At 40.0% G+C, this 71131-nt stretch overlaps 1 protein-coding gene and 1 long non-coding RNA gene across 2 annotated transcripts in view; one reads left to right on the top strand and one right to left on the bottom strand.

The window, feature by feature from the left end:
- The first annotated feature begins 10671 nt into the window (after positions 1-10671).
- LOC118228161 lies at positions 10672-14613 on the top strand. Its single transcript, XM_035419498.1, has 7 exons — positions 10672-10854; positions 11073-11327; positions 11723-11909; positions 12121-12363; positions 12464-12635; positions 14133-14281; positions 14444-14613. Exons 1-7 carry the CDS (start codon positions 10672-10674, stop codon positions 14611-14613), a joined length of 1359 nt encoding a protein of 452 aa, XP_035275389.1.
- Positions 14614-65091: 50478 nt separating this feature from the next.
- Positions 65092-71131, bottom strand: part of LOC118227249 — an 11381-nt gene continuing 5341 nt past the window's right edge. The window contains exons 2-3 of the long non-coding RNA XR_004765219.1: positions 65270-65376; positions 65092-65152 (exon numbers count right to left, since the gene is read on the bottom strand). This is a non-coding gene — a long non-coding RNA (uncharacterized LOC118227249). The remainder of the gene's footprint in view (positions 65153-65269; positions 65377-71131) is intronic.

Genomic DNA, 71131 nt, shown 5'->3' with positions numbered 1-71131 from the left:
GAGAAGTTATTGCTTGTAATTCCATTTCTTTAGTTGGCGATTCTAACATTCCCAAATCCGTGCAAAAATACCAACGCCAACGACTGTTTAAAGTTCATTTGAATTCAAGTTACGCCGCCTGTCTGACAAGTAATAGGCTATCCCACATGGAATCACACATTGGTAAGAACGGCACTGTCATGGTATTTAATTGCTTCTTTAGGTCGCCAAAGGAGTTTCTCTGGGCAAAACCGAGCAGTAATACAAATAAAACATCTGATGATCAACTTCAGGGGTCAGTGGCGAAGTATGCAGTCGTCTAAATGTAAGGCATGATGAACGGTCAATAAACAGAATGGGTGTGGTTTAACTTTAAATTATTTAAACCCGTTATCAGAAACAGCGTCTTAAAACACTGAATGCAATACACACGTTTTTTCCTTTGTTAACTTTTGCTTTTGTTCATTTTTCAGTATAAATTAAAAACTTAAGCCAATTTTACAGTCCTTTATACATTAAAATCATTGTGACTAATAACTAAATAGCTTGCTAACCTCAAATTAAAAAAAAAGATATATATATATATATATATATATATATAATTGTAATTGAGGTAGCAAACCAGTTAGCTAACATTACCTTCACGTGAAAAGCACAGTGAACTGAAATAAACAGGGCAACTTATCATCCTTTGAAAAACAATAAATTAGTAAATCAAATACATAACACATGTAAGCAAATTTTAATTTGAGATTTTGATACATCAGTCACAGGCATGAGTAGATTACCAATTGCATCAGAAAAGGGCAAATGGGAAAGGGCCAGGCATTTGTACATGGAGCATATTTTTATGAAACAGTAGCTAAGGGCAAAATTCCCCAATATAAATTCTCAACCACCACAATCCAGCTTCATGTTCAGTCTGAGAATGGTCTCCAGTATGGATACTCAAATCTGGACCTTGATCCAAAGTCTGTTTTTATCAATATGTTACTGCCATGAAAAAGTATTTCCTGATTTCTTCTAATATTGCATTTTTGTTACACTGAATGGTTTCAGATCATTAGACAAAATTAATTATTAGACAAAGGGAAACTGAGTAAACACAAAATGCATTTTTAAAAATTATTACTTTATTTATTTATTTAATCCGAATTTATCAAAATACCCATATCACCGATGTGAAAAAGTAATTGCCCCCGTAGTACTGTAACTCTGAACCAAATGAACCAAATTTAATTAATAATGAGATTCAGCTTATTGAACACAGCCAGGCTTGATTGCAGTCAGCTCTGTTGAATCTAAACCTCACTCATATTGAGAACTGCAGGCCTTTCTAGCCTCAGCTACGCAAGGTCAGTTTTCATGACATGCAAAAATGGGATTCGTGGGAGAGTAGCAAGGCAGAACCACTGCTAACCAAGGAAAACCTCAATGCTTGTCTAAGCAAAAAAAACAAAAAGCACCTGGATGAACCCAAAGCCTTTTGGGATAATGTTCGATTGACAGATGAGTCAAAAATGCAACTTTTTGGATGACATGGGTCCCATTATGTCTGGTCTAAAGCAAATACAGCATTTCACAGTAAGTACATCATACCAACAGTCAAACGTGGTGGTGGTATTATGATGGTGTGGGGATGCTTTGCTGTCTTGAGACTCTGGACAACTTGCCATTATTGAAGGAACCGTGAATTCTGCTCTGTACCAGGAAATTTTTAAGGAGAATGTCCTGTCATCAGTCCATGAGCAGAAGCTGAAGCGCAGTTGGGTTATGCAGCAAGACAATGATCCCGAACACAAAAGCAAGTGGCCTAGTCAAAGTCTTGACTTGAACCCAATAGAGCCATTGTGGCAGGACTTGAAACAAGCAGTTCATGCTTGAAAACCTACCAGTTTGTAAGTTCTGCAAAGATGAGTAGGTAAAAATTTCTCCACAGTGACGTGAAACACTGATATGAAATTAAAGGAAGCGTTTGGTTGCAGTTATTGCTGCTAAAGGTTTAAGGGGGCAATTACTTATTCACATGGGTGATATGGGGGTTTGATAACTTCTCATTAAATTAAATTAAATACTAATTTTAAAACTGTGTTTTGTATTTACTCAGTTTCCCTTTGTCTAATATTTCATTTTGTCAAAAGATCTGAAACCATTCAGTGACAAATATGCAATAATAGAGGAAATCAGGAAGAATACTTTTTCACTGTACTGTAAGACATTCCACTTTGTCTGTTTTCAATAATATTTATAGTTTATCAATGGAATGTGTCATGCATGGGGTGTGAATGGTGAGTGAATGGTGTGCGTGCCCTGTGATAGATTGGTGGCCTGTCCAGGGTGTATTCCTGTTTCTCGTACAATGCATGCTGGCTGGAATAGGCTCCAGCACCCCCGCAACCCTGCCCAGGATAAGCAGGCATAGATAATGGATGGGTGGATTTTGAGGTGGTTAATGTTTTCTGGCACGTGTAAAGTTTTCCTCTGTCATAGTTTGAGTATAAAATAAGTGGTAAAAATGACCAGTCCAGGTAAATTAAAGCCTTCTGGACATTAAAAATATTTATACATAGACATTTAGATATGCAGACATTTAGGTATCTGTTTATCTTAATAGTGGCTCATACAAATATACATTTGCGATATGCATTTGACTTATTTTGTCTCAAAAGCACACACTTGTCAATGTTATTACCCCAAGTTACACTCCAGCTGGCTGATAGGCTCATTGGGCATGAAGCAATGACTTAAATTGGATGAAAACCACACCAAGAAGCTAACTGCAGGAGAAGTTTTATGCAGCTAATGCACAAACACTTATGAAACATTCAGTTTTAAGTCAACCGCTGTCCACTTCCATGCCATGAAGTATCACCGCAAATGAAAGGACATAGTATTAATAAGTTGGTGTTTAGCTATCATACCCCATAGTCTCCCTCTGTAGGTCCCAATGATTAGCCAATGGGCACAGCTGAGTGGGGCCAACGCTGTCCATGGTCCTGCCGCTCTCCAAGGCAAGCAAACATTTAGGAGCATTACAATATGCAGGAGTAGGGATGGCTGCTACTGAATCGCCCTTCCTGTTGCCCTCCAAAAGTATGGGAATGGTAGAGTGGAATTTGTTATTTTTGCTATATACCTAAGGCATTTGAGATCAAATATGACTATGAGACATAAATACAGACAATCAGCATTTATTTCATGGTATATGCATATAGCCTATGTTTTACCATTTTACATACTGTAGCAAACTACCCCACTAACAGTGAATTCATCTTTAGTGTAGTCGTCTCTCCGCCTAGAGACCCAAGTTTGAGCCTCGCCAGATAACTGCCGTTTCAATACCAACTCCAGAAGAGAGTTTGTTTTCTGAGGATGACACCAATTCTGAATGAGACCAGTTCTGACTCAACTTTGTCAGATGCCAATACGGTTCCCCGGTGTCCTGGCCAAATCCCAGATCTGGCTCTCGCAAGAACTTGCCACTAAAAATCATCCCCAGACTTAATTGGCTAAAAAAATGTTCTCTCCCTCTCCACCTTCGCTAATGTGTGGTGAGCGTTCTGGCGCAAATTGGCTGCCGTGCATCACCCAGGTGGGTGCTACACATTGGTGGTGGGTGAGGTGAGTTCCCCTTCACTGTAAAGAACTTTGAGCATATGGAAAAGTGCTATATAAATGTAATTCATAATAATAATAATAATAATAATAATAAACGCATGTATAACAGTAAATTAATACATGTTTATTGAATATTCCTTGTTCTGGCATTATCAATGATTCTCCTGGCATTTCTTCATTTTCTGATTTCTGTTAACTATCCCAGATATCAAGCAGCAACCACATTACAGTAAGGAGCGGACCTTCCCTTTCTCACCTAAAAGGTTTGGTGCAAATGAAGAGGAAACCGTTTGAATGATGGAGTAGAATTAAAATAATGCATAAGTTCAACATAATATTCTAAAAATTCCATATACATATACATACATATCATGGACATTAGCACCACTTTCAATGAAAGAATCCAGAATCCACACTTGTGTTTTCATAACACTGCACTGCAATAATAGGGGGAAATACAGACATTAATGACAGCTGGGCTCCCACTTCTGGAAATAAATAGCAAAATTTGTTCTGATATTATTGACATGCTAATCTACATTAATAAATTCATGATTATTAAAATGGAGAGCAAGTTTGTTATTAGAATGTGTGCTCTCTCTCACGCACGCACACACACACACAAACCATAAAATGTTACCGCCATTTAATATTCACATGTATTTAGCCGGAATCTCAACTATTTGTCTTAGCTTAAAAATAGTCTTTAACAACAAATTGGTTCATAGTAGCTTAATTCTACGTCACTTAATACAGTGAAAGAACTTTCCCATTTTAGTTGTTCTATTCAGAAAATTTGGGACTGTTATTAAAACAAAAGACAATTTCACTAACATATATTTCGAACATAGAATAGGCTATATCATTCTATCATTAAATAATTTGTATAGATTTGCCACCCTTATTAGTGAAATGTGAAGTCTGATATGTCAGTGGGCTTACCATGTACAGTACTTCATGTACTACACATCAATCAAAACCATTCTTTAATGCCAAGTACACTTGTAACAATTCAAGAACACTCAGTATCAGGCTGCCAATGATTCAGTCCAATCCAATTTTATTTGTAAAACGCATTTTACAGACGCTGTCACAAAGATGCTTTACGGAAATAAGAAAAATCAGGAGGGGCAAGGTGATGCATCTAGACCTCAAAGCTGCATAATGATAATGGCTAGGGCTTGCAACAAGAGATCACTAGAACCAGGGGTGGGGCAAGGGGCAGATGCCCCAGGTAGGAGAACACAACTGTAAAAGTGCTAGGAACTTATATGAAACAATAATGATGCAAAGCATCAGCAGAGGTCTGATTGTAATATGGAGAAGCCCCAAGGTACAATACTACGGCAGCATATCTAAAAGATTTGTAGACAGGGGATGTACACAAACCATAAGAGTCATCCTGGATGGACAACACTCCATGGCAGAGAACAGAAAATACAGTGACAGAAGCCGCGTTTCCACCAAAATTACCCGGAACTTTCAGTCCCAGGAACTACTTTACCAGGAACTAAAAGGTTCCTTCAGCCAATGGTTGTCTGCGTTTCCACCGGGGTCTAAAGTACCGCGAAGATTAGGCAAATTAGCCCACTGACATTGTCGTCGGTCCATCTGTCATATGATTTCTTCTGTAACCCCATACTACCACCGAAGTAGCCTACATTATTTTCTAATAACCGGGACAGCCCGGAGGGGTTTATTCCACTTATATACAACGGGTTACCAACAATGACTATATATGGTTACTTTTGTATTTATTGATTTTCATATATCCTCTCAAACACATTCATTAACAGCAGAAAACATGCACACGTTGTAAACAATTTGCTGTTTTATTACTTTCTCGTCGTCAATTCCATATAGGCTAATCGCAAAATGACAAGAATAGAACGAAAACTCGGACTTGCGTGAAAATGTAAATTAGTAGTGGTACAGCCACCGTTTGCTTTCCTTCGAAGTTACTGCCAGCCGAGCAGCGAAGTGTGCCCTCCAGATGCGAACCATGCACCATAAATGAGTCCATAGTCTTCCTGGTCTTTTCGTGGAATTGAAAAATGGCAGTAAAATTGAGTAAAATTACGGCAGTCTGAATAAGCTAAAGGGAAGATTACTAGAATTAACCTGTTATTTTACCCGGATAAAAAGTGCGGAAGGTGATTTCCAGTTTGCTTGTACTGTATCACCAATGTTAATTATGCAGAACTACCGCATACCTCACATAACTGTATCAAACGTTTTGAGTCAATTACAACGGGCTAACAAAGAAAATCCGGAAGAAAATATTCAGCAACCGAATTAATCCGTTTGAATGTTTTGGTAGCCTACGTAATATGCTGTCCCAGCACGAATGCTTAGCATTTTATAAAACGAATACTAAAGCAAGAAAAGAACAGAAGAGCACACGTTATAATTCCAAGACGTTGACAGGCTACAACCAAAAGTAGGCTACTGCGCCGCATAACATACAAGTTTGATTTGAAGTTATTATGAAAATAAATTGGTTTGCCGCTGCATATTTTCAAACATGGCGGGTAATGGCGGAAAATAAATACAACACAAATGCTACGAGTACTCGACCAATCAGAAATGTTCAGCGCTGCAAGCTCCACCCAAAAGGTTCCTGTACTTTCGGAAAGTACTACCCCCCGAGCAGGAACGTTTTGGGGGGTAAAACAAAGCCCCCAGAACTAAATTTAGACCCTAGTTCCTGCGGTGGAAACGCACTGAGTTCCTCAAAAGGTTCCTAGTTCCGGGGTATAGTTCCTGCGGTGGAAACGCGGCTAGAGTGAGTAGAGACTCATGTAGAACCTCATATTGCTTTTACTACCTGGAAAAATAGTGCAGCTAAAGGTCTTGAGGGTATGGTTCTAAGAAAAACTGCTACAAAGTAGTGTAACATAATTGAGTAACAGTTTATTTTCAGGACAAAAGGTCCAATAGAAACATGAAAAAATAGAATTGTAACAGAAGGTTTTGAGGATAGAGGTCCAATAGAAACAGCAACAGAATATGAAGCATACGGTTCAGAGGACAAGGTTCCAATAGAAACATCCATCCATTATCTATACCCGCTGATCCTGAGCAGGGTCGCGGGGGGTGCTGGAGCCTATCCCAGCGAGCATTGGGCGAGAGGCAGGAATGCACCCTGGACAGGCCGCCAATCTATCGTAGGGCACACACACCATTCACTCACACACTCACACCTATGGGCAATTTGGAGTCTCCAATCGGCCTACCTGCATGTCTTTGGACTATGGGAGAAAACCGGAGTACCCAGAGGAAACCCACACAGACACAGAAATGCCCCAAGCCGAGATCCAAACCCACGACCTTGCTGTGAGACGACAGTACTACCTACTGCACCACCGTGCCGCCCAAATAGAAACAGCTGTAAGAAATATTAAAGTGCACACAGGACAGAATCCTGAAAATATCTAGGGGCGACATAGCTCAGGAGGTAAGACCGATTGTCTGGCAATCGGAGGGTTGCCGGTTCAAACTCCGTCCTGGGCGTGTCGAAATGTCCTTGAGCAAGACACCTAACCCCTAATTGCTCTGGCGAATGAGAGGCATCAATTGTAAAGCGCTTTGGATAAAAGCGCTATATAAATGCAGTCCATTTACCATCTAAAGGAGGCACAGGAAAATACCTTGCATCGGTGCTAAATTGAAAAGTAATTTGTAATCAAAGTACTAGGATTTTACAATGGTGGCAGGAGGAGTAGGAATGACCCCAATATACCTGCCTTTAGAAATTGATCAGGGAAGCCGAGAGTTCTTAAAGGAGTAACATGGCGGTTTTCACTTTCTCGGTTTTATGTGCTATTTGCACAAGAAGCATTGAAGAAACATGATGAGTAAAGTATTAAATATGTCCGTTCTTTATTTTTGGAGAAATATGCGTTTTAAATTTATCGTCCTCACAGTGCCTTTTAAGGACTATTAGACAATCTCTGGTTGGTCATATTCATTTATAGCTAGCTAGCTAACGTTAGCTAGCTATGTAGTTTTCTTTTATAATGTAATGTAATCGATAACGTTAGCTAGCTAGTTTGCTTTCATAAGGACGTTATAGTTGTGATTTAATCTTAACTTGGCTGGCTAGCTAGCAAAAATTATTATTGGATACAAGTCAACGTCCTTAGCTGTGGATACTTTATATATAATATATATTATATACTTATACTTATATATATTATATAAGTTAGCTAGCTTGTGAAAATTCAGTGTCCCAAGATAAGCGCGTATCATGGAGGTAGCTATGGTAACGGGGCACGGTGTGTCAATCATAGCTAACTGACAGTTCTCATTAGCACGCCCAGACAGTTCGGGTGAACTTTTATAGTGGGGAATTTATGCTTAGAAAATACGTTTTAAAATACATTTAAATGACTGAATAATAAAAGAATTATGCACATTTGTTTTGTTGTTGCCTAAAGACAACTGGAAAGTGTCACATTCAACCACCATGTTACTCCTTTAAAGGAGTACCATGGTGATTTTCACACTTTCTCGGTTTTATGTGCTATTTGCACAAGAGGCATTGAAGAAACACAATGAGCAAAGTATTAAATATGTCCGTTCTGTATTTTTGGAGAAATATGCGTTTTAAATTCATCGTCCTATTTTCAGCCGGTTGAGAAAGTTCTCATTTTTCTACGTCACGAATACAGTAACCACGCCCATTTCCACGCCCCGTAAAGAAATCTGACAGGACACACCGCCCTGCTGTTTTTGCGCCATTCCATCCATCTAGCACGGTAAGCAACCCCACTACTTTCTAATCTTGAGCATGATTGATTACTGTCTCACCAATGATAACGTATAACAACCCATTTACATTATAATTGCAATATATAGTTACATACGTTTTCTAAGTATACTTGTAGTTGTCATACATATTGGAAGGTTTTTATCATGATCTCCATGCCTTATAAGTTAGCTAACCTTAGCTAGTAAGCAAACTAACTTACTGTCATAGTTGACGTTATCGGATTTATTGTTCGTTTATCAAACGCTAGCTATCTAGATAAACTAACGACACGGCTAAAATTACCGACGATTTTTAAAAAGCTGGCTGTTTGGATAACGTTAGCTAACTGTCTTTATCCACATTATATACCTAGCTAGCTAACGCAGCTAGCTAGATATATAATGTAGTTAGGTTAGCTAGCTAGCTCTCAATAGCTCGCTTTATTTTTAACAACTCGATTTATTTTTAGTTTATATAGCACTAACATTAACTAGTTAGCTAGCTAAAATGACCAATAATTAAAAAAAGCTAACACTAGCTGTTTGGATAATTAACTTAATCCAGCAAGCTAGACTAGCTTGACAGAAGTCAGTGTCCTGTCCTCCCGCATTTTCTTTCCCGCTCAAAACCCATTTTACCTGTGCGGTAAAATGTTAATGACAACGTTAGCTAGGTTAGTACTAGATAGATAAAGTTACCGGTAATGTTGTGTCATTTATGTGTTAGAGTGGTGTATTTTCTAGATTGATGAAAAAAGAGCTATGCTTTTACTAATATATTTATATCTTCTTTTTTGCAGGTCAATACATATTTCCAATACTCATACTTAGCTGTCACACTCTTTATCAATCCGTCCATCACTCATTCATTCATTCATTCACTCACTCACTCACTCACTCACTCACTCACTCACTCACACAAAACCCAAAGGCACTTTATAGAGCCCAACACAAAGGCACTTTTAAGAGCCATTCTCTCTGCGTCTTTGTCTTTCACTCTACCTTAGTCTCTCTCCATCGCTGTCTCTCTCTATTCCTCACTCTCTCCCTTAGTCTCTTTCTCTTTCTGTCTCCCTCTCATTATGAGCAAAGCTTATGTCACCTGTGCAGTGGCTGGCTGCACTGCAGCTAATGTGTCCCTGCACACACTTCCACGGGACACAGCTTTGCGCCAGGAGTGGGTCAACTTTATTTTTGCTAATGAAGTACCAGAGAATGTCAACCAACACCTGCGTCTCTGCACTGCCCATTTCTCACCCGACTGCATCAAGAATCAAGCCATGTACAACGCTGGGTTTGCTTCAAAGTTGCTTCTGACACCAGGAGCTGTTCCTGCCTTGTTGAACCCAGCTTCAGATGTTCAACAGGTAAGCTGATAACGTTACAAATACTGTTGAGGAGGCAAGGCCTCCAGGTAATGAAGGTTCAGTAATAAGTGTGTTCACAAGTGTTCTTTGGATGGATGAAGCTAGCTAGTTAATCCATTATTACGTGTAATAACCTTAGCTTTTTGTTCGGTTTCCCAGAAGCTGCCCACACTCACTCGCGAGGTGGGTTGCCAGACTGATCCCCCGAAAAGGAGAACTGTTTCCACACAGCTTGGAACTCACACTCTGCTGCACAACTGTGTCAAAAGTCAAGGTGTGTGATTAGCACTTTGTAAGCTAGATTTTTAGGACTGAATGTACTGTATGTTTTTAAAAACAAAATTTGAAGGTGATTTTCTGTTTTTGGAATAGACACAAGACAACTACATTTGGCTAGTTGTCTTTTTAAATGTACTTGTATGTCTACGTACTAAATAAACTGTTTGATTTACAGCTACACAGGTCAGTGTTGCCACTGCAAGCATTGGTGTTGGGAGCAATGCGATTTCTCCCCTGGTCCTACCCATCCTGACCTCAACACCAGAAAAGCATGGCACAGCAGACTCTCCTCCCTCCAAACGGCCCCGTGTATATTTGTGATGACTCCATCGAAGTCCCAGAAGATGACGACTCTACCTACAATCCTGGAGACTCTGTCGTGACCGAGTCCACAATTCTATCGTGAGTATTTTAAAAAAATGCAAGATAGGGCTACTTGACATTGGGTGGTGACATATTTGCACTTAGGCTTAGTTCAGAGAAAATAATAAAGCTTTTTTTTTTATTTTTTTTATAATCATTTTACCTGACTGGAGAGGATGGTATTTTCATTTCTTTCAGTCATTTTGTGTGTTGTTTCCACAGTCAATCCCCAGCATCAATTCATGAGACACCCAAATATATAGTCTTCGAGGACTGTCTCATGACGTTATTTGAGACATGCCCGACATGCCGCATGAGGTGCCAGGTCCAGAAGATTGTGCGGGGGACCTTCTTGTCTGTTGACCAGAGTTGCCTACACTGCCTCTACAACAGAAAGTGGATGAGCCAGCCGCTTCTTGGAAGCACACCTGCTGGCAATCTGCAGCTGTCTGCAGCCATCCTCTTCTCAGGATCATCATTCATTCAAACAAATAAGGTAATCTAATAACCCACAGAGTATGTTTAGTATCAAAAGTGCAACCGCAAATGTAATTTTATCCTTGTTTGGTGACAGAACGGTATCAACTCCGGGACACATTGATTAAAAAAAAAACGAACTTATTTCTAAGTTTTCTTTTGTGATATCTTAGAATATATGTTCAATTTAATCGCATATCTGATACCCTGCGTTCACCCATAATTTCTATATACTAGGTACTGAACACAATGCGAGTGAAGACGATCAGCAGTGCCACCTTCCATGTCCATGCCCGCTCATACCTGCAGCCAACCATTTTCTACAAATGGAAGACAGACCAGGAGGAGCTGCTGCAGTCACTGAGGCAGAAGGAGACGGTTTCTTTTGCTGGGGACATGAGGGCAGACTCTCCTGGGCATTCAGCCAAGTATGGATGCTACTCCATGATGGAGCTGGACAGCAATGTCATTGTAGACATTCAGATGGTCCAGGTATGTCTGAATAAAATCAGAGGGGGACAATGGACAATGGACAAACAATTGTTTGTTTTTAGTCACATGCAATATCTCAGACACCACTGGTCTGATTTTGACAAAACTTTGGTTTATGCTCCAACTTGGCACGGAGATCTGTCATTTAAAATATTACACAATGGTAATCATATTAATAAATAACATATTCCTAGACTTGAATTGGTGAAATCGTGTAAGTGTGACATTAGATCAAAAAATCTCAGCTGTATCATGGCTGCTGTAAACAAGTAAAACATTAAGTCTTTACAACACCTGATAAGGTTTGTCCTAAGGTTATAGGACTAATGTTCTAGCAGCATCGTGGGGGACATCTTGTTTACATTTATTTTGTCTAATTGTTTCTTCCTCAATAGAGCAACGAGGTGGGCGGCAGTGGCAGGATGGAGAAGGAGGGTCTGAAAAGGAGCCTGCAGTTCCTTGAGGAGTCAGGTCTGACTGTGGGATGCCTTGTCACGGACAGACACCCTCAAATCCAGAAATACATCAGACAAGAGAAGCCTGCAGTGATTCACTACTATGACGTTTGGCATGTGGCAAAAAGTATGACCAATTATCTCTTTAAAAAATATATATATTTTCTTTGAGTATCCCACTTGTAATTACAGCTTGGTCAAGCTTTTGCATTCTATTTCCAAGTCAGAAATGTAGATGTTTCCAGTTTACCACCCTAATGTAGCATTAAACCTAATGTATGCCATGCAGATGTCATAATGTACCCTATGATTTGCTATTTTTATGTTCATATTAACAGGTGTGTCACGAAAGTTGGAGGTAATTGCCAAAAAGTGTAAAAAGGTGAAGAAGTGGCAACGCAGTATAACAAACCACATGTACTGGTCCGCAACAACAGCTGCATCTGGAAAGGAAACCGTGGCCAAGTGGAGTTCCCTCATAAACCACATGCACAACATCCACACCCACGAAGATCCCTTGTTCCCGAAGTGTGTTCACCCTGATCTTTCAGAAACACATGGAAACAAGTGGTTCCAGCCTGGTAAGTACTGCACTTGCATGAATTGTACATTGTAATAGGGATATGTGACTCATAGGCATATTATACTGTAAGGATCTTACATTTTCCAATTCTATTTAAGGTAATGCAACTGTCTACAAAGTAGAAAAGGCCCTGTTGAACAAGAGGATCCTGAAAGATGTGGAGAAACTAAGTCCACAGCACCAGACGTCAGCACTGGAGGCGTTCCATTCTGTAATTCTGAGGTTCGCACCAAAGAATGTGCATTTCCCTTTTGTTGGGATGCTGTGCAGGTATGTTAAAGTGCCAGGAAAGTTAATTTTGTGATTGCCTTATAACAAAATTTTTTTTAAAAAGCATGTAATTTGTGATGAGCTGCAACCAGCTACAGGTTTTGCGTAGAGGTTGCATGTGTGAGTTAGGATGTCAAAGTCCACTTCCCTCGAGTCAGTTAAGACCCCAGCAACTTGAGTTGAAAATATTTATTTACATATCTCCATAAGAGGTCAGGTCTAGAGGGGGTGAAGTTCTGGTTCAGTCGTCTAAGGGGGGTCTGAAGCCAGTGTAGTGATCCTCTTCGTCTGGATACTCGCGGTGGATTCGCAGGACCACGCACGACGGTATCACTACTCTGATTCTCCTGCCCAAGTAGCCCCAGCACCAGCTGACAAACTGCCTATACGCTAGGTAGCAAGCACGCCTGTAATAAAAATACCTAATTAAGTGTAGGCGATATGCGATTTCAGTGTATCTCAAAACTGCATTTTAGATGTAGAAGAGATTATTGTTTTCCATTTACATTTTTTTAATGTTTTAAGGTTTAGATACAGGTAGAATAGATTTTTTAGAACTTTTGTAAACACTCAAATATTTAATAGCATCTTTTGAAACAATCAACATGGCTTAGCCCTTTAGTTTGGAAAATACTCACGCTGCTCTCTGCCTAACATCTAGGGGCCCATGTTCTGCCCTAAACACATTCAGGGCATTCTGAAGGGAATAGGGGTTGAGGCAGACCGGTTCCAGGCCAGGATGCAATGTCATGCATCCTGGGTCCTGCGGTTGCTCTCCACACCTGGTCATTACCTATTGAAACAGTTTTACATTGAGGACCATGTACCAGTACAGCAGACATGCACTTATTGTAAGGAAGAAGGGGGCATATGCCACGCTTTGCGGTGGCCTTGTTAATATGAATAATACACACCGGTGTAAGTTCTCTGCAGCAGATGTTTTCTGCCTCAGAGGGCATGGTTTGGCACTCTCCACATGAGCACCTGTTTTTATATAAATATAGCTATGTGAATTTAAAATGATCCCATGTAAAGGAATGACAGCAACTCACATCATGTTTAACTCACCATTCCGTGAATACTTGGTTCGACCGCCTATTTTCTGTGGGTGGTGGCAGTGTGACTTCATCTTCAAAATCTGAGTCTGTTGGCTCATATTGGTATGGTTGTACCAGCCCTACATCTCCTGCTTGCGCCATAACTTCACAGAGCTATAGGAGAGAGTGGGGAACAAGCTAACACATTTACTTTTTTCCCCGCACTCCCCTACACACTCCCCTGTCGCTAGAATCTGAAACACATTAACGGATATCAAGAAATCTAACTAGGTAGTAGGGTATTTTGTAATAGCCATTTATTTATTTATTTTTGTGGACGTTTAGGATGATGCTGAACTGATATATTCATTTTTATTTTTGAACACAACTTAACAGAGGTTTAAGAAAGGTTTTTCTTATTATTATTTTGCGATCTTATTATATGTCATAATGGTTTCAGGCATTACTTGGCCGGGATGCATTTCAATGAGAACGCCGACCGGAGCCAGGCAATAAGCTCCACAGGACAACTGGCCTACATGATAAAGTACCCAAAGTCAAAGAAGGGACAATACTCCATTCAAGCCCTCAAGACCAAGCCAACATACAGTGAGTAATAAATTCTCATTCATTTATTGAACTGTATGTATTGTCTACATTAAACTTAACTTGTAGAACGAACATACACACATCACACTCTGAACATGTCTGAAGCAATAGTTAAACCAACAAAAATTTTTGTTTTTCCTTTCATGTCATTGTGCCTTTCAGACTATCGGGACGCACTGATGACACTGCTATTCCTTGAGGTATTCCAAAATCCTGGGCTGCACACAGCCAAGATGAGCCAGATGCCAGTTCCAGAGAACCTGAATGCATTGTATGAAAGACCAGTAAAGGCTGATGCTATAGCTACCTATGTGTCACGATTCAGTCAGTGAGGTCCACTGTAACGTTGTCTGCCAGTGCTGAGCCCACTGTGCAGTACAGCCTCAATGTGACACAGCTACAGTTGTCTGCCAGTGCTGAGCCCACTGTGCAGTACAGCCTCAATGTTACACAGCTACAGTTGTCTGCCAGTGCTGGGCCCACTGTGCAGTACAGCCTCAATGTGACACAGCTAAAGTTGTCTGCCAGTGCTGGGCCCACTGTGCAGTACAGCCTCAATGTGACACAGCTAAAGTTGTCTGCCAGTGCTGAGCCCACTGTGCAGTACAGCCTCAATGTGACACAGCTACAGTTGTCTGCCAGTGCTGAGCCCACTGTGCAGTACAGCCTCAATGTGACACAGCTAGTTGTCTGCCAGTGCTGAGCCCACTGTGCAGTACAATCTCAATGTGACACAGCTACAGTTGTCTGCCAGTGCTGAGCCCACTGTGTAGTACAGCCTCAATGTGACACAGCTACAGTTGTCTGCCAGTGCTGAGCCCACTGTGCAGTACAATCTCAATGTGACACAGCTACAGTTGTCTGCCAGTGCTGAGCCCACTGTGTAGTACAGCCTCAATGTAGTACTTGGTAGGATTCTTGCTTGCTGAACAAGCTTACTCTACAGGGTTGGAGTCCTGATCGATGTGGTCACTTCTGGCACTACGATCCTTACTTCACTCTAGTGTTTCTTTTGCGCCTCTACATCATGAAACCTATGCACTTGTTGTACGTCGCTCTGGATAAGAGCGTCTGCTAAATGCCTATAATGTAATGTAATGTAATGTAATGTGACACAGCTACAGTTGTCTGCCAGTGCTGAGCCCACTGTGCAGTACATTTACCTATGCTCTCTATACCCACTTGACTGTAGCACTCTGTATATAATGTCTAAGATTGTTGACTAGACTTGATATTATCTTGGTTGCACCTACTTGGAAGTCGCTTAAAAGCGTTAGCTAAATGACTGAAATGTAAATGTCCATTTAAGGTCTATTCTCTTTCTACTGTGCTTTGACTTGACATGTAATGTGAATTAAATTTGAACCTCGTTATTACACATAGAATGTTATTTATTAAAGTTATCAAACAAACCAGAGTGTATTGTAACATTTTTTGGGGGGTTTTCCAACACCAAATAATGCAAAATATTCAGACATGGGAAAGTGGTTTAATTAATTTGCTATGATGTAATAAAAATATTTAAATCGATTACTGAAGTGGTATTCAGCTGCAGTCCTAGAATACCCCCTCATAGAATGTTTTTGTTCCAATCCAGAACTAACACTTGATTCAATGACTACACCATTCAGCTATCTTGATTAGTTGAAGCAGGTCACTTATCTCCATGTCTGTTACCTTCCAGGTTCTACTCTATATAATGTTACATTCAATCTAATTAACTTTTAAAATCAACCAGCAATTTATAGCTACCTCCGAGCTGATGTTCATTTATCCAGTGGGAGCATATTTGGTCCCTATATTGCGGAGTTTGGTTGAATTTGCATGAATTATTGCAATAACAAGATCGCGATTTCCTGAAGGGACTACATATTGGAGCATATACAGTGTCATTCAAAGTAAGTACCCGATTGCCTACTAAAAACAACGCTAATCTAATGATGTTTACTGTCGATTTACACGTTGAAGACACTTATGAAAACAATGGCGTGTTCGCAAATTTGAGGTGAGTTTTTATGTCAGTCAGATTGCTGTGATAGCTAATTCCAAATCGTTTGGGGACCCATGGATAACTCAAGACCCATAGTTTGCGCTGCTGGCTTACAGGCAAGACAATGCAAATATTTGACTAACGTTAGGTTCACTTAAATTAGAGTGCCTTTAGATTATTTCTGGTTATATTCATTTAGCTAGCTAGCTAACGTTAGCTAGATAGGAGGTTTGCTTTCATAAGGCAATGTTATCGATAACGTTAGCTTGCTAGTTTGCTTTTATGAGGACGTTATAGTTGCGCTTTTATCTTAACTTGGCTAGCTAGATAGCAAAAATTATAATTGGATATAAGTCTACATCCTTACCTCAGCTATCTATCGATACTTGATATACTACTAAGCTAGCTAGCTTGTGAAAATTCAGTCTCCCAAAGAGCGCGTATCATGGGGGTAGCTATGGTAACGGGGTACGGTCTGTCAATCATAGCTAACTGACAGTTCTCATTACCACGCCCAGATGGTTCGGGTGAATTTTTATAGTGGGAAATTTAGGCTTAGAAAAATACGTTTTAAAGTACATTGAAATGACTGAAGAATAAAAAAATTATGCACATTTGTTTTGTTGTTGCCTAAAGACAACTGGGAAGTGTCACGTTCAACCACCATGGTACTCCTTTAAACAATAATCCTCCTTATGACTATATTTTACTAGATTTGTGTAGTGAAAACCAAACAGCAGGGAGAGCCATTTTGATAGTAATCAAGGGACCAGCAGGACCAATATGGCAACAGCTATTTAAATTCACACTGTACAGGTTGCACAAGCAGTTGTGAGGTGGTTTAAGGAAGGGTGCTCTTTATCAGACCTCCAAAAGAAAACAGACTGTTTACTGAGGATCCAGACCAGTGCATCTACACGCTTAACCCAGTAAACCTATGCCTGGTGGAACTGTGTTTACCGTCATCATCAATCTGCTTGTCTTCACCATCACACTCGCCAGTGCTGCTACATGCAAACAAATGCTTTCAAAAACAAATTCTTTCAAAGATAGACAGGCAAAATCACCCCTCTGCCCAGTCAAAATCTCTGCAATAAATTTCCATTCTCTTCTTGTTAAAATCTTTTGTTAATTTATGTGGATTGGCTGCTTGAAACTGAACTTTCTCTGGAATAAATGTGCACTCACAATGTATGTGATATTAATGTAAGAGTAACTAACTAGACAATTCCTGCAGAAATTGTGAAGTGTGGTTGCGCCAATGCAAAGTCGACTCTGTGCTGAACAGAGCTTTATACATTACGTAAATATTATTCTTACATAACTATTCAGCATTACTTTACTGTCCCGCAAAATCGGCATGCTGTCCTGCATTTGGATCATATGGATTTGGTCACCCTAATCACTGATAGCCATGATTAAATAATAAAACTAAAACTAGAAGGGAAAAAACCTGAAAGTGTTCATCTGATTATTATGTGGATGCCAGGCTTCAGGTCTCTCTCTCTCTATTTATTCACTTGGTATTCCACGAGAGATGGTTGACTAACAAAAACCTACGATACAAATCTTGATATATTCATCTATTTTGCTCATATTCTGTATTGTCCTTTGGCAGAAGGTTTGCTAAGACTTTCATTTTCATACATACATTTAATCTTGTCGAGGTAAGACAGAGAAAAGATGGTAACGTTAGTTGGCCGACTCCCGGTGCTGCGTTAGCTAACGCTAGCTAGGTACATTAGCCCTACCTATTAGCTAGCTAGGCTAGCTAACGTTCTGGCTATGGCTAATGGCGAACAAGCGGACTGAACAACTAATTTATTCATAGTGATTAGAGATTTTTGGTTGGACCAAAATATAAATTGTACACATTTGCCAGATTTCATTCTGGTAATCGGTTAGAAGTGGACATAGCGATTTAGCTACAAACTGTAACGTTAGAACATATTTATTTGATTTAGCTCATTCTTTGTTACCAGTGTACTGCTGGAGTTTTTTCTTTGCAGACTGGGTGATATAGAAGATCTCCCGGTGTATTGACCACCCACATTCCACAATTGTCCAGTCTCATCACAACAGGTTTGTCATTTGTGTAACGATTAGTTTCATTTAATTGAGGGAAAATATCAAGTATATATAGATAGATCAGAAGGGGACTTAGGTTGTGATTGTGATTAGAGGACAATAGTTGTTGCAGAGTACTGCTCCTGTATTTTTTTTTTCTAGAGTCGGCTGGTCATTCAGTACCATTGGAGAAGGACTACAGTTGGTGTAGAAAGTGTGTTCCAGTTCTGTCCTCCACAGTTCGGTAGAGGTGTTGTTACAGGTATGTAATTAGTATTATACAGAAGTCAGCATTTGAGCTGTTTCAACTGGGAAAATTATTATCTATATAATTAAAAGATTCACTATATTAGATTCGCTGAATTATGTTAAAGGTGAATGTCACCCATTTTAAGAATTCACGTTCTTACTGTGCCCCAGGACAGTTCAGTCAGTAGCCTATGTGAACACGCACCGCTCTCTCCTAAAGCTAGAAATTGCAGAGAGAACCCTCTAATCGGTGATGCCATTGAGATGTAAAATCTGGCGCTGCTCCATAGACAATGAATGGGGCTCTGATTTTATGAAGCTATAAAATGTTTTTGAGCTCTTGCACCCAAATGAAGATTTAATTCTGGTTCAGACCTTCTAGCAATGCTAGAATATAAATGTCATTTGGGTGTTAGAGCCCACACAAACATTTTATGGTCTCACAAAGTCAGAGCCTCATTCATTGTCTATGGAGCAGCCCCAGATTTTACATCTCAGTTGTCTCAAATGTCACCAGCATTGGCTTTATTTTGTCACCGAAGTGTCTGACAACATTTAAAACATAGTCTAATGTTAATTTGCTCTTAAAACAATATTAAACTTATCCAAAAGTGTTAATTGGTTTTTCCTGCTGTGTTCATCAGGTCTGTACTCTGCTCATTACTAGATACAGTATTTAAAGGCAAATAAGATGATTATTTAACTTCCTGGTTAGTGTTAATATTTAAAAACTTGTCTGATCTGTCCATTATTTATCATATCATTTAGTGATAACATCCTACCACGCCGGGGGAAGAGATCTTAGGCTGCAAAGCAACGCTGGACTAACTTTGATCTTTCAGACCCTCGGTTTCAGAGTCCAGAACCACACAGTAGCATTCATGTCATGGAGGTATGTGACAGGGAATGTAAACAGGAGGTGTGTAGTCCACCTGTGGTGTCATCCCCACGCACAGCTCAGTATCATGCACAGCCTGAAGTTCAAGAGGTCAGCAGCAGTGTGCAGGTCATAGACCTTTCTGAAAATGATACTGTACAAGAAGCATGTGCCTCACCACCCTCTGTGATATCTGTGCAGACGTCCCACAGTCAGGATTATAGTGACTATGAGTCAAGGAATCGTCAGTGTACATGCATGGCTCTGACATTTCTAGCACACCAGGATGAGGGTCATGACTTGAAGTAGGCAGATCTTGACAAGATACTGGACAAGGGAGACAGTCTGTATAAGAAAACTATAAAACTAAGAAGTGAAGAGGTTCCGCGACTACTATGGACTGAATTTATGTAGCGCTTTTATCCAAAGCGCTTTACAATTAATGCCTCTCATTCACCCATTCACACACACACATCAACGGTGAAAGGCTGCCATGCAAGGTACCAATCAGCTCATTGGGAGCAATTAGGGGTTAGGTGTCTTGCTCAAAGACAGTTCGACACGGGGCGGGGGATCGTACCGGCAACCTTCCGACTGCCAGACAACCGCTCTTACCTCCCGAGCTATGTTGCCTCATCATACTTGACCTTGGAGGAAACACCACTCACTGTCGCAACTGAGAACCATGAGTACAGGGTGCAAATATATCCAGTGGAAATGGGATTCATTACAGACAAGGGAGATCCTGGCACACAGGATTGGTTTCAAAATCTTCACACAAGACTTCAGTGTCTGTCTGCAGGTGTTACACATGCACTGCTTACAGTATCACCATATACCATTGCCGTGTTCAGAGACCAGTCTGGGAGATATGGACTGTTTGACTCTCATAACAGAAATGCTGATGGGCTACCTGTGCCTGGGGGAAAAGCTGTAATGATGACCTTCACAAATTTGGATCTTATTGAAAAGATTGACCAGTTGAATTCCTTGCTACATTGTGGTTCTATTGACAGAAAACCGTTTGACTTCATGCCGGTGACATTTTTGCACATGCAAAGGCTCTGTCACACCGTTTGCCTTCCCTACAAGTGCAGTCTGACAACTTGCATGACAAAAGGCCTGTGGGGGTGAAGGTGACACCAACTGCCAAACATTAAACAAACACTGGACTCCCAATCAGCCAAAATTCTCTGCAGTCAGTCAATGCACTGTCCACATGTGATGTCAAAGGCTACACAGGTTACAACATCTAAAAAACTCAGTAAACGGCTACAAAAAAACAAATGAAGAGACAAAGAAAAGACACACAGCTGTGTGTAAAGATATCTGCCACTCATAAAAAATGAACATCTGAGAGAGAGAGAGATACAGAAGATACGTAGATTTCAGGGTGAAGAAGGAATCCATAACAAGGAGATACAAAACGGATCCACATTTCAGGATGAAGCAGAAGGAATCCATAACGAGGAGATACAAAACAGATCCACATGTCAGGATGAAGCATAAGGAATCCATAACGAGGAAATACAAAACAGATCCACATTTCAGGATGAAGCCTAAGGAATCCATAACGAGGAGACACAAAACAGATCCACATTTCAGGATGAAGCATAAGCTGCGCTGTTCATTGAAAATAAGAATAAAATACAAAGAGGTGAATAAAATCATGCTTCAGAAGCACATTGATGAAAAAAATAGGCTACTCCAGAGAGCTATAGTCACTTTCCAGGAACACATTAAAGGTGGGCCAACTTTTGTATGCACAATGTGCCATTGCAACCCTTGCCATCAATCTAATTACAAGAAGAATCCATGTGAGACTGCAGCCTGTTTGACAGGGAAATATGTTCATGTGTGTGACCGTCAATCTGGAGGCCCTGACCAATGTACTGTGCCTGATGAAAGGAGTGGATTTGTTACACCTGTGATTCCCATTTAAAGGCAGGAAACAGATCATGCATAGCTGTGGCAAACAACTTGGAGCTGGCACCTATTCCCCAGAGCTCTGCGATTTGAATGTGATGGAAAGACGACTCTTAGCCAAAATACTGCCATTTGCCAAGATTGTCACACTTCCTAAAGGTCGACAGACAGCTGTACATAGTGTTGTCGTGTGTGCCATCTGCGGTGGAAACCACGGTAAAAACCTTACCCAGACTGCCCAACTCATCCCATTTGTGACAGGTGCTGGTGTTTTGGTCCTCATGTAGAGCAAGGTCATTTTTTACAGATTATAAGCTTTCAAATGATGTGTCATACATTGAAATCTGAAAATAGTTGAAGATATGCTTATTTGAACGTTGGCACTCCTAAAATCAAGTAGCAGAGAAAATCCCCTTGAAAGATCTTGAACTTTTCACACTTCTCACAGAGAGATAATGGGTGGGAACAATAGCTAGTTAACTCCACCCCAACCACTCCTCCACTAGAGTACCTGTCAATCCTTGCCCATTTAGGGGGTACACTATTTAAAGCTTTATAACTCCAGATGTGAACACCACAGAGACTAGAAAAATGGCTTAAATGAAGCAATACATTTGTAGCATTTACAATACTAGCTTAGATTACTTCATTTCTTACAAAATTATGAATATAAAGTGCCACAAATGCAATGGTCTAGGCAAAAAATCTAAAATGATTTTGCTCTTTTTTAGTTCGCAATGAAATACTGGGAGATCGCTGGTTAAAGTATACATGTCCTGGATCAAGAACTTCTTGACCACAAATTCATAAAATCTAAGGGTGTATATGTAAAATGACTAAAGATCTATGAAGCAAAAACTAAGCAGTGTACCCAGCATCTCCAAATCTGCCCAAAATGTCTAAATTATTAACAGCGGTCTAAAATAGCTAACTATTTAAAGACACTCAATGTAAAATAACATATATAACTGAAGTATTTTGAGCAGTAATACTTACATAGAAAGGATGAAATCATATCTGTTTTCAGTAGATGGAGACAGAGACAAGAAATCAATGATACAGTTCTATCCACTCCTGTCTTACACCATAAAAATGTCAGCTAGGTCTATCAGCAAACATATGGCTTAGCAATGCTCAGAAGTCCTCAATAATAATAGTATTTTCCAAGAAATTTCGAAAAATCGTTGGCAAGTTTTCATTAACCTTTGTTTTACTGCTATCACGTGAATGCGTAAGTGAATGCCATGATAAGAAAATGTTTGGTTACGCTGACCTATAAAATGCTATTCCAAAAGCAAAATTAGACATGTTATACATCGTTAGAAAGCTTATACTCTCACCTACTGAATAAATGATTTGTTAATCGGCCAGACTGTACTAAAAAGGGTGACAACGCCGTAAACAACACGTGTGGATTACGCACAGCTATTTTGGACGGTGCCCAGGCATCACAAGTGCGCGTATATTTCACAAACTTATTGTCCAAGACAATATATGACCACTCAGTCTCAAAAGGGACATCTCTATGCATAAAACCAATGGTAAGGTTGTATTTGTATTCAATATTTAGTCCCAGATATTGGCTGTAGAATGACATGGTAGTTTTTTTATTTGTCTCGTAGGTTGAATTTGCATTAATTATTGCGATCACAAGATCGGGATTTCCTGGAGGGAACTGAAAAGTGGCACCGAAACGAGGCACAGAAATTTGCGTCGTGATTCGGTCCGGTCGGTGCTGACCATATAGGAACCGGTGCTATTAAGGTACCGGTATTCCGTACCCAACCGTAGTGGCAACAGATTGTAGCAACCTCACAGTAAACAAACATAGGGTACTACCGCGCGACTTTATTTATGGGCGGTGGCTTGACCGAAACTAAGTGACAATAGCCAACGAAACCAAACATGCTAATCAAACTGCACCCCCATCACGCCCCCAAAACCCTGCTGTAAGAATCACTAAAACAAGCCGACTTTGCTGACAAATTATGAGTATTTAGTGCTAAAATTGTTGTTTATTCTATCGAGTGACTTCAACACTTTAACTTTCGTAATATGAAAAAAAGGAAAAAAGTAAAAAAAAAAAAAAAAAGATTTTTTTGCCTCCTAGCGCGATTTCAAGATTTGCGACTTGCGGACCTTTCCTCCAGCACCCGTCATATTTGTATAGAGTGAAGCTAAAAAGACGTCTGAATTACAAAGGCCATCAGCACTTTCACACTGTAAATATGAGAAATGTAGTAGCGGGCCTGTCCAAACTCATTGAAACACACCCCGAGAACAGAGACATTTCAATCAGAGATGATGCAGCAGTGTATAATGAAACCATTGAAGACCTGCTACAAGACCCACCCACTGATGACAACATACAGCAAAATCAACCAGACACAAATGATGTCATGGAATTTGACAGCTGTGATGAGACCGAAATGATGGAGGTACAAGACTGTATTGAAAATGTCAAGGTCCAGCGTGCAAGCTCAACATCTGCTAACGAGCAACATGAAAGTCAGGATAAACAACCACACAGTGCAGAGGATGAGCAAGCTGCACTGAGACCTGGAGTGGGACTAGATAGTTGCTTGCAACCAGCTGACATTGGACAAGAGACACTGACATATGGTGATGGTATATTCAGCATTGCCCCTGCACAAGGAAACAAGCCTGTCAGCTTCTTCAAGGTCCCTAAACTTGAAGCAATGGCCTTCCCTGTTCAGTTCCCTACTGAAAAGAATACACTGGATGTGGCAAGAAAAGTCAAACTATCCCCAAGCATTTATTTCAACGAAAGACTTTTCAGTGTTGACAATTGTTTTTTGCAAGAGACCAAAGCTACCTGTTCTTTACGCAGTTTGTCACAGAGACACACATGGCCAAAAACAGCATGTCCATTCAGTAAAGGTAAGGCAACCCCATTACCCAGGATGGACGCAAAATATCCAATAAGATGTTATAGGACAAGCGTGAGGTTGAGAGACTGGTGAGAAACAGAGATGCAACAAGATTCATGCAACCACTGAGAGGGACTCCAGCTTACTGGGAGAAAACACTGATAGTAGGGGGAATTATGCGATTGTTATGCGGCGGATAGAAGCATGAAATTTGGTACATATGTCCCTTGGGTGATCCTAAGACATCCTAGAAGGGGTGCCCAAAATTTTTTTTAACAGGAAGTGAGCTATTAAAGAAAATCAAAATGGCCACCTAAAAAGTTGGCAGCTGACTCAAAAGGTACCTAAACGACCTCATAAAAGCATAAGATTTGGCACACGTGTTTCTTGGGTGATCATAAGACATCCTAGAAGGGGTGCCCAAAAATATTTTAACAGGAAGTCAGCTATTGAAGAAATTCAAAATGGCCATCTAAACAGTTAGCAATTAACATAAGGCACAGAAAGGACGTCATAAAAGCATATGATTTGGTACGTATAGGCCTACTGAGTGATCCGAATATATCCTAGAAGGGATGCCCCCAAAAACTCTTAAACAGGAAGTGAGCTATTGAAGGAATTCAAAATGGCTGTCTAAACAGTTGGCAATTGACCTATGATGCACCCAAGTGGACTCACTTCAATCTGAAGGTTGCTAACATTTGTCATCAGGTATGTGAAGGAGTGGCCCTTCATTAGCCTGTTAATTATTTCATTGATTGTATTTATTGTTTAATTTATTTAATTTAAGTGTTTAATTGAATGTAATATGTTAATTTGAGGCAATTGAAACCAGGTGCAATTGATTGGCTCAAGCTATTTAAGGGCTGTCAGTAGGGGCAGAGGGGAAGGTGAGCCACAACGATCATTTGTACTGCTGGTGTTTTTAAAATAAATTATTCGTCTTTTTAAAGTCGTTTTACTTGGTTGTTTTTAAGCCTTTTTACAAGGTAATAACAAATAAAAAGCTTCTAACATGCAGTATAAGATCTCATTTGAGGGACATAATCTAATAGTGACTCACATGTGTGCCAATTCACATTCCAGCACATTGGGATAATGCTGTGCAAGGTAACCCAGCATCCCGGCATTGACACTTTCGAGAACAGAGGGGCTCCGTTTTGCAGCCACACTTTAGGAGTTCTCTACAAACTTTGGCAGCCTCTGGCAAGAGTGTCCATAAAGGTGTCCACGAATCATCTACTTTGGTCCATCCATATTTTTCAGGAGAAGGTACAGGCTGGATAGCTTTCAGACCTATTGGACCAAATGCTAGCTTGCTACCCTGCTCGATTTGAATTTTGTAGCAGTGCAGTCTGTGTGGGAGGAATTTTTTCCATTGAGACATTTTTGAGAAAACAGATCCTTCCTTAGATCATTGACCTTTTCAATGTCAGTTGTCTTGCCATACAGAAAAAAAAATTCCTTACTCATATCAAAATGAAATTTTACCAGTTGAATAAAGTCACAAATACAAGGTTTTTTTGTATTATGACTTTTTCATTTTTTTTTTTTTTTTTTAAATATGCATATGAGCTATTAGCTCATTGAACATGTGCTAATTTGCATATAAGGTATTCAATATTTAAGCTGAACAGATAAAATCTGAACTGATTTTTTTTTTTATGTGATCAATAACTCAATAGTTAGGGCTGGTCAGAGGGTTTTGTCAAAATATTGTTTTTATAAATTAATTATTCTAAAAACAATATGTACAATGCTGAAAAAAAAATGTTTCTGACCTATTTTTAATCTAAAAAAGTTAGAAAAATACAATAATTTTAGAAATGTTTTTATCGAACCATGATGTGAATATTTGAACATTTCACAATAAAAATCGAATCTAAAAATTGAATTCCAATCCATATTCCGTATTTTTGAATCTCCAACTCATAATGTATTTTTAAAGGCGAGGCAGAAACAAAGTTGGATCTAGCATCGGGAGACCAGGGTTTAACTGATACCCATGAAACTTTGACAGCATGTGTAAAAGCCCTGAAAAGGGGGACACAAGCTTTCCTCAGATCGTGTATGTAATGACTGAATCCTCCAGATAACCACATACAATTAATACATATGCTAGTACAAGCATTACAGCATGCACAGTTCTCTTAATTGTTTATAGTAGCCTACTGGAGTGTAACAAACACTAATAGACTGTGCTGAAATATTACCATAGAGAATGTACATCAAAACAGCAACCCGAATATTCTATGACAGCACTAGCGCTTGCATTAATGTTTTCAACATTGGATACCGGTAATAAAATGAAACGCATACAGATAACCAAATACGGCGAAATAAACTGTAATGAACTCCGCTCGTTTCTATGATACTGATGACACTGACTCATCATTTATAACATACAACGCTAACGGTATACTAAATTAATAGCACGGATGTTTCGGCAAACATACATACAGGACGATATACAAACTACAGCTCTAACCTTATGATTTTCCCCACAACACTACTCCATAAACGACTGCGGTTTGCTCTAAACGTGGTTAGCGTGCGGCTAATAGTACACGCGGTTAGCGTGGCTAGCGTATTCCTGTAATTAACGTCATTACTTCACAATACACGCACATCACGTAATAAAAATACTTCCATGGGCACACATACACAATCACCTAACACCCGTTAAAATGAACTGTTTATATGAAGTGACTCATACCTGAAAAGGGGGAATTTGTACGAAAAATATACGGACACAACCTTTCCTCAGATCGTGTATGTAATGACTGAGGGGAGGAAGCGAGGTGTCCCTTGATGTAGCTCAACAGCTCTATACTCCCCCAGCTGGAGCTCCCGGTAACTACGACCATTCTTCGTACTGTATTAAAATTGCTGCAACTGACAGCAACCATTTTAAACATAAAACATATAACGTGAAAATGCTCATCATTCCATCTGTCACACGTGCATTTACGACTGTCTGCATCTCAGAGTATTAATAAATTCAGCAGGGAAACCAATTCAGTTCAATGTCCAGAGCTGGCATCCATTCAAAACATTGACAGACAGAGGCAGTATGGATGACATGATTGATTATAACTTAAATATTGGATTTTTTCAAAATCACAGACACATAGCCAATGTGTCACAGGTGTCAGCCCCAGTCATTCCGATAGATGGACATTCCTACATGGAGAGCCCCTGAAACATCTGCACTGGATTGTCAATATTGTCATCAGGTCCTTATGCCTCCCACCCCCATGTACCCTGCGTCCCTATGCATACGGTATGCCATCAGCAAAAAGGTGCCATTTTCCTATGACTCACTGTCTCACAATTTGCTAATAGCACGCTAACGTGCTTACGTTACTCAGTCAAACCCCTATTCAAACAGATTGGCTTGCACAAATGCTAATGCAAGACATGCATTGTTTTAAGACTCCCTGTCCCACAATCACACACGCTAACGTGCTAACATTACTCAGTCAAACCCCTATTCAAACAGATTAGCTTGCACAAATGCTAATGCAAGACATGGCATGCTATATTTTTGATGGTGATGAAAGCAAACCATAATCAACTGTAAAATACCAGCACATTGTACAGTTATCTAGCAAGACAGGCGATAGATAAGTTGGATAACCAGATTAAACAACAAATGCAATGAATAGCAAGAAACCATGGAGAACCTAGAACTTGTTTGCAGCTAATGAGTTGTGCCCCAATAGAGGGTTTGATCTCTGGTCATATGAAGATTTAAACAATAAATTATCTATAGATCATCATTCATTGGGTCTTTTAAAAGTTTTTAAAAAAACAATTATGTATATATGCTATTGAAAATATACCACTCAGAAAAGGATTCATTTAGAAGATCATCTCATTCCGACTGTTTTTTAAGCCTATGTTTGGTGTTTAAAGCTGTTTAAAATGTATTTAAGAAAATGTTCATGGGTTATTTTGGGCAAATCCTTTAATACTTGTCTATTTACTATAAATGTGTAAAAGCTAACATTAGCATAATAAGCCAAAATGTCTAAATTATATCACGTTTTAGGAACCTTGGGTCTTTTCTGGTGGCCATTTTGGATTTTCCCTTGTAAAAAGCCTTTTTGGGAACCCCTTCTGAGATGGTGAGATACATCCTAAAGAGTGTCTGTACCAAATTTGGTGCTTCTATCCACCACATAACGAGTTGGCCATTTTTTGAGCTTAATTCCCCCTACTATGAAGGATTTGTTTGCCATGGTCAGACAATAGAGCTTGTAAGTGAAAACGTCACCAAGCCACTCCCCTCGTTTTCCCGCAAATTTGTCAATGGGAAAATGAATGGGGCAATTTTCAATAAGCGATATTTTTTAGTTACAAGTCGGGAACCAGTTAGCTATTGGTATGCGGTACTCATGAAATATATGACTCATGAAATATAATATCAGCAGCACGATTGACCCATGAGAAGTACAAGGTACAACGTTGTGTACGTTTAGTACGCTTAGGAACTACACATACCGGTACTGTGCTCACGACGCACGCTTATATCGCCACGGCTCAGCTGGAACAGGCCTTCTACTTCTAGTGTCACTTTGATATCGTATTTCAATTTAAAATTACTGGAAATAACAGATTTATTACTATTAAGTTATTTTGTTTATTTCACATAATTGTATGGTCGTGATGACAACAGGTTTTCCTTTCAGGGATCCATGAAGTACAACCATAGACCGTATAAAAGAGTACAACCTAACCTAACTAACTTAAGACATGATTTTAAATGGAGTCATATATATTTTTATCACAACACGACAACAATATAGCTAGCCAGCATGGTTTTCGATAAATTACCGACAATATGTTTACTACTTACTATGTTTTAATAAAACTGTTCATTAGAAATGGTCTATCTCTTGTCTACCGCAACTGCTGCACCTGTCTTGTCTAAGTGCAACTGCAGTCATTCTAATTCTCACAATGTGTGTATTCCTTTAGTGCTGTGAAGACTGAAAGTCTATGTTACACCCCTATACGGTCTATGGTTACACCGAAGCCTTGCAAAACGAAGTTTCATTACATCGTGTACTGTACAGCAAATACAGTTTGTAATGACAAATAAACCTGACTTTGACAGCTAGCTAGCTACCTGCTGATCCAGCCCTTCCTAACGTTAACGTTAGCGAACCAAAACTTTATAAACCATATCTTTCATGCTGGCGCTGACACACCCGCTAATCTACCGTGGCTGTATATGACCAACTCTACATGGTTTGATTTAACTTAATGGATTTTATTTAATGGATTTAACATTATTGTCCTGACCATTGAAAAAATGCCTTATGCTAACCAGTGACACCGCGTTTGTCGTAGGTATAGCTAACTAGCCACCGGTGTTGGGTGAAGTTGGCCCTAGCTGCTGGTCCAGCGTCAGTTATTTGCGTCAGAGAATCATGGTCCCAAAAAAACGTGAGAAATCTTTTATTTTTAATCGCTATAGATATTTTACAATCAATGATTTTTAAAAAGTCAATAGGATTTTAACATTGGGCTGTGACGTCACGAACCAGACGCCCCCTGGAGGCAATTTGACTTACAAGCTCAATTAGGGACCCATACCTTTTTTCTGACCTTCTCTGCCGCAGAATTCCAATGGCGCTGAATTTATAACCGCAATCAAATCGCAGCAAGGTCAACGGGTGGATTTTGATTAGCTGGACTGGGCTGAAAAATTTGACATTCTCAGAAGCAACCCGGTGACCACCATGCGCATGTTTGACAAGTGAGTTGACGCTCTGATGAGAGAGCTGCTGCTGTCTCCTGCTCATCCAATCGGTCAGGTTATCGATTTCTTTTACTGGGTAGAATTTCAGGCCAGAGGGAGCCCTCATATACATATTCTGTGTTGGGTAGAAGGCGCTTTGGTCTTTGGAGAAGACCCCGACGACAGAATATGCAAGTTTGTGGACTGCTACACCTCATACCTGTTGCCTGACGCAGACAAACAACCGCTACTTCACAGCAATGTCACAGAGGTTCAAATGCAGAGCAGAACTCATTCCAAGTCCTGCAAGAAAGGTAAAAGGGCATGCAGATTTGGATTTCCCAAACCACCTATGCGAGAAACATGGAAAACTTACCCGACGCCAGCAAGTGACAAAGACGAGGGTGAAGGTACAAGTAAAACAAAAAACAAAGCAACGGAAAGAGCAAAGCAAAACGGCAAACAACATACAATGAGAACACAAGCAGCCATGAATAAACTCAAACCACTGTGGGATCTGCTGAACGACTCCAAAGCACAAGTGGATAACCTGTCGCAGCTACTGGCACAGTGTAATTTGACTTACGACGAGTATAGCTCGTGTGTTGAGGAAATGACAAATGCAAGCGTCATTGTAATGAAGCGTGAAGTCAAGGACTGCTGGGTGAATAACTACAGTCCACATTTTCTGAGAGCCAACATGGACATCCAGTACACTCTTGATGAGTATGCTCTCATCATGTACATGCTCAGCTGCATAACCAAGGCAGAACATGAGATGAGTGAATATCTCGGAAAAATAATCAGTGACCTAGGCCCAGAAAGTGTGCCTGAATGAGAGGAAATGAAACAAATCCTTCAAGCCTACTCAAAACGAGAGGTCAGCGCTCAGGAGGCTGTGGCGTTTACGTGCAGCCTGAAAATGAAGATGTGCTCACGTGATGTTGTGTTCCTGCAAACAGATGAGAATGCACTAAGAATGAGGGTGTTTCTCAATACCAAGAATGCAAAGAACGGACTTGTGTTCTTGGGGAGAACGCTCTTGCTAGTCGTTCTTGGAAAAATGAACTCGCAAGGTCAAGAGCACACTGGACGCTGTTGACAGTTTGAGACTATGCGTTCTTGCTGGTATTGCGCAATACCCCCAGCACAGAGGCCGCCTGCAGTGCTCCAAAATAACAGCCAGGCTTCATCACCCAAAACAATTGGTGTTGTGCAATAGCCTACCCTTAGCTCAGCTGATTACTCCACAACTACACTACACTAACAATGTAATGTCTATTTATAATAATAAAGCAACGACAGTCCGCTTTCATACTGCTTTTGTCGTTTATTTATTTATTTATTTTTCCAAAGTGCTTCTAAGTTTCACGAGCCAAGAAAACCCCAGTAAAGGCTATTGTTTGTGGTTTACGTTTGATTGAAAGAAGAATAAAGAATTAAGGTAAAATAACTAGCTATTAAGATCAAAGATGGACCGGGCTATGTTAGCAGCTGCTGTCGGCATACTTTATCGAGAAGCAGAAGAGGAGGCTGCTGAGTTGAGGAGGCGACTGCAAGTGAGAAGAGCCAGGATGAGGAGGAGGAGGATGAAACGGCATTATGCTATCTTATAAAGTTTACCTAAAGCAGCGCTCAACTTTAATAATAATGGAAAATAAACAGAATGAATATGATAGAGTAGATAGAAATGTATGATAGAAAGGTATAAAACATGAATAACAGGGTTCTCCCCAAACAGTGTAACAGTGACACTGTAGGCCTACCTCCTTGTTAATATTAGGGATGTGAAAAAATCCAGTGTAGCCTACCGAAAAATCATACCGAAAACAGCTGACGGTTAGTACCAAAAATGAAAACAGGCGAACCGTGGTTCATATATTAGCACATTATTTCATTTTAATTGAATTTAGGTTTCCAGTTTAAAAAGTATAGACAGAGCATTTTCCCACTGTTTCGATTTTATTCTAAACAATTTAGTTTGAAAGACTGTGTTTGATAGGGCCATTTTATTTTACTAAATTTCCCAAAATGGGTTGTTTTAGCCCTGGATGCTGATTTCTTTACCAAGACTTGTTCTAACAGCTGCTTGAAAGAGAAAGTGCTATCTGATATACGTTGATATACTAAGTAGATACATCATTTTCTCATAAAACCGTTAGTCTAGTTAATATCCAGCACCACCTTATTAATATCCTGCAAATTTTCAACCACTCAGTCTTACAATTGATCACATCAATCAAGACTATCATTTGATACTGTTGATGGTGCCCCAGCACCACCTTGTCACAAAATCCTGGGGGAGAACCCTGAATGAATAGGATAAATGACTATAGTTTGCTTGTGCAATCAATGGGGAGTAGGTAAATAGAATAGCATAGAATTAATAACATAGGTACTTTGATGATTTATTTGAGTAAATTAAATTACTATGCACTCCACACACTTACCTTATATCAAAAGAGGTTCACACTCACATTTGCAGATAAAACAAGTCTGATAAGCCTTGTACAATGAATCAAGTAAAGTTTATTTGTACAGCCCATTACATGTCTCAATGGGCTTTACAGGCCCACATTACAACACCCCCTGACCTTAACCTTTATGGAGATAAGGAAAAACATTGGTAGGAAAAAAAAGAAATGGAATAAACACAGTAAACAGTTAATAACTAATAAAAATTAATGAATAAATACTATTACAATGTTATGTTAATATATATATTAAACACAGGATCAAACTCCTTCTCAGAGGTATGCACAAACAAACAACTACGTGCCTATCCTCTGCATGTTCTTCTCTGAGGCTGACCTGAAACCAGCCTTTAGGCTCTCCAGGGACACCATCAACGTGCTGGTCCAGATGTTGCTTCGGCAAAAGCCACATGGATGGAGCCATGAAATTGAGGTGGCTGTCTGTCTCTACTGGCTTGCATGTGGCACCTCATACAGAGTGACAGCAGACATCTTCGCCATGCCGAGAGCCACAGTTGGCAGAATAGTCCACAGTTTAGTGGAAGAGATGATGGTCATCCTTCACAAGATTATTCATTTCCCCAAGCCAGAACAGATGGAGGAGGCGGGGGCAGGCTTTGCTCACCTGGCTGGCCATGAGGCATTCAGCTGTGCAGCTGGTGCAATAGATGGGTGCCACATTAGAATACTCCCACCTGCTGAACCACAAAAGAAGTGCTACATTAACCGCAAGCTCTTCCCTTCAGTGGTACTCCAGGGTGTGTGTGACAGCAAAGGGAAATTTCGGGATACTTATATAGGCAACACAGGGTCAGCCCATGACGCCCTTGTCCTCCGGAGATCTCCAATGTACAAGGAGTCCCTTTATCCACCAGCTGGCTCCTTTCTTCTTGGAGACGGGGGGTACCCATGCCTGCAGCATCCTGTCACCTTCATGACGCCATACCGCCAGCCTGTAGCAGGTAAGAATACACAGAGTAAATTGTTTATTTTGTTACTTTGCATTTGAAACACTACATAGATTTTACCTGTATTTTAATCATCAGGCCAAGTTGCAGCATGCTTCAACAAGCACCATGCCAAGGCCAGGAACCTTCGGCATGCTAAAAACCCGCTGGCAAGCCATCCTCCTGAGGGCTTCGGAGATTCGGCCTCTATTTGCCCCCAAATTGATAGCAGCATGCTGCATCCTCCACAACCTCTGTCTGTCGACAGGCGATATCCTGGAGAAGGAGGAACGTCACAAGGACGATGAAGAAGATGGGGGGAACGTTCCTGATGATGATGATCAGGAGCTCTCAGGAAACAATCTCCGTGACTTGCTGCACAGGTGTCTGCCCCTGGAGAGCTACCTGCATGTCTGAGGGAGCATGGTTATAACTAACTAAACCCCAAGGTTAAATATCCAGTGAACACTGAAATTAAAATGTTATTATTACAATCGTTATTATTATCATCGTTATATTCGTTAAATTGTTATCTGTGACGTAAAATTGTTATCATTATTGTTTTGTTGATGAATAATTAAAAATGATTGTGTGTATGGTTAACTGTTTTGTTTTTTCCCACGGTGCGCAGGAACTGCCACCGTGGGCTATGCATGGCAAATTGTCACTCACTCACTCACGGACGACCTTTGAGGGATGTTTTGTGGGACGCATGCGCAGGTGGTGCTAAAATGTGTCTGCGGAAGTGAGTTGTGCTGTGGGTCTGGACAGTTCCGTGCTTATTTAAATACACACCTCATAGAATGGTAATGACAACGGAAAAAACATTGTAATTTATTTAGTCTTTCAAAGACAGACAAATATCTCTCTGCCCTGTCAGAGGCTGCTTTCTCCCTCACCTCTTCCCTCACCACTGCCTGCTGCTCTCTCTCTGCCTGCTCCTTCATAAATTCCAGGAGCGCCTCACTGACCCTGGCCCTCTTCCTTGGTGGCAGGTTGGCCCATTCTTTGGGAGGTGTAGAGGACGGGGAGGTGACAACACCACTTGTAGTGGCAGTCAGGTTTGCTGCAACCACCAGAGACGGACTTATTGAGTGCTGCGCCTGGAGTGTAGCATCCATCAGACTGTACCACTGCCAGGTGGCAGCAGTCACCCCACCTGCCTCCACCCCTTTCCCTGTCGGAGGATCACTGTGTTCCTAAAAAAATAACGTATTAATGAATTGACGCTGTGAAAAATATTGTTGAACATATTTGCGGTCCCAAAAGGTTTCCACAGTTTGAATGGCTTCACAAATGTTGTCTAATATGTGTTTGTTGCAACGCTATCCTGCTTAAGTTTTCTCCACTAGTCAAAATAGTTGCATATTAACTTGGCAAAACTAGCTTAAATTAGTCTCCGGCATGCCCTACCAGTTCATTGCTGAAAAGCAGATACAATGGTTAGTTACCTTGTATTTTCCCTTTAAGTTGTTCCATTTCTTCATGGCCAAACACCATTACTAATACTACTAATAACGATAACAATAATAATAACTTACTTGTAGAACTGTCACTGAACTACTCCCTGCATGCATGTACTGCCATGCACACCGAAGTGCAATACTGCCTCCATGCTAACTTTCTGCATGGTCATACCATAACAACATCATAACTGTCACCTGTACTATTTATTTTGCCTGTCACTTGGACTGTTTGGTGCTGCACTACAGCCCACTTTAAGTCATATCTATTCACCAGATTACAATTGACACAACTTCTTTGATTATTAGTTTTATAAATATTTGCTTTCTTAGCTTTATAGTATTTATTTGTTTTCTTTCATTTTCGGTGCATCAAATTATTTTAAGAGGCTGGCAAGTTTGACACAACCCACCAATCGACCACCACCCCTGGCATACAAACACACAAAAAGCATACTCACTCCCATCCATTTTTGGAGGAATTCCTCCAACCAGTGAAGAGGGTTTCACTGGCGGCTCGCCATTCAATAAGCGCCCTGGTTTCCCTTGATTTAAGTTAAAATGTTACAACAGAGGTTTTCAACCTGTGGTACTGCAGGGGGGCCATAATTTTTTTTTTGGCAGCTGGATAATTGTTTGATCGACATGACCAGCATTTTAGCTGTGTGCAAGGCTGCAAGCTAAACTGTCAGTGCTAAAACATTTCTCTTTTTGAATTTATTCAAACTGGAATTTATCATGGATAAGTGGTTACAAACAGGGTCTCTCAAAAGGAAAGATACAGAGGCTGGTACATCTACCAGCTCCAGTGTCTGACACTGAAAAGAAACATAAAACAAAACGAAGGAAATACAGCAAGTACTTAAGTACTTAAGTACTTAACCCTAGGCTTCACGTGCGTGGGAACTGAAAATGAGCATCTACCGCTATGTGTTGTATGCTCAGAATTCTTATCAAATGAAGCTTTGAAACCCTATAAATTACGCTGTCATCTGGAGACCAAGCATAGCGAGTATGTGTCCAAGCCTATCGAGTTTTTTGAAAACAAACTCAGATTAGATTAGATTAGATTAGATTCAACTTTATTGTCATTGCACAGAGTACACGTACTAAGACAACGAAATGCAGTTAGCATCTAACCAGAAGTGCAAAGAAGCAGTAAAGTGCAGTAAGGTGTATGTACATAAGTGAATAAATATGAATACAATATTGATAAACAGTATAGACAGTTATAAACAATATCGACAGTGGATCAGTATAAATATGATAAATATATTATTAGCAAGGTGCGGCAGTGCAAGGTTCAGTCATTGGAGTAAGTTGAGTGGGGGGGGGGGGGTGCGGGCTGGGGGGGGTCCAGGTGGGGGTATCCGGGGTGGGGGGGGGCTGTCACCGTGGTGCAGAGTTCAGCAAGGTGACAGCTGAGGGGAAAAAGCTGTTCCTGAACCTGCTGGTCCTAGAACGGAGGCTCCTGTAGCGCCTCCCAGAGGGAAGGAGGGCAAACAGTCTGTGGCTGGGGTGAGAGGTGTCCCTGGCGATGCTGCGTGCCTTCCGCAGACACTGCTTGTGCTGGACAGTCTGAATTGCTGGGAGTGCAGTGCTGGTGATGCGTTGGGCGGTTTTCACCACCCTCTGAAGTGCTTTCCGGTCCGAGGCAGAACAGCTGCCGTACCAAACTGTGATGCAGTTGGTGAGGATGCTTTCAATTGTGCAGCGGTATAAGTTCAAATCTACCAGAATCTGAGGAGACAGATGGGCTTTCCTCAGTCTCCTCAGGAAGAAGAGTCGCTGGTGAGCCTTCTTGACCAGGGTCGAAGTGTTGAGGGCCCAGGAGAGGTCCTCGGAGATGTGGACGCCCAGAAACTTGAAGCTCAACCTCCGTCCCGTCGATGCAGATAGGGGTGTGCGTGCCTCCTTTGGTCTTTCTGAAATCCACAATGAGCTCCTTGGTCTTCTTGGTGTTGAGGGCCAGATTGTTGTCAGCGCACCACGCCGCCAGGTGCTGGACCTCCTCCCTGTAGGCTGTCTCATCGTTGTTATTTATGAGACCAACCACCGTTGTGTCATCTGCAAACTTGATAATGGTATTGGAGCCATGTACAGGAGTGCAGTCATGGGTGAAGAGGGAGTATAGGAGAGGACTCAGCACACAGCCTTGTGGGACGCCGGTGCTCAGGATGAGGGTTGAGGAGGTGAGGTTGTCTAACCTAACATACTGAGGTCTGTTGGTTAGGAAGTCTAATATCCAGTTGCAGAGGGAGGGGTTGATACCAAGGTCACCAAGTTTGGTGATCAGTTTGGAGGGGATGATGGTGTTGAATGCTGAACTAAAGTCAATGAACAGCATTCTTACATAGGTGTTGTTGTTGTCCAAGTGGGAGAGGGTGGAGTGTAACGCTGTGGAGATGGCGTTACTGTGTGAGCAACACAGTAAAGTGGTGGACAAAGCCATGGAAGACTTCATGAAGCATGGCCCAATTGAAGATGCATGGGCCAACTTTGCACAAGACAGTGATTTTGTTCAGTTGGAATTTATCGCAGAACGAAACAAAGATCACCTGAATGAGGATGAACAAGATGATGTCCCGTCATGAGTACAACCGTCATGAAACTGGTGGAGTTATGCCGGCTGTGGAGGCCCCACAAATGAGCCCTGATTTACTGCGCACAATGTGTCAAAACCTCAACCGGACACAAGCTTCCATATTTTACTCTGTTCGTGACTGGTGTATTGAACGTGTACGTGGCCTAAACCCTGAACAGTTCTTTTACTTTGTCACTGGTGGTGCTGGCACTGGCAAATCACACCTCATAAAAGTGCATCTATGGTGAGGCAACAAGGATACTCCATCAACTCCCCAGACTGTATGAGGAAGCGGACATATCCATGCCAACTGTTCTACTGACTGTATTTACAGGCACTGCAGCGTACAACATTTCAGGCAACACTGCATTCCCTCTTTAAGTTGCCAAGAAGCTTAAAGCCATCCTACCAAGGACTATGAAATGCCTTGGATGAAGTGAGGGCAAAGCTGTCAAATGCAGAGATTATCATTATTGATGAGGTGTCAATGATTTCAAAGCCCCTGATTGCCTACATCAACTGGAGATTGCAACAAATCAAAGGCAGTAAGAAACTGTTTGGTGGCATGTCAGTACTAGCGGTAGGAGACTTTTACCAGCTCCCCCCACTGGGAAAAAGTAAACCGTTCTGCATACTTGAGGAAGATACGGTTGACCACTGGCAAAGCAACTTTCAGATGATCACACTGACCGAGATTATGCGACAGCAGCATTGCCAGGTGGGTAATGTTAAATTTTCGTACCGGAGGCTTAAAATTATCGGATTTTAAAGAAAATTATCGTACACAGCCAAAAAGGAGAAATAATAGGTGTAAATATGTAATTTCACAAAAATAGCATATTTATTGTAAGCAACAACCTTGTTTGACACGCCTACTCACATACTTCAGCCAATGAGTGCAATACCAACAGCCACAAAGGGAGAAAAACATTTGCGCACCACATATGCTACGTGGGAGCAGGCAACTTCCTGGACCCTACTCAAATAAATGAGACTCACACTAAAAAGCCTGGTCTACGGATAATGTCAAATAGCCTACAATTAAATCGCAATCGCTCAAACATGTAATCGTTATAATTGAGAACTGTAAAATTCATCAGCATGGAAACAACAGTTGTATAATTCATCAGTGTAGAATTATAACGTTATGCTGCGTCAATGTATTTAATATGCTGTGTCAATATTTGTTTGTTCTTGTGAAAGCATGTCTCTTTCCAAAAAGTCTCTCAGTGCATAACTGGCCCTACCTAGTCTGTGAGTTCAACGTCAACCTCAGTTCTTCCGACGCCTTTCTCTTTGCCTCTCCCCTGCCTTCGCCTGACTCCTTGGCACTCATTTTGCTAGTTTTTTAACTCGGTTTTTACATGAATGAAAAAAATAACATTGCTGGTAATTTGTAGGTAGCAAGCTAGCTTACATTTTACATCAGAAAGAACGAGCAGGAGAACGGCAGCCGTGCAGCTGCTCGCTCCCGTGGGGGCACGCACGTCATGCATCAAGCATAATGATTGGCTGGAAAGACGCGACCTGTGTTTTTAAATGACTTTGCCTCTAAATACAGATCTAGGATCAGATTTCATTATCTCAATTCGTATATGTGAAAAGGCAAACCGGTGTACAAAGTGTGTGTTGTACAAAGACGGCTGTCAGCAGGGCAGAGAGCATGTCAGGTGTAATTAAGATTTGTATTTGTATGGTTTCATTAGGTTTTTAGATACAAAGCATCTGCTGTAGCCTGTACTTTCACTCACTCACTCACTCACACACAGTTAAGCTCACTCACTCACTCACGGTTAACGAGTCCATCTCTGGGGAGAAGAAGGGGGGATGGGTCATACTATTTTCTATATGCAAAACACTGTACTTTGTTTAACTTCAGGGATGAAAAATAACAATTTTGAAAGGCAATCAATGGGTGTATATTGAAATGCAGTGTAATGAGTTTAAAAAAAAAACCGATATTAACATTTGTGTGCATGGGCAACTACTTACTTTAATGCATATTTGGTGGTATTCTTTAATTAGTGTTTATCTTCAAAATTTCTGTATGTTGAAAAATAGAAAATCTGTTTTTGACGTAAAAAAAGAAAAAAAATTAATTAAACCTGGATGTTATGTTTACTCAGGGTTCTGTATTGCTTATTTTATTTTCATAATAAATAATTGGATAGTGGCTTCTACTTTGTAATGTTAGCATGCATCAGTGTTCTTCCCTTAAGACCTCCCTGCTCAGGCCATATGCAGTATATCCATATCGGCCCCTGACACCTCTCATATGCTTGTGTCTGGGTACCTAGGTTCCTCTGCTACCTTTTTGCAACAGTTTAGTCTTAATCACTATTTTCCGTCCCCCAGGCTATAACCCAGGGAATAAAGAACTTTTTGACAATGTTGGGGACCAGTTTGATCTCCACTTGTGTATTGGCTGATGTCATGACAAAAAAATTCCCCGGTCTTACAGTCTCACAACACAAAATACTATGCCAAATGTAGGTATTTAAATGCCAGATTCAGTTGTTATGTAAAGGTTCTAATAAAATGAACATTAACCTTACATAATCAATATTTGCTTTGTTCCTTTTCCAAATGTGTTTTAAAGTAACATTCAATGGGCATCTATGAAACTGTCCCCTAACATTCAGAGAATGTTCTAGGAACCAAATTGGATGCCATAAATGCCCGTTTCCATAAACATTTTTCATTTCCTTAGATGGGAAACATTTCTTGAGCATTTTCTCAAATTTGCAAGTTTATATGTTATGTAAATGAATTCAAGTTATGCAAAAATGTTCATATCAATTGTGTTTGACAGAGATATGCAGGAATATCACTGTGGACAGAAGTTGAACAAAAACCACACCCAGCCTTTCGATTGTAGTGTATTTAAAGAACTTCAGCCGTTGTATGTGCCTTTGAAATCAAACAATCAAATAAAATAAATTAAAAAGCATTACTTGGAAGCCTCCAAAAACACATATAACCTAGCAACGGTCACAGGTTTGGGCTACATCTTTTTGCATAATATCTGATATTAATGTTGTGGCCTGTTATGCAGGACAATTGTCCTTCTTTGCTTGGTTGCATTTACATTAGGTCAGCATATATTCACAACTTCTTTCTTAGTAAATTGCATTTTCTGCAAAAATTTGCATGTGCTTAGTCTAATGTGCAGTTTGCATACGATCTGATGATAAATGAGGCCCCTGGTGTGTGTGTGTGTGTGTGTGTGTGCGAGCGCGCGCTCGTGTTTGCACGTGTGTGTTGCATAACTCACTTGTATTCATTGTTATCTTTACAGGAGAACAGGACAAAGAATTATATCATTCCAACATTTCAATCATTTGTTTCCAAAATGTTTATGTTCTGTTAGACGATATATACATTATTACCTTTCTATCACATTGCAGCCTGTGTAATTGTGATTTGTTTCTAGAAAGTAATGTGGAATTGGCTGAGAAAAAAGACAGAGAAAGACCCTTAAAAACACTCCTGAATTATCATGTGCTTCCAGATTTCAATTTGGAGAACACCTGTGGCAGACTGACAGTGACAACTCTCAAAGCTTTACCCTGCAAGTCAGGGAAGTTGTTTAATGAGAGCATTAAGGTCAGTGATGCTGCCTGGAGGCTTATTATGGAATCCCAGAATACATACAAAGCACCACAACTCCTGGTAGCTCTGGACCTGTTTTATATTTCAAAAACTTTAAGTTTTATGTGAATTATTTTTTAAAACACTTATGCAGAGCATCTCTTCCAAGCGAACCACTCAAGAGCCTAATGGAAATTTATTTTTAACTATGCCCCTTGAACTCATTAACCCCTTCGCGCAAGCCCCCTAGTGGCCAGGATGCCAGCATTTTGAGATAGACCAACTTCAGACATTCAGTACACTTTCAACCAAACTGCTCTGGCTTTATTAGCAAATGATACACAACAATTATGCCAAATATGGAGTTTCTAAGTGGCACCATTTTGGCGTAGGTGTCACGGGAATGGGGGGTTAGGACCCAAATGCAGAGTGAGGGGAAAAAACTCAAAACTCCAAACGGTAATAGAAACAAAGACTTTACTTAACAAATCCGGAACTAAAGAAGGGAACAAAAGGCCTCGCAGGGCAACTCTCAAAAAACAAAGTAAAGCTTCAAAACACAGGAAACAAAGAAAATCCAAAAATGCATAGAAAACAGAAACACACAGGAAGCTACTCAGGCGGAAAACACACAGGGCAGAACCACAATGAGAAACACACACAAACAAGGATCCAGCACCTGAGTCAGGGAAGAAGGGAACTTAAATAGACAAGACACTGACGAGACACAGGAGGGCACAATGCACAATCAAGCCACAGAGAGGGAAGGGAAAACGAGACAACCAAAAAACAATAATTGGATAATTGAAAACAATAATACAATTAAACGGGGTAAATGAACAGAACTAAAAACTGAAGTGCCGCCACCTGGCGGCCCAAAAAGGGAAACGCTGACAACCACAGAACCATGACAGTAGGTCCTCCATATAACAAGCACCCCCTTCATGCAGTCTCATCTACAACAATACCCCCCCAAGGATGACACACTGGACAACAGTGTCTATCTGGGAGTTCATAAAAACATTGTTTCCCCACAAAACTTTGTATTCCATCATTGCAACATGACAAAACTAGCAATAGCATGATGGTATGCCAATACACTGTGAAAAATTCTGCTCACTGACCAGCAAAATAAACAAGTGAAATTCTTGTTCAATTATACCAGGTCATACTACTACCAATATCAGCTACTAAATATGTAATAAATACACAATGCTTCCGTTGGTTTTACACATAGAGATGTCCCTTTTGAGAATCAGTGGTAATTTATTGTCTTGGACATTCCGTTTGTGAAATAATAACTCATTTGCAACGCCTGTATACCTTCTGATATAGCTGTATGACATGCCTATTTGGATGTCTCGAATAGAAATTAAGTCGGCGCATAACACCAAGCTTTGTTGCAATGGCACAGCTTTACACATTTAGCTGCAGTGTTAGCACAAAAGAGACATGCACCTGGTAAGGCGTAATTGTTGTTTTATCTCCATTTGTGGAAAATGCATTGATTCTCTTAAGGAGAATACATACTGCAGCAATTTCAGCAAGAGCCTAGCCAGACAGATTACGCTTTTGACCCATTGCATTCCTTTATTAACACCAAAAGGACATAGATTAAACAGAAGCACAGGATGATCAGAACTTAATTGTACATAGGGTAGACTATGGGGTATTATTGTCTCCATGAGCATGAAAAAGACTTTTTCAAATTTGCTCTGTGTGATATGTGTTAGATGAATGTAAAATGCCCCTTTGACAGATTATGAATAGCAACATTTGTGAAACACACTACAGAGAAATGTCATCTCTGGGCATGTTCAAAACGATTACATACTGTTGAGTACAGAAAAATATTGGTGTTTTATTGAAGTACAAGAGTGTGGTTACATATTTAGCTTTATATACCAAAGTATGTTATAATGCTTTAGCATTATGTCCTTCGTTCCTATTCCTAACATTTCGAACGGGACTCTGGTGAAAAATGGACAAACTTAAATGCTTTATAATGAGCAAACAAACTATATTCATTTTTGGGATAGGTTTTGGTTTTTGGACCCCTACATATCCATCCCCCTATACTGATGAAAACATAGCAATTCCCTCTTGAAAACCATGCAAAAGGTGACCATAGAAAATGACTGAAATATTAAATATTTTTAGCTTTTGTAAGATGGTCAGTATGAATTTACAATGGTCTTAGACTGAGAATGCAGTATTCTCCACTGTGGGCTTTTAGAATGAACAGCCAACAGTGAAAAGGGATTATATAAATAGAGAAAGTGGTTTATAACCCCCCATATTCTGACATCACAAAACTACCAAGTCATAAGAACAACTTACAGTGGTTAAACATTCATACATCCTCAATGTTGGCATTGGATCTGTGTTCCAATTCTCTGTCCTATCAGAAGATAAATCCAATTGAACAGGGATATACATTAATCTCTTCTGACTGTGAGTGCTGCCTCAAGACTTGTTCTTCTTCAGTAAAGACTGAAATTTAGAAGCCACACTCTGCAGAACACTCCATAATCAATTCATCCAATTCCAAATCTCCATAAACCAGACTGTGTTTGTCTTTTCTGTCAATGAATTATTCAAATAGCTCAATATGAAAAGGTCAGGTTCTGCAAATTCCCTTGAAATTGGAGAAAACGTAAGATTCAAGCTGTATTGTGCCAGTGATATTGGTTACCAGTGTCTGGGAAAGCCTCAGTGGGGCCTATACTCCCACCCCTGTGAGTATAGGCCCCATGGCGGGGTTCTCACAGCTCCTCTTCCTATTGTGATGTAGCAATTTGATACCACAAGAAGATGGGGAAAGTGTGTCCAGTGTGACTGTGCTTAAATGCATCTCATGCCCTCTGCTGGTGGCCTTTAGGCTTCAGTAATGGTACATGGTGGAAACCACACCACACCAGTGTTACATTTGTAGTTGGCCTGCTTTGTATAGATCTGGAATTTATGTTTCTGAAAAAACATAAAGGTTAAACAGGGTATGTCACTTTCATTCCGCAGATACCCAGTAGGCAGTGGTTTTGTTTGACCTGTGTTATTTGGAAGTTTCAGTAATGAACTGACTGAAACAGAAAAGTAATAAATGCAACATAAGAAGAATGTGGCATATTTCTAACAAATGTTTTTATTCAGCTATAACTTTAATGATATCACTGTTGCTTCATAAATGCAATAAAGCACTTGAGGCCGTGCCTTGTTGTGAATATAGTCACGGCTAAAGGGATTGCAGGCACTCTGCTTCACATCGTGCCTAACAACGCCCTTTAGCCGTGACTATATTCACAATACTGCTTGGCTTCTCATGCCTTATTGCTTAAATATACAACAAACGCTAGATTGGATTTAGAGCTGGGTACAGAAGGCTGTGAGGCACATATCATTAAACTCCTCTTTGACAGGAGTATTGTCATCTCAGAAAGCACCCAATATCATTACAGAACTACCAGAACCCCACCCTGTTCTGTTTTTAGCAAACTTGAAAACTGAGAAAAGCAAGTACATCCGGTTATCAACACAACCAGGATTAGCCCAGACAAAATAGCATTTTAAAACCTAACCTGTACCACCACATCAATTCAACCAATTAAATGCTTTGCCACCTAAGATAGTACTGCCCAAGAGCTGTCAACATCTGAAGTGGAATAAAAAAATGTGAAGAAAAATAGTTATCAAAGCAAGTTGTCAGGGGCTTAATGGCCTTGAACAAAAACAATTTGTACATGATGAATATGTGTAGAGACATGCTTCTCAAGGCAATACTTGAAATGTATATTAAAGTCAGAGTGAAAGAGGATGTTAACACAGATATAAATCTGTTTATATATTTTCTTTTTAAGAGTGAGATCAAAGCTGTATTTTACTGTTTCCAGTAAAACCCTCTATCACCTGAAAAGTTTTGAGCAGAAGCCATTTTAGGACACAACAAAAAAAAGGTAGACAGAAATGCCCTCTTGTTTGTCTCCTAATATCAAGCTATGTACTTAATGTAATGCGTCAGAAATGCTGGTGTGTTAAGCTAATGGTTACCAATGAATGAAGAAATGAGGCTATGTGTATACTGAAAAACGCATTCAAGACACAATGACCTTCCATATTGAAAATATGTTTATATTTTATATCATATCACACGCATATTGAAAAAAATGTGCATAAATGAAAGATTAAAATTGGCAGACATTTTGGGCAAATTCCTTCCTCTCTGCTTCAGCAACACATTAAAACCCATGTATGTAGGAATGGAAGGATTTACTCACAGGCTCAAATCAGTGTTGGGACTGCATGAGTGTTAAGAATCTAAGTTTAGGAGTCCCCAACTAAGCACATTGTTTTTCCTTGCGTTATGCATCTCGGCTCGATGTATCGCAACGCTGGATTCCTGAGAGCCAAGTAACCAATGGAATGAATGATCAATTCTTTCTCCACTTTGATTGCTGCACTGTAAGTGGTCCAGAAACTGTACTATATATTTTCTGCTCCACGGAACACCATAGCACCTTTCCTTTACAGGCTACTGTTCGACTCATTGCTCATTGTAATTGTATGAAGTGCAATTGATCAAACTGAAGTATGATAAATATGGGGCATGCTATCTGAGCCATTAGTTTGCATGTGCTGCAAAATTGCTTTACCCTGTTATACCTATAGACGAAAATGGCATGGGCTAGACAGTAAAAACTTTTGATGCTGTGCATTACATTACATTACAGGCATTTGGCAGACGCTCTTATCCAGAGCGACGTACAACAAAGTGTATAACCATAACCAGGAACAAGTATGACGAAACCCCTAGAGAGAAGTACCGGTCCAAGTGCAGGGAACAACAGCATAGTTCAACTTGGACCCTGAAGGTTAAACTGATTAACACTAACACAACGAGAACGGCAACAACGCAATCTATGGAAAAAATACAAGCAGTAGTTAAGACAGTTAATGCACCTAAGTCACCTACGAAACAGCTGCCTAGTTACAAACCTAAGCTTACAGTCATTTACAGGGGGGTAGGGAGGGATGGGGAGAGGTGCAGCCTGAAGAGGTGAGTCTTCAGTCGTCGTTTGAAATGGGTCAGTGTCTCAGCTGTTCTGACCTCCACAGGGAGGTCATTCCACCATCGTGGGGCCAGAACAGACAGGAGACGTGTTCTGGAAGTGCAGGTGCGAAGAGGGGGAGGTGCTAGGCGTCCTGAGGTAGCAGAACGGAGGGATCTGGCTGGCATGTAGGGTTTGAATATCTTGTGGAGGTATGCTGGGGCTGATCCCTTGACTGCCTGGCATGCTAGGACCAATGTTTGAAATTTGATGCGAGCTATAACAGGCAGCCAGTGGAGGGTAGTGAGCAGGGGAGTGACGTGGGAGTGTCTGGGGAGGTTGAAGACCAGACAATGTCAAATGTGCAAATGTCAAATAATTTTCATCCAAGTCACACCTCAATCTAAACACTATGCTGTGTGCTGTTTTAGTGGTGTTATTAATGTGCACATATCACCATATGGGGCAGATATGGGCCAGAATCCACCATCGCGCAAGGCTGTGGATGTTGGGCATTTCACTTCACTCAGAGGAAAATCAATCAATCAACTATTTTAAATGTAAATTATTTCAATTAAGCATGCCTGTGTTTTTAAGTGCTGCACTTGTAAGGAGTGAATGCGCTTGAATTAGAGAAACCGTCTCTACACCCAGCAAGTTGTATGAGCATTTGTACAAATATGTACGTATGTATGTATGCATGTCTACTCGTTTTAAGTTAAATATTTGGAACTTTACAGTGAAATGCAGTATATAACTGGACACTACATCATATGGGAAAACCCTGAGATTACATACCAGCAGCACAGCACCTTCATTTTTAACCTGTCCAAGTAAGGGTGTGTAATGTGCCTGTGCTTGCGGTGGTGCTGCCACTGGGTGGCAGCAGAGGAGATTCTCCTCGCTCTCCCATTACCGGCTAATTGCTGATTCAGGCCACCTGGAGTCTACCCTTTATAGGGACCTCACTCCCTCTGCTTGGTGCTCTTGCATTGCACAAGCAGCCGGTAACGCTCTGGGTATTTTGAGAGCTTGATGTGACTTACTCGATGGCTATCTGGTACGGGAGCTAAACACGTAGCAACCGGGGCACTTGAGAGTGGTCACTTTTCATAGAGAAGTATTCGTGGATAGAGTTATCTCCAGCCAGTTTTAGGCTTGAGCTGAGAGATCTTCCTTAGCCTACTTAGGCGTGTGTTTTTGGTTCTCAGTCTAGAGACTTCGTCCTGTTTTTTAAGGATTGCCTTTTGTTTGGCCTTTTGCCAGGGTTTATTCCCCTTTTTCCTTTATCCCACCTCGCTCAGTGGTTGACTGCTGTTCACAGTCAGCTTTTAGACTCCCTGTTTTATTGTCCGCTTCTGACGTTGCTCGCCAGCCCCAACCTTACAGGGTGCAAACAGAAGCTGCGCCTCTCCCAGTTGGTGGTGGCTGAAATCTTCTGACTGGCTGCTCTGGATTTGGAGAGCAACCCACCAGATGTTGCTCTCCCAGTCAATGTGAACGTCCCAGAAGCCATTGCCTTATTTGTCAGCAGGTTGTCCCCGTGTACCCTGGGGTTTCTAGACAATATGGGTCAATTCAGGTGTACATACAGTTTCCTTCAGTCGTGAAAAAAATTCCTTCTGATATGCAAAAGTGTTTATTCCTTTTCCTGAAATATCTGACAGCCAGCAGATAACTACGCAGATTTTTTTATGAAAGGTGAATTTCCTTGGTTTTCATTGCCTTTGACTGCACATGTCATTTGTCATTTGTGAACTGTAAGATGGTTAATTCCACTAATATCCAGGTGGTTTGTCATCCAAACTGAAGGGTGACGTGTGAGTCTAAACATGACTCCTTTATCTTGGCTGACTGTCATGCTCACAGCCTTTTGTAAGGATACACTCCTACATGGATGGCAAATCCTTAAAATTGGCTGATTGTGCTAAAAAAAAAAAAAAAAAAAAAAAAAAAAAAAAAAAAACATTGTTTTATAAGGCTACATCAGTGACTCAAACCTTTGAAATGTTAAAAATACAATACAGCCTTCAAAAAGTCAGTGCATCTTTGTGACATGTTGCATTCGCAACATAGCCTGACACTACTGATGTTACACTGACCTGACCGAGGACATGTTAAACCAAAGAGAAACCACTCCATGGGCTGACTGTGGTGACTGTTTGAGAACCACGGAGGACACAGGAGAGGAATGACTTGTTGCTTGCGCAGTGATTTCTCGAGTACACACGTCTCATCACAAATGAATGACATCACTAATGTACCTGTCACATGCCATGACACACCCCTTTGGTGGACATAAGAGTTGGACAGAGGGAGATATGGGAATTCCAGAATATTCTGGTTTTAATTTTATCTTGAACCAGAGACCGAGAGTGTGGTCATACATAAATAAATAAAACGCCTTTGCCTTTCACCCTCATGGAATACAGGTAAAAAATAATAATAAACTAACACAACAAACTAAAATAAAAACGAAATAAAGAAAACAGCCAAACTGCTTATGACCTTCTTTGTCAGTCGGTGCAGCTCTCGCTTGGCTTGGGGATTTCCTGGTCACAGTCGCCTACTTGGAAGAGAGCACACTTTAAATACCTGGACTAATTGGTGATGCATTTCAGGTGCATGTACCTACTTACCCAGTAGGCATCGGCCTGAACCTGTCCCACAAATCAAGCCCTGACAGTAACTAAAGTTTAATTAATCCAGTTTAAGTTTACCAGCCTGGTAAACTAAAAATAAATAAGTTAATAAACAAGTTTCAGTAAAACAAGTTATTAGGGGGAAAAAAAAAAAAAAATGTCCACCTCCTGCTCCCTTGGCTCTACGGAAGTTCAACAGAAGGTTGTTCTCCAGCTCGCCCTCTGCCTCCTCCACAGCAGCTAGACGCCACACTGTAAAAACACCTACTTTTATTTTATGGCATAAATAAGTGTTCTAAGTTGTTAAGACTTTAAAATATAAATTATTAACATTGAGGCAATAACTTAAGTCAGTCCAGCAAACCAAGTTGTTTGTTTCAAAACCATTGAGTGAGTTATTGATACTTATGTTATATCAGTTGTGATTCAATACAAGGGGCAAACATTCTGATAACTTGTGTCTTTGTTGTGAAATGTGGGAAAGCCAACTTTCCGAGTTGACGTTTGTCAATTAAGTCCTCCGCCCCCACCCCCAGTCTTAGTCTGGCTGTCTCGCATTGGAGCTGGAGTCCACACAGGTAAGTTTAAACCTACTTTTCGTTTAAGTTAAAATGGTGTCAGAATTTTTATTCAGTTATATGGTGTGATATATTTGTGGATAAGTTAGGCATTATCATCAACAGTTAAACACAAATTAGCGACTAGTGGATGCTGGCGCCACTTGTCAGGGCAAGTACCCTTCAAACAGAGCAGGCATGTTTTTTTCTGACTGGTTAGACTGAATGGTCTTAATTCTTGTACGCTAAGTTGTCGTTACAGTATTACAGTAGTTGGGTCGTCATTTCAATGACTAAAACCGAAACACTCTAGCACTAACTGTTAAACTATTAATCGTTAACAGGGGAAATTGTCGTCACTTAAAGACAGTGTTGGGGAGTATTGTTTGAACTAACACTAGCTAATGCTTTTTGTCAGAAGAATTGACTGCGTTGCATCATTGCAATGCTCCAACACCTGGGCAGATTCAGCACCTGCATGTCCCCGTCTTCTGATTCAGGAGAGAAGCAAGTCAGCAGGTTGGTTTGACAGTATCCAGCAGAGATAGTCTGCTGGTCTGACTGACTGTTGAGACAGTGGTGCAGAAAGATAGACCATAAAATAATTATTGTATTTCTATTGTATTATATTACTTAAACGTAGATGTTTCATCGTTGTAGCTTCAATATTATTAACGTTATGTACTTCTGTTGGTGTAAACTTGTCAAGTAGCTTGCAACATTCATCAAAACGGTATTCAGCGCCTTAAATTTTTCACAGTGTCTCAACCAAATGAACAGGGAAAAACAATGCTGCGAGTTCTCAACCGCGTTTTGGTGTAATTTCTGGTCGCCTCTTCCCTCTCTCCTCTCCTGTCTGTTTCTGGGTGCTTTTGTAAATTCACTCTGAAAATCTACTCTGATTTCAGAGCGCTTAATTTTAGAACGGGGACGCTCTGAGCGCTCTGAATTTCCGAACGACCAGAGAGCACCCCGAGTGCTCAGAGCGTATTTACGAACGCACCCACAGTGTTTGACCGAGGGCGGCTCAGCTCACTTAGACACACACACACGGAGCGGACAGCACGACAGAGAGGCCATGGTGGAGACAGTGAACCAGGTGAAGGGAAATATAATGTTTTATTCAAGTTGACGACAATTTGAAGCTCGTTACTGCAAGTGCAACAAAAGCTTTGCGAGTAAAAAGCCAATCCTACTATAAAATTGAGAGTCTGTCTGCATCAATTTTTCTCCTCAATGGGTTGGCCAGTCAATCTGAAATTGCACATGGCATTGAGCATTGGCTTAGGCAGGGACTGTCAAAGCTGATTTTTCAATTTCCCCAAATTTAAGCTGTTTAATAGCATTTTTTGGAAAGTCTGACGGGACCTGAACTTGGCATATTGCGAGAGACTACGGGAAGCCGGACTTGCACGGGGTCATGGCCAGAGCAAACAATAAACATGTAGAAACACAATATTTTCAACTGCTTTTCCTGCTGTCTCCCATCCACTCCCCCCAGCGCTAGTTAGGCTAATAGTTAACTGTAAACGGTAAAACCAAAGCTGTCTGTATGTAGGCTAATAACTGTTTATCTTAGATTGCCACATCTTAAAATTTCAGATAAAAAGGTTGAGAGATTGCAATCCATTCGCTATAAACCTTGTTTTACCAATGTTATTTTGTGATTATTATTTTTTATGCTGCACAGTTGGATCACTCACAAAAATATGAAGGATTACATATATAGCAGGACATACAGCAGTTACTTAATCAGTGAGCATATTTGGTACTGCTAAAAACATGAAAGGATGGGTCAGTATACACTGAAGTGTGTCGAGTGGTGTCTAATAAATTATGAATTAAATTGAATTAATTGTAATTTGTCTTTGCTGTAGCAAAAGGCATTACAATTTCAAAATTAATGGGACAGAATATTGTATTATGTTTGTCAAAATCTTGTCAATTCCAGAGTGCAGCCTATTGTTTACAATGACATTAAATAGATAAATGTTTAAAACATTAAGAACCTGTTCTTTTGATCAAAATGAACCAACTCTTAAATTATTCTTCTACTGCCTGTTTTGCTAATTTCCAGCAAATTGTCACCTTTGTCTTTCAGATTTAACTGAATGCGGTGCAAATTCTGCAAGTTCACCCACGCCACTGAAGCTGTTCTCCTGAAACACTACGGCCATCATCACAGAGGAGCAAACTGGCCTTGCATTCACACAGACTGCTTGTGCACTTTCAGGACCATTGGTGCATTGAAATCACACATTTTGAGATTGCACAGGACTGTCCCGAGGCAAGAAAACTCAACATTTCACTGCTGGTTGCGTGATTTGAAAGACATTTGCTGTAAAAAAAAAAAAAAAAAAACATCCGGAAGCATAAAACCTGAATCTGAGTTCCTAATTGTTCCGTATTTTATCTTGGTGTAGATTACTCGACCCACCATTTTCTTGTCTCACTGTCAAAGTTCTGACTTCATCTTGCTATGCTCACAACTCCCACAAAACTCTTCTGAGATCTCCCTAAATGCTACCTCATTGTATTTTGGTGTTCAAGATGTGATGCATACAATGTTACAACCCAAGTTAAGTGCTAAGACTGGGACAGTTATGGGTCTCAGCAGTTACCATTTACTTGGCATTGTTGCAAAGGAAGTGATGTGTTTTGATACATTAAAACAGTTTTGAATGTTGACGTTGCATCTGTAATTATTTATACATTTAATGGGAAGTTATTGGTCCTAACTGATAAATGTTACCTTAACTGTTGCAGTGTGCAATTTTAAGTTACTCTAACTTGTTCCACTAATTCAACTCAACTGAAATTAAGTGGGTACTATGTACAGATTTAATTACTCTAACTTGGATTAAAGTAGACAGATGAGAATTTAAAGTTGTTACAATGTGAAATTATAAATGACTGCAACTTAAACGTTTATTACGTTTTGCGAGGTCGGGACCAGCCGGTAGCGTTAACTAGCGTTTTTTCTAATTGTTAGCTGACATTAGATTGTTAATTACATTAGCTATAGCTAACGCAACGTTACCTGATATGAGAGATGGCTACCGTGCACAACGTTGTCTAAACTAATGTTGCCTTTCTTGACATGGTCCGGTAGCTAGCTTTAGCTGTACAAATAGCTGTGTAATTAAGTAACGTTACATTGTCATCAAATGTAATACTAAATCTACATCAACAAATATGACCTCTCATGTTACACAAACTTTTTAGGGTTCCACAACCCCCCCTTTCTCTGTTATTGTAACGCTGGCATCTGTTATTGACACCGGAAAAAAACAGTATGCCGCTCACACACAAGTGAGTTGAAGAGTGAGCCTACCCTCTCTGGCGGACCAACCACTGATGGGTGATGGAAAACGCGTTACTAACTGTGCGCTGCTTGTGATTTTTTTCCCGGGAATGTCGCCACATACACCCAGTTCTTTAATTATAATTATAATAATAATAATATAAATTAATATAATAAAAGGCTCAATCACCATTGTGTTACCTAATTCGGCTATAGATAGTGACTTAACAGACATTTATTTTAATGAAAATCTTCGAGATTATTACTTTAAGTATCAAAAGTAAAAGCACAAAGAAACAAAACAGCCAGAAATAGTTTTTTTTTCTCTCCAAGCTTTATTGTATTTCTCCCTCCCTCCCTCAACTCCCTTCTCTTGCTCCCTCCCTCAACTCCTTTCTCCTCTGGCTCCCTCCATGCAGACTGGGTGTGCTGATTGTTACCTGTGCGAACACTCCAATTTAAAACAGTTATCTACCTACTTATAGATATATTTAATTTAAGGCCTCTAAAAATGACAACTACCTCTACATTTAACAGACTGAACCTGTACAAAGGGTACATAATGCACTTTAAATAATTAATCAAACACAGACTTACATTTTCTGAACCTCGGTGATACACTGATGTAGCTAAGTAGACTATTTAACAATTAGCTAGCTTCTAGCGCTAGCCAGCGCTACGCTACCATCAACACAACGCACACAGCACTCATACACCAGTATGCACTTATAGCTAGCCACATCTACAGCATTTTCAGTAATACGAGCGTATGCAGCTGAAATCCTCTATGGAAAGCAACCTCACAGCGATCTTATCTACGATCAGTAGTTAATGTTGTGCTTTACTTCAGAGTGTTTATTCCGCTACTAACTACTACTACTAACAAGTAGGCTATCTCAAAATGAAAGAGAAATTAATCTCATGGCCTACACCAAAAAACTGTTAACCCCGTTAATTGCAAACAATTTGCAAATACCTATTCATCTTAGGGATATGACACAGTCGATATAGGCCTTTACAAAATAGAATATTTTGCCATAGGCTGCATATTTTTAAGTGATGAATATGTGGCTGCATATGCTTAGATGCCAGTCAGAATATGGTCTAATAACAATTCTCCAACTCAGCCTGATTTACTATGCTGCACCGGAAGTCCACGCTGACATGAAAACGTGCGTACACAAGTTGAGACTTGACCTGAGATTTGATCGTAGCCTCCGCTCACGTCCAAATAAATGGACGATAAATGCCGAGCTTTGCGTGGAAATGACCTTACGTGCAGTTTTCTTTCTGTCGTATGTTCGTTTCGTAAATGAGGGCCATTATGCATTACCTGATAAGCAGACCTATAGCACAACTGATAAGCAAGATGTCGTGATCCGTTTATAGTGAAACATCTGAAGCATAGCTACCTAGTTAACCAGGTAGCCAAGTAATGGTGGCGTATGTCACTGACTAGCTAGACACACCTTGGTGATTTTAAGTGAACTGTCAGAACCTAGCAAGCTAGCCAGTTGTTTTGAATTTAGCTAGGCACTTAGTCAACCGTAGGAATGAAACTGGCCAGAGATGGCCTTCTATTTGGCTATGCCAAGATATTTTTGCTTCACTTGTACAAATGTACATGATAATATAGGTGATGCCACACAGCATAAGTCTCCTTTAAAAAACTTCCATTAGCAGTGAATTCCAGTCAGCAGTTTGTGAAAAGTAGTAACATTAATCTCAGCTCCACATAAATGTAATGAAATCATTTCAGGACCAAAAAGTAGCATATAACATAATTTCTACTCTGAAAATGGCAATCAATGAATGCAGAGATGCATTTGATAGGGGTATTGAAGGACTAAATAGGTCACACTATTTCATATCAGTAGAAATCAAGGATCTCTGAAGCACACACTAAACTGTTGACAAGTCAAAGCAAATCCACGCCTTGGAAAACTGAGTGATAGAACCTCACATGCTTCAAATGGGTGGGATGATGAATATACAGCTTGGCAGGAGAGCAAGGAGAGGGTGTCCACCAAAAGGCAAATGCCATTTTTCCTTGGTCTGGGGCCGTCATCTGGCAATTTTTTAGAGGCAGTCGGTAGCAGGCACGCCCTACTGATTCTCAGCCCCTTGGCACCATCCTGCAGTTCTCAAAAGGACATTACAGAGACATCTGGAAATCATTTTTTCCAGGGCACCAAGGGTACCTCTTTGCTGAGGACAGTGATGGGGGCACAACCAACTATGGCCAGTTAGCAGTAGTTACAAAACACCTGCAAAGAGAGTAAGATACTTTGTTTGTACCAGGGATTTTTTTTTTTGATAAAGAGAAAAACAACCCATTTATATTCCTAACACAGTGATGGAAGGAGGTTTTTATTAGCAGTGATACAAACTAACATACAATACACACTCCATTTTCTCTTGACAACATGCCAGGTCAGAGCAAGTTTTTTTTTTTTCAGTACAGCATATTGATTGCATAATACCATTGGTTTGACACTTGTTTTCCCTTTGTGCTATAGCTTACTTACTCATATGCAATGATGTAGTGTTTCAGGGAAGAAAGGTCAGTGTTCATTTCTGCATATTTAAATATAGTATGCTTTGAGATTAAGGGACAAAAGTAAGCACTATGCTGTATTTCTTTATTCCAAGAACATAGGAAGACTTTTTCTTTATAGTGGAAATACTCTCTTGATCAAATGATAGTTTTTAAAAAATCAGTGGGGAAAAGACTAAAAGATTTTTTTTTAAATATGATATATGACTGATGATTAAACAGGTACCAATCAAAGAAGCTGATTTGACAGCTTTCCCAGCTTTTTACCAGATAATACATCTGTAACCCCACCAACAGAAGATTATGATTTGTCTGAAGTACCGATTTAATGTTGGTACTCTATTAACAAAGGCCATTTACAGTGTCAACCTAGTACCATAAGGTTATGAGCCTGACAAGTGAGGCTCCTGTTAAGGTTAATGAAGATTTCAAGCCGTGCACCCTAATCAAACTTTAGGTTGTATTTTCACAGCAAGATTTGTTTGTGTCACTGGCCTGGAATGGGGCTGCCTCATGGACCCTTCCTCCAAGTCATTTCTCTAGCCACAAGTTTATGCCAATTCAGCTCAAATACTGGTTCATATTCTAGGTTGCACTACAGCACTTTTCTCAATGATATACCTCTATAAAATACACAGCGGTGTCTTGGCTTAATCCCAGTGATTTGGTCTAATTGCTGTGTTTTTGGCCTGATACCAGTGTTTGCCTTTTTTTCTCTGTTTGAATTTCTTCATGCATATGCACCCTCTTCTGGAGCTGAGTAGCGGTATGTGTGAGCCAGTCAAACTGCTGTCAGCAGCCAAGGAATCTTTCTTGCTGTAATTACGCATTTGGTCAGCAGAGGCTACCATAATACCAAATACAGTTCCCCAGATTTCTGCAGCTGAATTCACTGTTGAGTGCTTTCTCACAACCCAGTAAGTTGCACACCACAAGAGAAAAGCCTACCACAGTGCCTAATGCAGTAAAATCATTTTACAGGATTTTACGGCTGCTGAATTGCATTGTGTGAGTGGATTTTCAATACTATACAATTTACTCTGTCCATAAGAAGGCACCATAAAAAAATAATAGTAAAATCAGTCCAATGTATACCACTGCTTCCAAACTGCAGTGTGAGTCTGATTGAATTCTCATATTCTGAAATGACACAACTACATTAATCAAAATTTTTCTGTTGCAAAATTAATGTTAACAGCATTGCGATCACTTTGGGAGAGAATATTTTTTTTATGTAACCTTGGTGTGCACAACAGCTGCTAGTTACAGCTGGTGGAACGATGATCATTATTATCATTATTATTCCCCTTAAGCCATTTTCTTTTTCATGGAAAGCATTGTTAATGGAAATATTGTTTTTTATAATAATGATGGGTAATTTCATTTTTTCATTCTTGTCTGATGACGCTCATGATTGCTGCATCCCACATCTGCCTGTAGCATGCCAAGGATACCACAAAAGAGACCAGCTGTTGCATTATCATGTTGGAAAAGAGGTGCCAGACTCCCATGTGTAAGAGATTTGGAAATTTCATGGTGGCGGTTTCGCAATAAACATCTATGGCAGTCGGTGCACCACAAAACGGGATCTTCTAAGAAAGTTTGGGGGAATTGAAAAGTATTGAAAATCTTGTATGGGAGTCAATTGATGATGCAGAACTTGTAGGACTTTGAGGGAATTAAATCCCAGGCATCTGGCTGAGTGGTAGTTACTGTAAGTGCCTGCTTCTAATCATGGCTTCTTACAGCCTCCATTGTAGCAAAAACATGATCCTATATTTCATGGAAAACCCATGTTCGGAATGGGCACCCAGTTTATAGCTGAAGACACAATGGAGCCTAATGATCAAATTACTTCTAATGCTTGTCTTGTAGGAGGGGACATCTATCGCTGGGTCCTGGATTCAATCAACATTTGTCCTTATAAGTGATTCATAAATGACTAGAAGTGTTCTTTATTTTCTTCACCCAAAAACAGTTATGAGCTTCATTATGCAAATTCAGGTCACAAAGCAAAATACAATCTAGGCTCTCATTGCTAGGGTTCCAGTGTTTCAACACAAATTAGAACATCTTGTGAGTAGGGTAGTCTCATTAATCCCGTAAGATGCTCAGTCATATTCCTCATTATCTATAGAAACACAATTTTACTAGTTCTTTGGAGATGAGAGGAAAAGAAGAAATTATAGCCAGAGATATAAATCAAATAAATCATTAAAGATTAAGGTAAAAAAATTGACATCTATCCTGGCAGATATTCATTCTGGCTGCTAACCCTAACCTACTGCACTTGATCACTGTTGAAACAGAAATGCTTACTTGTACCGCCTGCGAGATTTCAGTCTGGGGAGAATATTAGCCACATTTGGCATGTGTGGGAAGGGTGGCTCAGGATAAGGATCACCGAGCTGTTATGTGAGCTGAGTTGACTGAATTGTTACCCTGTCACTGCATGTGAATGCCGTGGTTTGCTGTTCTGGGCTGTGTTCGGGTGCTGTCTATCCAGGATCACTCTCATTGTTGTGTACACCCCTTTTCTACAAATTTTTAATATATGCTGTCATAGCATAGCACCTGAGAGCTTTTCCATATTAACCCCTTTGCACAGATGCCAAATCTGGCTAATCTTTGGTGTTAGCATCACAGAGAATTGGAAAAGGGCTTAAATGAAGCAAGGCGCTTGTACCATTTACAATACCAGATTAGTTTACATTCATATGAGGCATTGAGGTAAAAATAAAGTGCCACAAATGCGAATATCTTGGCAAAAAAGCAAAAATGAAGTTGTTCTCTTTTAGTTTCAAATTAAGTTCTTTAAGGTTACATATATAACTGGTAAATCTATACGTAGATCTCCTGATGATCTACAAAGAAAAAATTATCCCTGGTGTCCCTTAGTGTCTCCAAATCTATTCAAAATGTCTAAATTATGCATTGCTATAAATTAAAACATATATATTCACTACAAATCAATTGTTTTGACTCATGAAACACTCTTGCATCATTTTCAAGTCAAAATGATCAGTATAGGGGTCTGTGATATCTAGGGGTCAAAAAACCTATCCCAAACCTTGCCAAAAATAAACATAATGCTTTTTGTACATTATAATGCATATGAATTTGCCTTTTGTGATAGTCTAAGATGGAACATTGATATCACATTGAAAAATAATGCAAAAACATTGTGACACACAGTGGTTCACTTATGTATGCATTCATGTTTTCTTTTTTGTACTCAACCGTATGTATCTTTTGTTGCATGGGGATGGGACGACATTTTACAAATGTTAATTCATGATCACTCTGAGGGGAAATTTTTGTTCATCTAGCTAACGGTCAAATTTGAAGTATTTTTCATGCCATAAGTGACAAGTATACCCCATTATGTACAATGAGATTGCAATAAAATAATATTTCATGGTCAGAAAAATGTTGGCAATGCTCTAGCTTCATGGTAAAACAAACATCAACCATAACACATGACTGAGCCACCAAGCAACTCTTACACTACACGTGTGAAATACTCACATTAGAGAATAGCACAAGCCTCTTGAAAGACACTCAATTTCATTGTGAGTGGTATGAATTCTAACAAAGCAGGCCACTATGAGCCACTATGCTGACACTGCCCAGGATATGCTGACAATTGCCTCTATAAAGCAACTTATCCCCCAATACAAATATACTAGCATTATCAGCAGAGACTAACAGTTGTCTCTTATGACTAATGTGAATATAACAACATCAGAAATATGACAACAAATAATTGAAATGTTACAAGCAGTAATACATACATCCTCGCCATGTTAATATGTATCCTGGCTAGACTTCCTCCTCTGTTTCTACCCAAAATCCATGTCAGCCAGGCCCGATTTCACTTTCGCCATCCTGATGAGTTGGCAAAATTAGTAAAATCATACAAGGTAGGTGAAGGTAAAAAACAATTACGCCACATTGAGTGCTTGTATATTACTGCATAGTGTTATGGTTGACTGCACAACACTGAAGCAACAATTCAAACTGTTGTGCGACCAATGTGAATATAATATCAAAAATTTGACACAACATAAATAGTTGAAATGTTACAAGCAGTAATATGTATATCTTTGCCATGGTCATATGTATGTGCACTAGACTTCATGGTTCATCCTCAGAGAATTTGCTTTCGCCAAGCTGATGAGTTGGCAAAATGAGTACAATCTTCCAAAAATAAATGGAAAAAAGCAATTACGCCTCAAAGAATGCTTGTATATTACTGTGTAAAGTTTCAGTTGGCTGTGCAATGCTATGATAAACTTCAAATGAAACCATACACCATTGGAAGGCATGAATCCATACACCATTGGAAAGCTTATACTGTCCTCTACTGGATAGAGTAGAGTTATCAATCAAACTAGAACAAACTGAAAAGTGTTACTATGTCATAAAAAGCAAGTGGGGTTTTGCACGTGGCTGGTGCAAATGCTTACTATTTGCGTGTTTATTTCTAAAATGAATTGTTTGCGACAATAATGACCACTGAATCTTGAAAGAGACATCTTTACGTATAAAACCAATGATACGTTCACAGATAATGTTTTATTCACAGATATTGATAGTTGAATGACGTGGTATAATTACACAAGAATTCCTCTATTCAGTGCGCAGCATTTTTTTACCCACTGACTATTGTTGGCTTGAATGTCTAATTTGAGCAATCTCAGGATACCATATCTGAAAAGAAGTGTGCACAACAGAAGGAAAAAAAATGTAGCACATGAGGATGAGTTTCTTTCTTTCTTTATCTTTATTTCAAATAAAATGAAAAGGCAGCGACACTGGACAGCCTGCCTCCCATTCTTAAAAAAAGACAAGAACATGGGGAGTTCCACATACTCATACAGAGTTGTACAATGAACATTTTCACCAATACTTCAGAATGTCTGTGGGCAAGTTCAAGGCATTATTGCAAGTGCTAGCTAGGCATATAACGGTATGAGATTTGATGCTACAATTATAGTCTGAGAAAATATTATGGTTTTACAATTATTAGGGGGTAATTTATTATACAACATTGGAGGGGGAAAAACACTTAGGGATTTTATAATTAAAAGGTTTTATTGTACTTTTCCTCACCAGTTTTTGTTTCTGCAAATAAAACATGTAAGCCTACTTGATACTGAAAACATGTACAGAAGTTAGGGAAAAGTAGGTGGATTGTAGTGATGCAGTATCCCAGCGGTTCGAATGAAAATGAAAGTAAACTCACATAGTAGCCTGCTGGATGCTGATCTCTAAGATGCAGAAGTATGTTAGACATGTTGACTTTTTTTATTGGCATGTTTTGCAAAATTGATAGTCTATCCATCTTCAACAACCCCATAGTCATTTACATATGCAAAATGCTCTGCCATTTTCACAGTCTCCCCTCTTTTACCACAGCCACTGTCTTTTGCACTCACACACAAGCAAGCCACGAGCCAGCCAGGCACACTGCACATGGAAACAACAAACTTTTGGGGCAACTTTGAACGGAATGTTGAATACAGTATCTAGATGCTGTAGCTTCTAAAAATCTTACGGTTTGGAAACTGCAACTTTTTTAAGCACAGGTAATAGTGAAAGTAGTCAATCGCAAGATCACTAGTGCTAGCCCTCCCTGAAAAACCAATGGACAAATTACTGGGAAATGATTGAGCCTAAGCAGCGTTTGTTTACAGTGAATTGGTTCATATTTTGTTATAGCATGTTTGTATATTGCATTAATAACAGAGCGGTTTTGTGAGCCCATAGCCAATTTACATCGCTGATAATGGGGGGGGCAGCACTGACAGACCGCCCCCCCCCCAATCAGGCATTCTGAATGTTACCTGTTAAAGACACACCATGTGCGGCTTCTGCATTACTTAATTAATTACTTTAACGGTTCCTAGTCTGAATGGAAATGTCAATGAACTATATAATAACTTGAAGGGAAACTTCCGCATGTGGCCCCACCGCAAGATGGCTGCCACAGCACGGAAATAGAATTATATGATGAGGCTGCCATAAATCAAGTCAGGTCAAGTCAAAGTTTATTTATATAGCACATTTCATAGCCACGTATTATCTATGAGAGTTGTAGAAATTCAAAAGCTCACATTGAGGTAATCAATAGAAGCAGGCAATAACTTTTTTTTGGCTGAAGAGAACACAGAAAATTATGACCAAATAATACTAATCCGATTGTGTTGACAAGTGGGACTGATCTCTGATTGGTCGAGAACAAAATCGATCACATTTGAAACAGGGTCTTCAGAAAATCACAACTTCTTCACGTGATGGGGCCTGTCTGCACAGTGGATTCACTGCGGGTAAGCCCAGAGTTATTTAGAGCTCTATCTACGGCTCTGGATAGGCCTAGTACAGCTAAGCAGCTTGATATCTACTTGTTAGCTGATTTTTGCAATCTTAGCTGGTTAGTAACTGTTGCCTAGGTGTTTTTACCTTGCGCTTAATAACAAAAGTTTGAAATGCTTTGAAGAGATTAATATTTCCAAAGACAGAACATCTCAACTTACCTGTTGTCACTCCATACTGTAAGGGGGAACAGCATCTATAACCTGTTAGCTACAAGGTAGTTTGCAAATAGCTAATGTTAGCGAACGGTTATGAAGGTTATTTCGATGATATCTTGTACATAGTAATATTATGGTTTCATATCTCAAGTATTGTTAAACTATATGAGAAAGAACTGTCCATATAGCCATGCTCTGACAAATTTTTGTTGCAGATTGTATATTGCCGCATATAGCCAGTGACATGAGAACAGATCTGGCAGTCGCTGGCTAGCTTTCAGGCCCCTGTCTCTCTGCCGTGAACGGGTGTCCACCATTAAAATCAGCCTCATACCCATTTACATACCTGAACCAAGTTTCCCGTGTGAAATACGTTTAGACCATATACCAAATGTAGCCTACCTAAGTTGCTTATTAAGCTATGCCTGTTCAGCTATTTTAGCATACTTGCTGTTACGTTAACAACAAGGCTGTGCCGGGGTTAACAATGAAGAGACAAAGAGCCATGTGTATAATGCATGAACGTTTAAATCAGCCTTTATAGCCATTTAAAGAAGCAAAACCAAGTTACCCTTGTGAAATAAGTTGACAGTGACATTCTGGGCCTGCAAAATAAGCTTATTTTTGAATGTGGGCATTTCCATCATGATTTCTCATTATTTAGGCCTATTAGATAGCCATGCATTAGATGAGATGATCCATGGATAGCCTGACAGAGGCGGGACTTGTGGGTAGCCTGTCAGAACTACCAAAGACGGCCGATAGATTAAGAAAAATGTCTAGGGATGTCTAGTCTGAAAATTGAATGAATTAATTTATACTTGTTGAAAGGTCAGCTATAGGCTAGCATTAAATTTTGCGGGCAGCCTTATACACAGACGGTGGTGGTTGTTTGGCTCATTAAAGTGACTGGAAAAAACCTGAACGTGGTCAGTCACATTGTCTAATCAGAGAATTTACTACGAGCCATGAAAAAAGCACCGTTTTGAGAAGGAAGTTTCCCTTCTAGTTCTTATAGAGTTCAGCGGGAAATGTAGAGTGGTTCAAGTCACACAATTTGTCTATCTTGCGAAAAGATAACATCTTATCGGTTAGTGAGTTAATGGTAACGAAAATACAGAAATCGAACCATAGTTCAGAAGCAATGACGTTATGCATATGTGGGCTGACAAATGAAGTCAGTTGTTCTAAACTGCAACCTGGTGTGTGCTTCGTCAATACCAAGGGGCCAGCTTTCAGTTCTCAACCTCAGCACTGGATGTCACCCCCTGCTGATATCTATGATTTTCACCCAAAAAGTCAGTTTTCTCATTGGGCTCCATTCATTCATTTTGATGGCAAAAATAAAATACTTGTCAAATACAGTCAAATATTGATTTGATTTCATTTCCTGCCAGCATCCCTTACAGGATTATAAAACCTATAAGGCTGTAACTTGTTGGCTCCCTTCATGTTTCCCCATGGCATGCTGCAATATTAATAAAAGGCATTTTAAAACTTACAAACTTCTAAAAAGGAGTGCCTCGGAATACTTTTTTTTTGATACCAAATAAAATAACAGTTGGTTAAGTGTTTTCTTCCCTAATTTACAGGCAATATTATTAAATATCCTGATTGATTAAGAATACTGCAGCATGTCAGCTAACCTTAATCCATTAACGTTGTTCAGTGTTGGTACATTAGTGATATGTAAGCCATTTTGTCAAAATTCCAGTTTGTGCTGCTGACAACTGTACCCATTTTTCAGGCTCAAACTCAGGGATACACCTTTTCAGTTAGCTAAATCCAGGATAGCATGTGAAGCTGTTATTGTTACAGAATTCGCTCAATAGCGTAGCTAAATTGATTTATAAAATGGTAGGCCTATGGTAACGTTTCCCATAGTAGCTAGGTCTGACACATTGATATTATGTTTCCTTGTACTCTGAAAATTGAATAAGCACCTTTAATTATTTTGGCCAGTTCCATCATAACCTACTCGAACAACACACAGTGAAATGCTCTTTGCTATCTCTGTACCTAGGCTCACTAATTAGCTGTCTGTACATCACCATGAGGCCAAGATCATCAGCTTTTGTATGAGTACCGTTTTCATCTGCGAGGATAAGATTTGGTCGGTTGTGTGAGTATCGCTAGCTCGCTGTCTGATGCTCAAAAGTTTAGGAGCTCGCTAATGTCAGTTTTAACAACAGATATTGTTTGATGTGGTCCAGAATAATTTTCTTAATATCGTAGTGTTGTTTTAAATCTGTGAAAGTGGGTGCTTTTTTTCCAGATATATAAGTGCATCATTGTCAATCTCTCCAACATGAAAACTGATGTTTAATGTCACCTGTGGAGAAAAGGGTGATGGGATTCACATAGCCCACATGTCACTGCTCTGCTATCCCCATTGTACATGTGATTAGGCATGTGGCTAAGGACACAACTGAGCATGTCTCATGAGCAAAAGAATTGTACTTCCTGGTTCTGATGTGCTCCCCATAGGTTTCTGTTGGCGTTGCTGTCTGTACATTGGGATGGCAGGTATGCCATCCAGCCAAGTTACGCCTTGGCAGGGCATGCCCCATACCTATAAACTGGAAAGCTTATGGGACCAAATCAGTTGAGATAGGACATTCTGAGCAAAATCACACTTGGGGGTAGTGAAGTACAAGGAAAGAACAAGGGACTCTTTGAATAGAGTACTGTCTGTCACAGTGTGTTGTGTGCAATGTCAACAAAAACAGCAATCTGAGAGAGCCCTTAATACCACATCCACTACTAGTAAGAGCATGGATTGGAGCAGGTCTGTTCCACCATGACGGATCAGAGTACATCCTTTGCACGGACTACTCCTCCAGGTTTCCTGAAATCATCAAGCTGTCAGACACCACCATCATCACATTCTCTAAAGTCAACTTTTCCCAGGCATGGCATACCAGATGTTGTGGCATCTGATAATGGCTCACAATTTGCAAATGCAAAATTCAAGAAGTTTGCAAAAGATTGGGAATTTAAACATGTCACTTCAAGCCCAGGGCATGCTCAATCAAACAGGAAAGCTGAAATAATTGTTCAAACCATCAAGAACCTTCTCAAGAAAGCTCAGTGTGGCAAGGGAGACCTTTACATTGCACAGTTGGAATATCGCAGTACACCACTGGAAGGCATAGGTTTTTCACCTGCACAGCTTCTAATGGGTCAACGGCTGAAGTCCAAACTTCCTACCTCCACCATTCTGTTGACACCTGAAAGCAACATTCAGATCCAAGATAAGCTTGAACAGAAACAACTCAAACAGAAAGCTAAACAAGGTGTCTTCTAGGCATACACACTGGAGAAAAGGCGATAATTCTAAAAGGAAATAAATGGCAACCTGTAATAGTAATCAGCAGACATGAGCAGCCAAGATCATTTATTGTCCAGACGGCACATGGAAAGACCTACAGGAGGAACAGGAAGCACCTTCGTAAGACAGGAGAAAAGTATTTCAAACCAGCCTCAGCCGATGCAGCTATTTGAGTACCACTTTCAGTCACATGTCAATGATTGTAACCCACCTGGAGCGGTCAGTCACAGAGCAGACTGATTTGCCAGAGGCTCAGTCGCAAGGGAGTTACTTCACCAGGTCTGGTAGCCAAGTGAAAAAGCCAGCAAGGTACAAGAACTGAAAACACACAAGTATACAGGTCAGTTCCTTACCAAGACTGAAAAAAGGTCACAGTCATCAATCTCTTTTTCATCCCATTCCTTCGAAGAACTTGTTGAGTCATTTTATGCTGTAATATTGTTTATCTTCAGTATTTTTACATACATAATAAAGACTTTACAGTTTTTGGCAAAAGCACTTCTACAGTACAGACCAAAAGTATGAGGCCATCTTTGTTTTTTTTATTTAAAAAAAAAAACTAGGTAGCGAAGAATTCAGTTAATTTAGGAGTATGTATTGAATATCAAACCAATGTACACTTTTTTTCTGATTTCTGATGAGTTTTAGTTAAGAACATAATCTAAGGCAGTGTTTTTAAACCCTGGTCCTGGGGACCCTCCGTCCTGCATGTTTTAGATGTCTCCCTGCTCCAACACACCTGATTCAAATGAATGGGTCGTTATCAGGCTTCTGCAGAGCTTGATGATGGCTCATTCATTTGAATCAGGTGTGTTGGAGCAGGGAAACATCTAAAACATGCAGGGCAGTGTGTCCCCAGGACCAGGGTTGAAAAACACTGATCTAAGGGCCTTTTCACACCTGAAAGTCCATACCAAGGTCCGAACCAAAGTTCATGTTTTTGTTACATTGTATACATTTTATCCGGTTAGTTAGGGTTTCACATTGCAATTATGCGAGCGCACTAAATAACTTCACATGACATACTTACGTCCTGTCGTCATCACCTACGTGAGCTGCGTCTCCCTATACTTTACATTGTTTGGTTTGTAAATGGGCGTGCGTCTCACATCAGCGTGTTGTCAATTTGGCGGGTAGCCTTGAAAAACTTACATTGCTTGAGAAAAATGAATCAACAAATTTGTATCGTTGCCATTATACTATTATTATGGCATTACTACCAGCAGCACCAACTTCAAGCGCAATACTCGAGGCTTGTTCAAATTCGAAAAACGAACGTCCTCGTCGTGCGAAGATTGTATCGTCACCGGCAGGAAAGGAGGAGAAGACTGCAAGCAATCCTGCGAGCCCTGGCAACTCCGTTTCGGGAGAGACCAATGAGGTGAATGGCAAATACTTATGTCTCTTATTTGCTTCCATAGTGGCAGCCTATTTCAAAAGATGAGCTGTCACAAGAGATTTATTATTGTGTCCTTATTGCAATGCATTTCTCTGTGCAGTAGCATAAATAAGACGCTTCCAGTTAAAAACCAAAGCATTCGGCTGGTGGCTGGTGCTAATTTCCGACCCTGCCTACATTACTACAACGACTGAAATAGAACAACAAAATTTAAAATTTAAAATTAAATGTTCATGACAGCCTACTGACAGCTGTAGGCCTGCAGTATGTCAACATATATATGCTAATAGACTATGTTTATTGCAGATTAATAGTGCTTTTTATAATGTGTTTTATTTAGATCCTCATTTTTAAATTATTTAATAGGGCCTAATAATTTGTGAATATTATGTTATTTGTATTTATGTGGGGTTTTTTTCTTATCTTTTACAGGAAAATCTGGGTCAAACCACGGTGTCGTGCTTGGTGGCAGCATGTATGTGACAACCTGGAAAGTGTCTGCATTTTTGTGTGTTTTTCTAGTAGACTTTTTATATTGTCGTCGGACCATATTTCAATTAAAAACTTTGCCTCCTCCTCTCCCCATGTGCTACCGCGGCTCGTTTTTTCCTTCGTCTTCTACTTCTTCTTCTCTCGGTTGTTTCCTGCTCTGACGGAAACCACCGGAACTTCCTGTAAATGGTCCGAAAGTCCGAACCACCCAAAAAATGTTTTCACACTAGAAACAAACTGAACCATGGTTCAGTTTGATCCGGATTGAGACCACCTCTTTTCGTCGGACCAAATGTCGGCTGTTTGGTCTGGACCGTGGTCCGGGGGAGGTTTCACACCTGTAAATTTGTTTCGGATAAAACTGAAAAGTCCAAAAGTCTGGACGAGGTAGGTGTGAAAGGGCCCTTAAACATGATTTCCCTTGGAATAACCTCCTTTGGGTTTAATTACAATTAAACAAATTATTGGAAGTCTATCCAATCATTTTTAAAAGTGGGGGGTAGGAGGGAGGTAGGTAGAAAAGTAGTTAAATTTGCTTATCTACCTTAGATTTTTTTAAAACCACAGGTAGCCTAATACCATTGCCTGTAGTGCACAAAAATAGGCAAAGAAGGAGTTATGCTTAGATGTGCGGGTTTAAGTAAACATACTATGTTGTTATGTGTTTGGTGAGTTTTTGTGCTCAGAAAGTCACTGGCGTGACGGAACCCCACATTTGTTCTCTGGAACCTGATTGTAGATTATATTATTTTGAGCACTCAGACATTTGATTGGCTCATCATATTGGAGCTGTCAATCAAACACTGGTAGATAAACATTAAAGCAGTAATCAATGGTTTAAGCTGGTTAAATCGGGCTCCCCATTTCCTCTTAAAAGTGGTGTTCCTGCCCCAAGCAGGTGCCTAAGTGTGTGGTGTCACAAGCAAAAGGGGACAGGCACTTAATTATGCCTTGGTTTGACCAGAAAAATTTAATTGTGAACATGACTCCGCAGAGGCTCCGTCCCATGGTCACGAAGCCAGAGGCCTCAAACGTTATAGTTAGACATTGTTACACCATGATATGATTTACTGTAATATTTATTAGCTGGATGACAGTAAGCTGCATGGTCAATTTATTAATTTAGCTAGAACACCATTTAAACTTTGTGCAAAATCCTAAATCTGACTTGTTATCCTTGACACATCACATCAAATTACTTGCTTTAAACTGAGCAAGCTTGAGGCTGTCTTGGGACATGGTTATCACTCTGCCTCAATGGTTGCAGTGCATAATATTTTTGTACTAATTTATGGATTCCACTTAAGGATAATCTATGTGAGTTTGCAGATTATTTTTGCAGTTTATCATAAGGGATATACAGATCCATATATTTGACAGTCTCTCAATGTATATATTTATAGTATGCATAATCCATGTGTTAATCACTAATAACTGAGTAAACTGGGGAGATTTCATGCACATGTTTGTACTTGTGTGTATGTGTGTGTGAGAAGGAGATACACACAGGCAGACATGCACTCTATGACATTACTTATACTTATGTGTACACAGCAGTCCGGAGTAAATCTTCAAAGCTAGTGAAGAAAAGCAACAAGGAGATCTACCGCTCCAGATGATCTGTCTCCTGCAGATATATCATTCTGTCATGGCTGAGGAATAGAATCGATTCAATTTAAAAGCAGAGCATTGGACCAAGTGTCATGGAAAAACAACAGCCCTTTTTAATTGGTATAAACCTGAAGCAGTGAAATACTCTGCACAAGCCTATGTCTGAATTGCTTGACACAATGGCTTGTGAAAAAGGAAAAGATGAGATTCATGGCTTCTATTAACTCCCTCATTAGGCAGAGGCAGAATTATTCTTTGAGCTCCTACTCATTTGTCTCAGTGGAAGCATCTCCCCAATTGTGTTTACTGCAAAATATTTCCAGGTCTGTAAATCTTTTGTAAGTCAGCTCATCTTAGCTTCTGCATATGTCAGTTTAAAAAAGTAAAACATTCAATATGGCTTTTTAATAAAATTCTCCTCAGGATAGATGGTTTACTTTTTTGCAGATGTATTTCATAATTTTTTTTTTTTTGCAGTTGTGGTAGTAAATATTTTAAAGTATTTTAGCTCTGAAGAGAAAAGCTATATCAATCCTGCTGTCAAATCTGCAGCGCTCTTGTAGCCTGATATTAATTCATCCATCAAAACAGTGTCCAAGTATCAAGACTCAAGTGCTTTCTAAGGTGTATTTTTAAAACAAATCTTGTGACAGATTATTGTCTGCAAGGTGTTTTTCCCCCTGGCATTTGTCAACAATATGTACAGGAAAATGTTTTTATCAAATACTAGATGTTGAGTCAACATTAGCCTTTTTCTTTATACCTCCACCCCCACAGCACTAGAACATGTACAATATAATAAAACAATATAATTTATGTTCTGTGGTTCCATTCATGTGGTAGCTGCAATACATGAAGGTTACATTCCTTAATCCACTGGGTGTGTTAAGCATATTAACAGGTGCATTTCAGTTCCATCTATTCCTGAATTTGATAACTTGCATTTGGTAAAGTAGATCAATTAAGAGACAAGCTCATAAGCTTTTAAATGCTATGAATTATTAATGATTTGCGTTTTCTATAATTGCTGTCTTCCACATCTCATTTCATCCATGTCATTTCAAACATGCAGCCAACCACCACTCTGCGGGGGACACCCTTCAGACTCAAATCCACAATCGTTTAGAGATAGTATGACACATTATGCATTACCCTGTGGCACAGTGGTTCTGAAGCAGGGGTATTCTTACCATATAGGGTATGTGAGCTATCCCCAGAGGGTATGCCAGAATATTAATCAGTAATGTTAATCAGTAATGCAATTTTAAGAAAGTACATTAATTAATTTAAAGAACTAGATTTTGGTAAATAATAAAATTTGTTCTCACGCCTCACTTCAAGGAAGTTATTGACCGACTTGGGTGAGTTTCGCTATTCCCACTACCTCGAAGAAACAACCATCATCTCAGTGTCTAAACTTCTGTGTGTGTGTACCGGTCCAAAAACCACAACAAATTTGTGAGTACTTACATGGGGCTAATTGAAATCACCAAAACAAATGCTACAGCTATAGCCAATGCTATTGTTGCTTTTTTAGAAGAACATGGGCTGCGGATAAAAAACTTTGTCGGGATTGCAACGGACTGGGCAAATGTCATGGCTGGGAAACATCACTCAAGAAGAGATCTCAGAAGCTACAGAGTGTGCGACTCGTGGCACATAAAGCAATGCGGCAACTCCCTAGCAATGTAGAATTTATGCTCAGAGAGACCTAAAACTGGTTTGCCCACTCTGCCAAGTGGCAGTGCAACTACAAGGAAGTCTACCATACCCGAAAATATACCCACTAAAACAAATTTCCTTGAGCTGTACGCGTTGGTTAGCCTAGTCATGGCCAACTGTATCGACAGAGTACTTCAACAAAATGACTCGCTGAAGTTACACTTCAACTTTGTATTTCATGCCAAGCACTGCTATGCTGCAAACATCTTCATACAATAACAAAAAAAAAACAAACATAATGTACATGCAATTTCTAAAGCCCATCCTATGCAAAATAAAAGCTGTGTGAACAAGATTTTCCAACAGGTGACACCCTGGATGTGTTTTGTGATCTGGAGAGACTGTACATGTCAATATTGAGAGTGTTTAGGTATGAACAGTAACAAGCAGCTCCAAGCCTTGAATCTGAAATCCGCAAGCCTGCATCTCTAGCCTTATGATGCTGACCTGGGAAGTGCATTTTACCGGCAGCTCGAGAATAGAAAGTCAATGACACAGTCGCCACATAGTGTTTTGATTTTTTTAAAGAAGTGATTGTGCAATATCAGATGCGACTCCCAAAATCCATGGAAATACTGAGAAAAATGTAAGTGTTATGCCTGACCACAGTGATGGCAACCAGCAGGCCAAGAGTTGCTGAATTATTGAATATTTTACATGCAAAACTGACAGCTTGGAGTGGCAGAATGTGGTTACAGTAGGCTTCTCTAGTGACCAAACCAAGTCTGGCTAGAATTTGAGGCGTTCAAAGATGCTGGAGGAAATAACTGCTTTGAAGGACTTGCATTGGGTGCAATCAGACTGCTCACCCTGCCTGTATCCAATGCGGAGAGAGGTGAGTTTGCTAGT

Source organism: Anguilla anguilla, chromosome 5 (genome assembly GCF_013347855.1).
Source record: "Anguilla anguilla isolate fAngAng1 chromosome 5, fAngAng1.pri, whole genome shotgun sequence".
Taxonomy (NCBI): Eukaryota; Metazoa; Chordata; class Actinopteri; order Anguilliformes; family Anguillidae; genus Anguilla; species Anguilla anguilla.
This window is presented reverse-complemented; position numbering and strand designations above follow the sequence as displayed.

Excerpts from the sequence above, each read along its gene's own strand:
- LOC118228161 (XM_035419498.1), top strand. The coding sequence starts at position 10,672 with ATGAGGTGCCAGGTCCAGAAGATTGTGCGGGGGACCTTCTTGTCTGTT. Across the intron at positions 10,855-11,072 it reads CATTCATTCAAACAAATAAG|GTACTGAACACAATGCGAGT; the intron begins GTAATCTAATAA and ends TCTATATACTAG. Across the intron at positions 11,328-11,722 it reads TAGACATTCAGATGGTCCAG|AGCAACGAGGTGGGCGGCAG; the intron begins GTATGTCTGAAT and ends CTTCCTCAATAG.